The following is a 72,089-nucleotide window of genomic DNA, read 5'->3' on the forward strand; positions in this document are numbered from 1 at the left end:
ATTCTGTGTTAACTTGGGCTATCTGTTAAGTGGACTATGTGTTGCTGTGTTCTGTTTGACTGCGTTACTGTTAGGGCCGGCCCAATAACCCCATGACTATTTACTTGTATGCATGCTACGTGCCCGTATGTGTTTTACGTGAATGCTTGTATACCGAACCTGACCTATACCGGTAACCATGTTAGGACGTGGTGACCAACGTGATTGGCAAGCAACCTAAACCTACCGAGCAACCCAAGGTGAGTTCACAACTTAAAAGCATGCGTCCCGGTGGTTTGGGACACGAGACTGACAACCCTATCCCCTGGTAAAAGGGGATACCATTTACATACCTTCCCTAGTTATTGGGAACAAAACTTACTTTTCCTTCCCGGGTATTGGGAAACCTTTTGGTTAATTACTGTTTATACGGATTGCAACTAACAGCACTAAACGAAACTCTATCACTCAAGTCCCTACTACAAATACCGATTAGTCGCCGGGTTCAGGCGAGCGGGTTATTAGTTGATAGCGCTATTTGGGTGTTTACCAGCCTCACACCGTGCCCTGGTTTGGGACGGTCGTGAACTAATGTACTCAGAAATCCGTCAATGATGATAGAACATTGACATCGGGGCATCCTGCGGATACGCAACGGTTACCTAGTGTTCGGTATTGGAAAAAACAGTTTAGTCGCTAACTTTTGGGGTAGCTCCCCAGGGCATGTATAAACGGATAATTTAACCGGTGAAACAAGTTTTTGGTAATTAAAACTGGACAACTAGTGAACTCACTCAGCATTATTGTTGACCCCTTACTGCATGCTTTGCAGGTAACCAGTGACGAAGGAGCTTGCAGCTTGGGGACGTGTAGTGTCTGTTCACCCCTGTGTTGGGTGTTACCTCATTTTGAATCATGAACTTGTTTTAAACTACCTTACTTATGCTTCCGCTACTTAGTACTGTTTTGAACCAAAACTTTAAACTCTGAACTTAATATTTGCTAAGCTTACGAATAGTAAGTATTACTTTTGTTATCAACTAAAGTATTCAGTATAATTGGTGGCTGGATCCTGGTCAGTCACGCCCCCGAAGCGGGTGTTATCCGCAGGTGGATTTTGGGGGTGTGACAGGGCATCCCCTTGCCTATGACCATGTTTATTTACCCATAGTTTAGATCCACATTGTTCGACCAAACAGGGCCAACAATGACGCAACGAGGTAACCGCAAAGAACGTACGGTTACTTGAGAGCTATCAAGATGAACACGCACACCCCACAAAAAAGGGATGGTCATCTCATCATAGGATGCTGAACATAGAACTTGAGCAAAGTTCTAACACAACATCCAAAACCTTCAAACCCGACCGCAAAGGTTGGTTTAAAAGCTTTTCTTTTCTTCTCCGTGCACCATTCTGGCAAATGGTTCGAAGAAGAAACCACCCCCAAGAGGTTCGAAACATGTGCAAACCTTCGAACCACCATCCTAGAGGTTGGTTCGAAGTTTGTGCAGCATTACTATGAAGGTCCCTAACAGGCCTTCAACACAACAACAGGTGGCAACCCACCTGATGACATGCAACGGCTGAGAATTTCGCATCAAGCGAAACTCCTTCACCGGTACGGAAGAGGCATAGCCGGATTTTTTACCAGATCACCAGTTTGATCTGGCCTAGAATTTTCTCCAGACTGCCAAACTACCTTTCTACACCATAAGTCCAGTGCTCCTCCCACGTGCAACTTGCACAAGGTAGCAACACTAGACTGGGGGGACTTGAAGGGGTATGGTCCCAAAACGACCATTACCCGCATCAAACAAACCCCTACCAGTAAGCAAACCGCACCCACGCGGTCACATCCTTCGAACCCATTCGGTCCGAAGATGAATAGCTTGACCTAAGTACGAAAGAAGATGAACATATCGATGCGGCTGGCACCACATCATATGGCCATTTTCGTCACGACAAGGGAAGCGAGCAAATAGTCTCCACATGCGATGACGCGGCCAACACCGCATCTCGCGTATTTCTTGATCACAAGTAGGAGACGCGGTAACTTCAGACGTTACCGCATGCAGCGATGCGGCTCGCACCGCATCCTGCATATCCAACAAGTGGACTGACACGCCATGCAAGTGGCTGACACCACGGGGCAAGTGGCGCCGGCGACAGTCCCCTGTCAGAGCTATTAAAGCAATGGGCTGACGTGGCGTAACCCCCACGGCCGGCGAGACTGACACACCTGCAACGGTGCAGCTCGTCGTCAGCCCATCCATCAATCTCCTCCTTCACTCCTCGGCTATAAATACCGACCCCAAACCAGGTTTGAGGTATCTCTTCACAACTCTCTCACTACTACTACTATCTTACTTTGCTTCCCAAGCAAACTACTGATTCTCACGCCGGAGAGTGGTAACAAGGAGCACCCCCCACCCCATCCTCCTTGTTACGAGTCACGGCTTGTTTCCTTGTGCAGGAGATCATCCACCGGTGACCCAGCCAGCGATCTCCGAGAGGAAGGGATTAACCCTTCTTGACGAGACCAGTGTGTTAACCCTGCCCGGTTAACCATTGTTTCATCACCCGTGTATTACACAGGTTCAATAAATGTAATTTTATATATTAAATAATAAAAAGTTATATTATAAACCTCGTATATTGTACGCGTTAAATAAATATAATTTTATATATCAAATAATAAAAAAAGTTGTATCTTTAAAAACCATGTGTATTACACAGATTAAATAAATGTAATTTTGTATACTAAATATTATAAACGTCGTATCTTTAAAAAACCCGTGTATAATCGGGTTGAATAAATCTACCAAATAATAAAAAATTACATCCTTAAAAACCCTGTATATTATACTTCTTGAATAGATCTAAAAAGAGTTATATCTTTATATCTTTAGAAATTAACAATAAAACACTAAAATTAAAAATTTCATTAAATTTAAAACATACTACTTCAATTTAACATACTAGAAACATACAATTTAAAAAAAAAACCTACTCCTCGTCCGAATCCGGAAACTCCAAACCTAGAGAACCTACTAGTTCGATTAAATCGTATCTCAACCGAAAGTGAGTTTCTTCATTACGCAATTCTAGTTGGATATTTTGTGGAACTTGAACTTGTGTAGGAGGATCCGGCATCCAATCCGGGGATATTGCACGTCCGTCTTGTTTGATCAGCATATTGTGCAATATGATACATGCATACTCTATGCTATGTATTGATTTCTTGGTCGTCGAACGAACCGGTCGGTGTAGTATACCCCATCTACCCTTTAAAACACCAAATGCCCTCTCAACATCTTTTCTTGCCGATTCTTGCAATTTTTTGAACGCCTTTTCTTTAGCCTCGACAGGAAATGAGGGAGCTTTCACAAAAACAGACCAAGACGGGTAGATACCATCCACAAGAAAAAAAACCTCATCTGTAATGTCGACCGTTAACATAGAAATGAGAGGAAGGTGCGGTACCATCCGTTACGCATTGGAACAACGGCGACGTGTGCAACACACTGATGTCGTTGTTTGAACCTGGAACACCGAAATACGAATGCCAAATCCATAAATCATTCGACGCCACCGCTTCTAGTATGATGGTTGGTCTTTTGATGTCTCCCCTAACATACGCCCCTCGCAACTCTCTTGGACAATTTTTCCACTCGATATGTGTACAATCGATGCTACCGAGCATCCCGGGAAAATGCCATCTAGCCTCGTGTGCGGCGTAAATACGTGAGATGTCGTGACTCGTCGGTTTACGTAAAAACTCGTTAGCATACAACGTAATGACCGCATTGCAAAAAAATTGCAAACATTCACATGAAGTTCTTTCAGACATAGCCAGGTATTCATCATATTGATCGGGTGGGTTACCTGTCGCTAGTTGGCGAATGGCGGACGTGCATTTTTGTATCGGCGTGAAACTTGGTTTGCCCCTCGCATCGTAACGTTCTTGAAACCATTCCTCGCTTGCTTCGATGTCTCAAACAATCTTTAAAAATAATTCTTTGGGTAAACGAAACCGATCTCTAAACGTTTCGACATTGTATAGCGGGTTTTCCACAAAATAATCGTTCATCAAAACTTCGTTGGCACGTATACGATCACGGTCGACCATCTTCTTTGGGCGGGACGAATCGGCATCAAGCTCGTTATACACCGACACAAAATATTTTAGCGTTTCGTTGTCGGAAGACGACTCGGTATCACTATCGCTAGACATCGGAAACGTCAAATCCGTAGGGAATTCCATTTGAGAAAGATATAAAAATTGTGTGAAATGGGTTTAAAATGGTTTAAAAGATATAGATTGGTGTGTGTAAAATGGTTTAAAATGGAGATATAAATAGATAAATGGTTTAAAGGTTTTTTTTTTAATCAATATTACCGTTTTTAAACGGTCAAAAATAATCAAACGGTCGAATTTTCAAAACTTCAACGCGTTGTACGTTTAACGCGTTTTAATTATAACGCGTGATGGATGGTCCCGGCGCCGGTGTTGCGTGATCCTTCAACGCGTTATGGAGCTCCATAACGTACCACCCCGTCCTCTCTAAGACCATGCGTAGTGGTCATGAGGGTTATGTGACAAGTAGCAAAATATATAAGAAAGAGGGTTATATAACTTGAGTATGTTGTGGAGTGTTATGTAAATGTGAAATATAAATTAAATTACATTGCTTTAAGATAAAACCTTAGTAATGAAGCATATATATAAATCTAAAAAAAGATTATAAATAAGTTTTGTATTAAGATACTGTAGTCTCTGATTTAATGATAAGTAAACTAAATTAGAATGTCGTTATATTGTAGGCTTTCATGTTATTTGAGGACGTTGTTGAGTTTCGCATTGTTACCATTAAGCTAAGGTACGAATTCTGTGGTCTTTTCTCATAGCGTTTTATATTGTTAGAGCACTCGCAGTGTCTAGTTCATTGAACTGTTGTCGTTGCTTCCTATTAGTTATAATATCAAGTATTGAATTGAATTGTTGCCATTGATTTACATGCGATAGATTAATTCCTTAAGCTCATTATCGCATGTTTCCGATCATTGATTATTGCTATAGAAGCGCATTATTGTACTAGTTGTCTTAACTCAAGTGCACCGTTTTATTGACCTCAATACCCGAGCACATCCACCTATGGGGACATAGGGCGTCATTATCGACACCGATGACGTGCACCATCTGTGAGGTGCGATCAGTTCACGAGGTCTCTATATTGAAATTTATTATTGGTTTATGGATTACTAAGAGGCGTACGGATTGATCTTAGGATATTATTGTTACTTATTGGTATTGGGATAGGTGTGTGTGCCCACACCCCCTCTACATATTGGTACATTAGAACTGCAACCAATATACACATTGTTTATTGTTTATTGTCATTGGCTCACATGCGTATTTCCACATAGATTGTTATCGTATTGATTGAACATCGTATAGTATTGACCATATCGCTACATTGTTATTGACATGTATTGTTCGCCGTTGATCGCATAACGTATTGATCGTCTCATTGAAATTACCGTTATTGCTATTGTTTTTCCGTTGCTGGGCAATTTTTTGGCTCAACCGTGTTTGTTTTTGTTGTTTTCTCTTATTTCTTAAATAGGTACTTAGGGGAACAGGGGAAAAATGCGAAGAGAGAAAATTAATGGCTAGAGTTGGAAATGAGGAATTTAAACAAATTACCATTTAAATAATTTATACACTTCCGTTTTCCGTTAAAATCGTTGTGTGGTTTTAGATTTGTAAACTTGGGAGTTAATGATTTATTTGAGATAAGTTTAAGAATATCTTTGATTAGTGTATTGTGTGACACGTCAGTCCTATTCAAAATCGAGTGGTACAATATATATGACCGTCTCAAATTAACCAGGCTCATTGCCATCCCAATCATCTATCTCTTCAACTTACACCAAACTCCATTTTTATTTTTATTTTTCTCTTTTAGGGCATGTTTGGCTCAGCTTATTATAGTTAAAAAGGACTTTTGGAAAAGGACTTTTGAGAAAAAGAGTTTTTTAAAAAAGTGTTTGGATTAGCTTATTGATGTAAAATGACTAAAATGGGCATTCTTTTAGATATAAGGGGGTAAAGAAGGGGTATATTGGTAATTTGTAGTTTGAATAGTTAAAAGCTGGCCAAAAAGTCACAATATTATGACTTCTTGAAACCTCCTTTTTCTTCTTTGCAAAAAGCCATTTCTAAAAGAACTTTTGGCTTAGCCAAACACAAAAACAACTTATTGACTTTTTGATAAGTCAATAAGCCAATAAGTTGTTTTGAAAAGCTTAGCCAAATATGCCCTTAGTTAAATCTATTTACCGATTTGCTATCCGTACTTATTTATTTATAAATCACAAATATAGCTAATTATTTTTCAATACATCTCTGAGTTGCGACCAATTTAGTAATAATAAATATAGCTAATTTATTTTTAATACATCTGTAACCGAGTTGCGACCAGTTTAGAGTTTGTCACTAATTTGCGACTGTTATGATTTTATTTGCAAATCGATCGTTTTTCAATCCGTTTATTGGTCACAAATGTATGTCATGGTGACCTTTAACAAGAAAGAAGCCTTTATGATCTAAAAATGACAAATTCTACAAGCTACAAATAAAAAGAAAAGGTAAACCCATCTCTAATCAGCAAGTTTTTCAACACGAACTTATTTTTATCTGGAATACCAATCTCAAATTTAATCTTATTGTAGAAAGTCCATTTAGCGTGGGAATGTAGAACGCCAACATAACGCGACACATGGTTTGTGGACGAGAGAGATACTTGCCTGCGCGGTAATTACACATAGTGTTAAATAATTACCCCATCAAATACAACTAATTATGTACAATATGTGGTTTAAACAATATATGAGACAATCTTAATCATAACTATAACCGATTAATCAAATAAGAGTTAACTGCTGTCATTTTCGTTACTGTGATTTGATGAAAAATGACACTTCAGTAAAAAAAAAATTGCGTCAGTTTCTTCATCAACATTTTTGAAACGTGCCAATTCAATCCAAAAAGATAACGCGCCGTTTAAAACGTTAAGAACGAAACTGGCGCAAGACGTTATCTTTTTGGGCTTAAGTGACACGTTTCAAAAATGTTGAGGACGAAACTGGCGTAACTTTTTTTTGGACTGAAGTGACATTTTCCATCAAACCACATATATCAAAATCATCAAATAACCTTGACTATAACCTCGATTAATATAGTTTGGTAAAGATATTATCATGGTTAAGGTTTGCTCACCATGAAAAAAATTGTGTACTTGAATGATATCATACCGTATTAAATTAAAACCAGTCATTTCAATTAAATGGTATGAAGTTACAATGTAGCCTCCCAGGAGAACGAAGAGTCAGTTTAGATTGGATGTAGATTTATTAAATAAATATATTTTGCATGCTTCCAGCATCATACCATAGCTAGCCATTGTGTCTCTGTTACATGACAGTAATCTTATCAACCTCAAAATTAAATGCAAATGTAATCATTATAACAGGCGCCTCCCTACAACCACCGCAGCCTGGTGGCGCGTGCCTTTCTTTTCAACCAAGCAATCTTTCACTTACAAGTTACCTCCCATCTCTCGTCAATTCAACTTTTCTCTTTCATACCTAAAACTATTAGGGCTTACGGTGTGGGAGTCGGCAAACTCAAGTCACCGATCGGCAATGGGTGGCAAACCAATACCAACCCATTTGCCGCATTCCTGTTTGACGAAATGGAGGTGAAATCGGTGATGCAACACCGATTCGGGGAAGGGAAGAAGGAGAGAGAGGGATGGGGTCCATTCCAATTTCAACCAATCACACCTTTTTCCTTTTTTTTTTTTTAAATTAGTTTACCACTTCACCAAGTGTCTAAACCATTGCCAATATTTTTCACCAAAGTTTAAACACTTTTGACTGATTGACATGGCGCACTCTGATTGGTCGGTTTTTTAGTTTGCCACTCAAAGTGTTTAACCACTCCCTACACCCTTAGTTCTAGAGAAGTTACAGATTCCTTTGCAATATGTACAAGTAGCCTTTGCTTGAATGTTATTAGAATTTGTCTTTCATTAGGTCCCTCCGTAGTGGAGTGTTATGTTTGGGTTTTTTTGTCTGATAGCGTCTCGAACACCACGACAGACGGCGCTATTTGGGTCAATTTTGGGTGTGGCGCCATAGCCATAGCGGCGTGATTTTTCTTGAGAGGGAGGAGGGCTATGGTTTTGACCAAGCAAAAAATAGTTAGTGTTTTTTAATTAATTAATAAAAATGAAAATTAATAATTAGGTAATGATGGGTATGGGCTTTATGACTACGGACTCTAGTAATATAACAACGCCCATAAAGCTCCTGTGTGACGTGACACTACACATGTCGCATAACGCCCACAAAGGGGCCTTATGACTATACATGGCCTTAGGTTAAGTTAAACCTTCCAAAATACATATTTTGTAGAGGAAAAATCTCCATTTTAGCCGTTGACCAGTTAAAATATTCAAAATAGCCAATTGTAGCGGCTCAATGAGTTTTTTTCAATCTCGTGTAACGGCTTAAAAATCCTTTTATTTCAACCAACCCATGATTGCCAAGTGTCCGACAGCCGTCATTCGGTTGAAAGTTCTTAGCCAGTTGAAGGTACTTAGCTAGTACTTTCAACATGGCTTAAGCCTTTTCAAATTAGTCTTTCTTTAGCTTGGCTTGAGAACTTTTCTTGGCTTAACGATCTTTCAGTGTAGCGCTTTGGTTTGATTTAAGATCTTTCCTTACCAAGTATAAGAGTTAATTAAATAGTTAGTTCATGTGGTTTGTGCAAAATAACATACTTAGATACTAATAGTTTAAAATTATCTTCTAGGGTATTAACTTTTCATTTTGTAACGTTTAGAAGTATTAACTTCTAGGGTATTAACATAGTTAGTCCCTGTGGTTTGCACAAAATCACATACTTAGGTTCTAATAGAATGTAACTTTAAACTTACAAATAACGTTAATACCTCCAAATATTACAAAATGAAAAGTTAATACCCTAAAATGTGATTTTAAACTATTAGTACTTAAGTATGTTAGTTTGTGCAAACCACAAGTATGTAATTAACTTCAAAGTATAATAATATTAATTCACTTATAATTCGAACAAGGTACAACATTATTTATGTATAATTTTAATATTTTATTATATTATAATAAATATAATAATAATAATTCACTTATAATTTTCACCGTTCTGAAAAAGGAATTAACAATGTTATTATATAAATTACTAGGTTAGAATCTCGTGTATTACACAGGTTAAATAAATGTAAATGTTTATATAAAATAATAAAAAATATAACTTTAAAAACTTCGTTTATTATACGTGTTAAACAAATGTAATTTTATATATTAAATAATCACGTGTTGAACAAATGTAATTTCATATATTACATAATAAAAAAGTTATATTGTACGAGTTGAATAAATATAATTATATATACCAAATAATTAAAAAAAGTTATACCTTTAAAAACTCTGTGTAATATACGGGTTAAATAAATGCAATTTTGTATACTAAATAATAAAAAAAAAATAATATCTTTAAAAACCTCGTATATTGTACGGGTTAAATCAATCTAATTTTATATACCAAATAACAAAAAAAAATATCTTTAATAACCCAGTGTATTACACGGGTTGAATAAATGTAATTTTGTATCGTAATAATAAAAAGTTATTTCTTTAAAAAACAATGTGTATGACACGTGTTGAATAAATCTAATTTTATATATCAAATTATAAAAAAAGAAAGTTATATCTTAAATCTAAGATCCTTAAGTGAAGCCAATGAAAGTTCTCACGTTTTTTTCCGCTACACTAAAAGATCTTAAGCCAAAGAAGTTCTCAAGCTTTTTTAAGCCATTACACAATATTGAAAAGGTTCGTTGAACGCTATATTTTAAATATTTTGACTGGTTAATGGTTAAAATGGAGATTTTCCCTTTTATAGATGACATTGTTTATCTTGAGGTTATAGACTTTTTGAATTTTTTAAATAAAAACAAGCTTTTGTTTTTGTAGTTCTAAGAAACAAAATTTTGTTTTCTTTATATTACAAGTCATGTATTAACTAGAGAATAACTAGAGAAAACGGTTTATGTAAATTTTGACTAACCGTTTAACAAAAATAAACACTAATGGGAGGGTAAACTAGTCTAGTGAAACTTAAGCTCAACTTGTCTTAAGAGCATTTACGTTTGGTTCATCTAAAAATATTTGAATGACTTACTTGTATTATAAGTAGGGTGTACCTGTTGGCACATCAATGTGCTTATATGCACACCAAAAAAGTGGTTTTTTGTTCTATATGCACACCCTGCAGTGTTGAGCTGTGGCCAAAATGTCGCGGCTTGGTCCGGTCAACCAGACAAAGACTGACGGGTGTGTGACGGGTCTGTTGACCGGACCAAAACGCCGGGCTTTGACCGCGTTTTGGTCCTGTCAACCAGACACCCGGTCAGTCTTTTGTCTGGTTGACCGGACCAAACGCGGCCAAAGCCCGACGTTTTGATTCGGTCAACAGACCCGTCAGTCTTTGTCTGGTTGACCAGACCAAAACGTCACGCTTTGGCTACAGCTCGACACTGCAGGGTGTGCATATAGGACGAAAAACCACTTTTGAGGTGTGCATATAAGCACATTGGTGTGTCAACATGTACACCCTACTTATTATATAAATAAGTCATTCAAATATTTTTAGATGAACCAAACGTAAATGCTCTTAAGACAAGTTGAGCTTAAGTTTCACTAGACTAGTTTGCCCTCCCATTAGTGTTTATCACTCTTTGGTAAAAAAAAATTGTAAAAATTTTTGTTAAAAAAGTTTTTGTAAAAAAAAAAGAGGTTTAAAACAGTAAAAAAGTTTTTATAAAAAAAACGTAAAAAAGTTTAAAAAACGTGTATGTAAAAAAATTGTAAAAAAAAAAGGTTAAAACCGTAAAAAAATTTCGTATAAATTTTTATTCTTTGTTAAAAAGTTTCTGTAAAAAAAATTTGTAAAAAAGTTTTTTTTTTTAAAAAAAGTTTAAAACCTTAAAAAAAGTTTAAAAACGTGCGTGTAAAAAACGGTGCGTAAATACGGGGCGTAAAAAACAGCGTGTAAAAAAACGGGATGTTAAAAACGGCTCGTAAAAAAACCTGGTGATAAAACGACGCGTAAATACGGGGCATGAATACGAAGGCGTAAAAACGAGGGGTAAAAAACGGTGCGTTAAAAAACGACGCGTAAAATCGGGCGTAAAAACGGCGCGTAAACCGGGCGTAAAAACGAGGCGTAAAAACCGTCTCGTAAAAACGTTTTTGTAAAAAAAATCCTGACAAAAATTGTTTTTTGTAAAAAAAGTCAGATTTTAAAAAATTTTTATATTAAAAATCTTATTTTAATAAAGAGCAATTAATTTAATAAGATAAAAAAAGTAATAAAAAACAATATATACAAGAAGACAAAACAAGCAAATTTACTAAACTGCTCTTTTGACATTAAAATATTAAAAACATAATAAGACAAAAAAATTTTATACTGTTTTTATAACTTTTAATCTAATCCATCCATCTCCAAAGATTAATAGTTGGAAAGTGGTTCTCATGGTTCTCTTAACTGGGGGTGGTTTTCATTTTAGCGGCTCTCTCTCTCTCTCTCTCTCTCTCTCTATATATATATATATATATATATATATATATATATATATGTATGTATATATAGGGGTGTGTTATCTTGAGAACGCAAAATATTGCGAGAACCGTTAGAACGATTGGAAACACCAATCAAAACCAATCTTTTTAATACAAACCTCACTGTAATTAAGATACAACATCAAAAAAAGAATTTACAACATCAAATAATTCATTTCTCCTTTCAAAATCACTATTTTTAGATTTTTTACACGCCCAGATTGATTGTCGAAGCGGAATGGTCACCATGAGCTATAAGAACCGTAAGTTGTACTTTAATGTGTTTTTAAAAACTATTTCTTACGATCCTGTTAATGACGCTTGTCACACAGTTGCTACTAATGAACATGATTCAAGTGTGACAAAGGACAGGTTAGAGGCGAGTGGATATCGGGTGAAGAAGTCAAGTGTGAGAAGGCCATTTGGCGGATGAAAACCACCTGATGGTGGGTTTGGATGGGGTAATGAAACTGTAGTTAACCCCAACCGAAGTGAAACGGTGACCCTCCCTAAAAACTGGATGGATATGTACGGAGAGACATGGGAGGGAAAACGTGCAGCTGAACCACCTTGAACATCAGGTACGGTCTGGCTGAAGACCTAAAACTTAGCGCTCTCGGGAGGCAGCACGAGGATGTAGAGCAGTGTACCTTGTTTTGTGTTGGTGTTGTGTTTGTGTTTTGACAGGTTCTTGATTCTATCTTCACGGATGCAATAATTCAAGTGTGGGGATGTTTCGCAACATCCCCGGTGAGATGTCAAAGAAACTATGGAATACGTCTATTCTGGTTAAAGCACAACAGTCGCATCACTACAGACACATGATCAGGTGCATTTGTTTATCTATCTTAATTTGTCTTTGGTGTGTTTTGTTGTTTTTGGTGGTGTGAAACTTTGTTTTGTTTAGGGGATGTGTTTTGTTTGTTTTGTTATGAGTTAGCCGTTTATTTAGGATAGTTGGTTTGTTTTCCCGAGCTTATATTTTAAAAGCACCATACATTGGGGACAATGTATCCCAAGTGTGGGGATGGGGGAGCTCGGGAAGGGATTTGTGGATAAAGCTTTGAAGCGATTGAAAGTGGTTGAAATCGATAAAATTTGGTAAAAATTGAAAATTTTGAAAATTTAAATTTTTTTTTCATTGCCTTAAACAAGCTAATTGGATACGAAAACCTGAAGTTTCAATCACTAATAGGCTTCTTACTGGTAGTAGACTAGATTAGTCCCTTATCATGGTTGTCCCTTTAAGTTTAATGAGAGTAGGTTTGACAAGTGTTTTATAGGAAACGAGTTGAAAAGAGATGTCTATCTAGGGGTAACATGTTTTAATTGCATATGCTACATGTCGTCAACCTTTTTACCTTTTCTTGGTGAGATCTTGAGCCTGTAGACAGATAGGATACATTATATGATGAATTCGTTTGTTGAGTGCAGGCTACGTGTCATCCTGTGTTAGAACTTGTATGATTCGATGCATGCTGAGACTATGGGTTTGACATGTGCACATGTGTGATAAAGGTAGTAGGATTTCCTGTCACACCCTTTTGTGTTGTGTTTCTTTTATGTTATTCACCAAATTTCCTTTAGTAGCCCTGTTGAGCCTAACTACCTTTCGTTTGTTTGCTCATTGTTTATTGTGAAAAACCGACCGTGATGATAGTGCTATGAAAAAAAAGAAGAAAAAGAAAAAAAAATAGAAAAATGTGTGAAAAATGAAAAAGAAAAGAACAAAAATATAAGTGTTGTGAATATTGTCTATGTTCTTGGGTAGAAACCAACCCAATAGTATAAGTTGTGTTTGAATAAAGTTATCACGGTTTGGTTATTGTTTGTGAGCCAACTAGAAAAGAAAAAAAAACCCAAAAATAATTTCCTACCTTTACCCTAAACCCAAAACCCGAAAGTCCTTTTGATATGTGCCGTGTTAGATGATATAGTGGAGGTGTGATTGTCATACAAGCCTATGATTGCAGGATTTCATGTTTGCTTTTTGAGTGTTTTATATACTAGCACATTATACGCTAGTCCAGACATTAACCTGAGAGGAGAGTATATTGTGAGGGGTGTATAGCATGTGTCTAATTGTAAACATGTTAGTTTTAGATAGACAAGTCTTAAATTTTTAAGTTATATGAATTGCTTGTCAGACTGTCAATCTCGATTGTGTCAGTCTATGGGACGAGTATGACTTGGGACTTAACAGGTTGAATCGGATAAGGGGTTTAGAGGTATTGTTACTGTGGTGACTACTTCTAGTTGGTTTGCTTGAGGACAAGCAAAGGTAAGTGTGGGGATGTGATGGGTGGGTTTAGGAATGTGATTTATATGTGTTTAATGTCTAATCTTATACATATTTGGTTGTTTATATGTGTGGAATTGGATAACTAAGAGAAAATGATGTTTTGTAGGTTAAATACGAAGATTGGATGAGTTTTGGGGAATGTTAATGGATTGAAAATGAAGATATTAGAAGATGGCATGATAGAGGGTTGAATTACGAAGACGTGGGCGAAAACAGTGCGTAAAACGGAGCTAAAACGAAGAAGTTATGAAGAAATCAATTTTGGAAGAATCTGCCGACCGTAAGCTACGGTTCACCAACCGTAGGCTACGGTTGGGTGCTGATGTTGGTCAGAATTCCGTAAGCTACGGTTCCCAAACCGTAGCCTACGGTTTGGGTTACGGAAAAACGCAAATTTGAGGGTTTTTATGATATATTAGGGTTGGTTAATGTGGGCAATGATTATCTCATCTTCCAAGTCGAACCCAGGCACCTCTAGGGCATCAAGATCGACGCTTTTTCACTCCAATCCATCATTCATCACACCGAATCATCAACCACGATCATGAATTCATCATCAATCCAAGCTTTTGAAGATTCTTCGTGCAAGATGAGCGGCTAAACTTTTTGTGGTTTCCTCCGGATGGAGGGTTTTTGTAAGTTGGATAATTTTATGTGTCTGTGACAATCGTTTAACTCGGTGATCTAAGCATTCGATGCTTTTCACCTTTGATTTGATTTATTGGTTGTAAACAATTGCATTTATTTAAGCCTTAATTTCTAAGCATTCAGTTCTCGAGAGTTCTAGTAATTGGGATATATTTGACATGGGGTTAAGGTTTGTAATTGTAATTGATAATCATTCGATAACCTCCCGTTATGTATTGACCGGAGTACTTAGTCGTTGATTATCACAATTGATGAATTAAGTTAAACAGTTATGTCTATGTGAGTGTTTCGATTAAACACATAATTGAATCTAGCTGCAAAACCTGAAATCTGGAGGAACCATTGTTCTCTCCAACTGTTTGCAACCTCGTATTTTCGTAGTTTGTTAGTTAATCAAACAATCAAACCAACAACTGAGTTTTACTTTTTCACTAGTAGTTAATCAAAACTGAGCATTACACACTTTCCACAATCCTCCTATGGTTCGATATTCGACTTACCCTAGCTATAGAGTTAATTGGTTTTTGCATGTCCTTAACGACAGACATCAAAATGGCGTCGTTTCCGGGAGGCGTGCGCAAAGTGCTTAGTTTTAAGTTCTAGTTTTAGTTAAATATACAAAAAAATCCAAAAAAAGTATCTTTTTAGTTTGTTCTGTTTTGTTCGGATTTACGCGAGGTTTTCTTGTTTATTTTGTTTGTGCAGGTGATCTAGGAAGTGTATGCATCACACTCGAAATTCCGGGACTACATCGTGAGAACAAGATTCTACAATCACCTATACCAACATCTAAAACAATGGAGAACTTAGCAACACCGAAGAAACAACCCGCAACTTCACAACCGCAACAATTCTCACCAACACCTACCCAACCTTCACCAAACACTACCATACCAGTTCCACCACAACCACCACAGTCTACACAACCTACTTCTACATCTCCAGTACCATCATTCTCAACCCTTTTCCCAAACCTTGATAACATTAAACCAATTTCTACCCAAGCAACATCTCTTCAACACGCAACTACGACTCAGACTGTTAATTTATAGCAGTCGTCTCCTTACGTTAGGATCATTCCTGATGATACTCCATTACCGAGTCAAACTGAAGCACCTAATGCAACATCAATTCCGCCAGCTGCCCGACCAGTTATTTCACAACAAAGCCAGCCAATGCCAAACCTTTATAGATCGACCATTTATGATCAAGGAAATAATTCAGGGGATTTCGATGATGGCTATGAGGAATATGATAACTACGTGGGTCAAAACGAGAGACAAGTGGTCAATATGGGTATCTACGAGAGGCAAACAGTTGGGGTAGGTGGATTCGAAGGAGTTAAGCAAGAGAACTTGGGTTATCAAACATTCGTGCAGCAACAACAAGTTCCATATCAACAACCGCAGGTGCAACCGATACCGATGCAGCAGCAATATAATCAACCTGACCCAATCAATCAGCAGCCTGTTCCGAGAAGGTCGGTGGTGGATATTCCATTACCACCACCGGTACCTCAGATGCAGGGTCAGGCAAGACCGCTGCCACGAAACCTACACCGACCGGTGATTTTACCGGAAGGAATTCCACGAAGAAATAATCAAGGTCCAGTTCGAGGTATAGAGAGCCACTTCTGGCCTGCTATAGTTAACAACCCATCACCGGTTGTGATTCCGCAACTATAAGGAGGGCGGTCATTCGAAGTACGAACACAATCAATATCTAGTCTGCCTAAGTTTCATGGTCACGCACATGAAGAACCATATTTACACATTGCTGCATATGATGCACGTTGCAACACAATCAGTAGCCAAGGTTTCTCAGTTGATGATGTGAAATTGGTACTTTTCCAATTCACACTTGAAGACAAAGCACATCAATGGTTTCATTCGCTACCGTCAGCTTCGATCTTCACATGGGGCGAAAAGCAGCAACAATTTTTAGACGAGTTTTATACTCATTTGCGTACTAACAATGCAAGGAAGGATATTCGAGGGTTTCGACAACAGCCCGGTGAGTTATTTCACGAAGCGTTCAATCGTTTCAAAATGATGCTTAAGAACTGTCCACATCATGAGATATATTTGTGGGAGCTTATTAATACATTCCACGAAGGCCTAACAGATGAAGATGCCAGGGATGTAAATTCAATATCCAATCGTACTTTTGGAATGTATTACGAAGAAGATGATTGGGAATATTTAGAAAGAACCGCAAGGGCGTCAAAACGCAAAGCTCAATCTTCTAGAAGTGTACGACATTCGACAGTGAAAGCTGCAGACCAGTTACCGGAGACTGGGGGACCATACCCGTTGTGTGGTCATTGTGGGGATATAGGGCACATTGTTGATCAGTGCCCTAACATTATCGGTAATCTGGATGAGGTGAATATGATGCAGGGAAGTGGGAACAGGTATTCGGGTTTCCAAGGAAACAACCAATATTACCAGCCCCGGAACCAAAATAATTATCAATGGGGTAATAATTCGGGTTTCCAATGAAATTAACAGCATAGTAATGGTCAGGTGAATAATGATATGATGGAGACGTTGAAAGCAATTCAACTTGATTTACAAAACCAAAGGCTTGAGCTACAAAACCGTGCTCAAAAGGAAGAGATGCGAGATAAGGCCGTTCAATCATTAACTACACAAATGGCCCAATTTGCAACCGATGTGAAGGAGCTGAAGCAGCAACAAGGGAAGCTGCCAAGTGATACTCAACCAAACCCCAAGAATCCACGGAGCACATTGATCAGTGGGGTAAATCTAGTTCCTAATAATACTTGTTATGATAATGGTTTGTCTGCTTCGAATGTGATTGTAGGTCTAAATGAAGCGGTTGTGGAAGAAAGTGGAATCGATTTGGGGGAGCCGGTTGTCTCCATCAGAGTTGGGAAGTTCAAAATCCACAAGGCATTGCTGGACTATGGAACAGGAGTGAGCGTGTTACCTGGTAGCTTGTATGACCAGTATGACTTCGGTCCGCTACAAGCGTGTGATAGCATGGCTATGTTCGCAGATGCGAATTTGAAACGACCACGGGGGGTTGTGAAGAATGTGGTCATCCAACTTGGCGATTTTTACTACCCGGTTGGTTTTATGGTGGTTGATTATGCACCATCGCTTACATACGAGCAGCCACAGGTAGTTTTGGGTCGCCCATTCCTATATACCGCGAACGCCCAGATTGATTGTCAAAGCAGAATGGTCACCATGAGCTATAAGAATCGTAAGTTGTACTTTAATGTGTTTTTAAAAACTATTTCTTACGATCCTGTTATTGATGCTTGTCACACAGTTGCTACTAATGAACATGATTCAAGTGTGACAAAGGACAGGTTAGAGGCGAGTGGATATCGGGTGAAGAAGTCAAGTGTGAGAAGGCCATTTGGCGGAGGAAAACCACCTGATGGTGGGTTTGGATGGGGTAATGAAACTATAGTTAACCCCAACCGAAGTGAAACGGTGACCCTCCCTAAAAACTGGATGGATATGTACGGAGAGACATGGGAGGGAAAACGTGCAGCTGAACCACCTTGAACATCAGGTACGGTCTGGCTGAAGACCTAAAACTTAGCGCTCTCGGGAGGCACCCCGAGGATGTAGAGCAGTGTACCTTGTTTTGTGTTGTTTTTTTGTTTGTGTTGTGTTTGTGTTTTGACAGGTTCTTGATTCTATCTTCACGGATGCAATAATTCAAGTGTGGGGATGTTTCGCAACATCCCCGGTGAGATGTCAAAGAATCTATGGAATACGTCTATTCTGGTTTAAAGCACAACAGTCGCATCACTACAGACACATGATCAGGTGCATTTGTTTATCTATCTTAATTTGTCTTTGGTGTGTTTTGTTATTTTTGGTGGTGTGAAACTTTGTTTTGTTTAGGGGATGTGTTTTGTTTGTTTTGTTATGAGTTAGCCGTTCATTTAGGATAGTTGGTTTGTTTTCCCGGGCTTATATTTTAAAAGCACCATACATTGGGGACAATGTATCCCAAGTGTGGGGATGGGGGAGCCCGGGAAGGGATTTATGGATAAAGCTTTGAAGCGATTGAAAGTGGTTGAAATCGATGAAATTTGGTAAAAATTGAAAATTTTGAAAATTTTAAATTTTTTTCATTGCCTTAAACAAGCTAATTGGATACGAAAACCTGAAGTTTCAATCACTAATAGGCTTCTTACTGGTAGTAGACTAGATTAGTCCCTTGTCATGGTTGTCCCTTTAAGTTTCATGAGAGTAGGTTTGACAAGTGTTTTATAGGAAACGAGTTGAAAAGAGATGTCTATCTAGGGGTAACATGTTTTAATTGCATATGCTACATGTCGTCAACCTTTTTACCTTTTCTTGGTGAGATCTTGAGCCTGTAGACAGATAGGATACATTATATGATGAATTCGTTTGTTGAGTGCAGGCTACGTGTCATTCTGTGTTAGAACTTGTATGATTCGATGCATGCTGAGACTGTGGGTTTGACATGTGCACATGTGTGATAAAGGCAGTAGGATTTCCTGTCACGCCCTTTTGTGTTGTGTTTCTTTTGTGTTATTCACCAAATTTCCTTTAGTAGCCCTGTTGAACCTAACTACCTTTCGTTTGTTCGCTCATTGTTTATTGTGAAAAACCGACCATGATGATAGTGCTATGAAAAAAAGAAGAAAAAGAAAAAAAATAGAAAAATGTGTGAAAAATGAAAAAGAAAAGAACAAAAATATAAGTGTTGTGAATATCGTCTATGTTCTTGGGTTGAAACCAACCCAATAGTATAAGTTGTGTTTGAATAAAGTTATCACGGTTTGGTTATTGTTTGTGAGCCAATTAGAAAAGAAAAAAAAAAACCCAAAAATAATTTCCTACCTTTACCCTAAACCCAAAACCCGAAAGTCCTTTTGATATGTGCCGTGTTAGACGATACAGTGGAGGTGTGATTGTCATACAAGCCTATGATTGCAGGATTTCATGTTTGGTTTTTGAGTGTTTTATATACTAGCACATTATACGCTAGTCCAGACATTAACCTGAGAGGAGAGTATATTGTGAGGGGTGTGTAGCATGTGTCTAATTGTAAACATGTTAGTTTTAGATAGACAAGTCTTAAATTTTTAAGTTATATGAATTGCTTGTCAGACTGTCAATCTCGATTGTGTCAGTCTATGGGACGAGTATGACTTGGGACTTAACAGGTTGAATCGGGTAATGGGTTTAGAGGTATTGTTACTGTGGTGACTACTTCTAGTTGGTTTGCTTGAGGACAAGCAAAGGTAAGTGTGGGGATGTGATGGATGGGTTTAGGAATGTGATTTATATGTGTTTAATGTCTAATCTTATGCATATTTGGTTGTTTATATGTGTGGAATTGGATAACTATGAGAAAATGATGTTTTGCAGGTTAAATACAAAGATTGGATGAGTTTTAGGGAATGTTAATGGATTGAAAATGAAGATATTAGAAGATGGCATGATAGAGGGTTGAATTACAAAGATGTGGGCGAAAACGGTGCGTAAAACGGAGCTAAAACGAAGAAGTTATGAAGAAATCAATTTTGGAAGAATCTGCCGACCGTAAGCTACGGTTCACCAACCGTAGGCTATGGTTGGGTGCTGATGTTGGTCAGAATTCTGAAACCGTAAGCTACGGTTCCCAAACCGTAGCCTACGGTTTGGGTTACGGAAAAACGCAAATTTGAGGGTTTTTATGATATATTAGGGTTGGTTAATGTGGGCAATGATTATCTCATCTTCCAAGTCGAACCCAGGCACCTCTAGGGCATCAAGATCGACGCTTTTCACTCCAATCCATCATTCATCACACCGAATCATCAACCACGATCATGAATTCATCATCAATCAAAGCTTTTGAAGATTCTTCATGCGAGATGAGCGGCTAAACTTTTTGTGGTTTCCTCCGGATAGAGGGTTTTTGTAAGTTGGATAATTTTATGTGTTTGTGACAATCGTTTAACTCGGTGATCTAAGCATTCGATGCTTTTCACCTTTGATTTGATTTATTGGTTGTAAACAATTGCATTTATTTAAGCCTTAATTTCTAGTTCCCGAGAGTTCTAGTAATTGGGATATATTTGACATGGGGTTAGGGTTTGTAATTGTATTTGATAATCATTCGATAACCTCCCGTTATGTATTGATCGGAGTACTTAGTCGTTGATTATCACAATTGATGAATTAAGTTAAACACTTATATCTATGTGAGTGTTTCGACTAAACACATAATTGAATCTAGCTGCAAAACCTGAAATCTGGAGGAACCATTGTTCTCTCCAACTGTTTACAACCTCGTATTTTCGTAGTTTATTAGTTAATCAAACAATCAAACCAACAACTGAGTTTTACTTTTTCAATAGTAGTTAATCAAAACTGAGCATTACACACTTTCCACAATCCTCCTCTGGTTCGATATCCGACTTACCCTAGCTATAGAGTTAGTTGGTTTTTGCATGTCCTTAACGACAGACATTAGTTCTCGCGGTTTTTTAATTTGTCCTCAAGGTTCTCACAATATTTAGCGTTCTCATTTAAACTTTCCTCTATATATATATATATATATATATATATATATATAGGTACGGGTTCAGGAGAAAACACCCTAAAGTGTGAGAACGGTGCGAACGCATCCTGATGGAACACGTGGCGCGGGATGTAATCAGGGTGGGAAGGGTTTTTTTTTTTTTGTCTTTTTAATCTTCTTTTTTTCCCAATTTCGTGTGTCACAATGCTGCTTCATTTTTTACGTCTAAGACTATTTTGGCGTTAATTAGATTCAACAACTACATGGCGTTTTACTGTTTTTTCGGATCTGTCTCGTTGAATTAATTGTTTTTGTGTCACATAGATAATTTTTTTGGCGTTATGGTGTTCCCAGTTGAATTAATCCCATATATGTTATAAAGGTATATTTTTTGGCATTCGTGGCGTTATCCTTCATTACCATTGATTAGTATTTCATAAGATTACAATAAGACGAAATCAAAACAAACTAATAGTCTTCTGTGTATGGGATTACATCACAGATGCACCCATCGTTTTGTTCCTCACTTTCTTCAGATTCATCATCATCATATTTTGCATTGGCGTATAAAGCCATCATCTCGTCTCTTCTTTGCTGCAGCCTATACTTAAATATCATTGCAACCCTAGATCTTGCATCGTTCGAAGGTGCTAAATCACATAGTTGTTCAAGGAGATGTAGCCTCTTTGTCTTCAATATTTCCTCCATCGGAAATGAATATTCACCCCGTCTCGATAAGTCACTTCAACCGTTCATGCTTCTTCATGCACCACCCAACTTCTAACTGTTGGTAGAGGAGTATCGTCAATATCATCATCATCATCATCATCATCATCATCATCATCATCATCATCATCTTCTGCTGGAAATTTTCTCTGCAATCTTCTTATTACCTTTCGAGTTCTTTCACATTCATTGGCCATTAGAACCCTAAGGGCCAAAATATCCTTCTGAACCCCTTCATCCATACTAAGTATGGCTTTGATTGTCTTGACCTTCACCCTTCTCCTATCAGAGAACTTTAGAACGAAACGTCTCTCTGACCTCTCAAACCTCCATGCAATAACCTTAGCCATTTTCTAGGTATTATGGCGTTTTGGACAATGTTTGGCGTTTTAGACAATGTGTGGCGTGTTAAGTTGTGTTTACATGTTCTACTTTTATAATGACTTTTTCCCGCCATGTAGGATGCGGTCCTATTAAGTGACAGGTAATTATGGCGTTTTAAAAAGATAAATAAATTCAATTTCCCATGTAGTGGCTTTTAATATAATAAATGTTAGTAATAATATTTCCGTCGCTTCAATTTATTGTTTGTAGTTACTGTTTTGTTTCAGCTTCATCTGTTTATGGCTGTAACACGTCCCATCTTTATGGCTGTAATTTTGGCGTTTTGCCTTTTCAATGGTGTTTGGATAAAGATGACACTTTGTTCTATTCTCTTGCACATTATTTTATACTTTTTTTAGGTTTATTATTAATACTTGTTCAAAGTAATTTTATTATAGTTTGGTAGTTTGGGCGTTTTATCGCATGATGGCGTTTCACAAGCATTTGCCCATTTGGCGTTTTATTATATCTTTTTTAGAGAATTTAATGTATATTTTTGTTCTTGGCTGAAAATTACATAACAAATAACAGAAAAAGAAAATTAAAAAAAATAGAAGCAATTTATCTTCCAAATCTTCACTGTCATCAGTGTCTTTCTTCTTTTGAAACTACAAGAACTGTCCCAAATAAATGACGTTTTTGTTTTGGTGTGGTTTTCTGTTGTTCGTGTGTTGCAGTGGGTTTCTGGATGTTGGAGACATAGATCGACGCCGTATGGGTGGATGCTGTTGCCCGTCAACTTCATTATCATCATCGAGTCCAAAATAGCATTTATACTAGAATCGGTCTCTTCTCCTCATCCAAACCTTCTTCAAGAACAAAGAAGACAAAATGACACATCAGTGTCGTCAGTTTCTTTTTCTTGAAATTTGTCCATCTCATGCAGCAAAATCTTAATCCCTTCACCTAACAAACCATTCAGCGAAACTTCATGTAGAACATTACTGAGTATCCAAGAAACGATGTTTGCCATCGTTGATTTTTCTAACTTTTTGGCGTTTTACAGTGAGTGGTATTTAGGAACCATTGTGATTTTGCGTTTTTTTGGTGTGATCAACAGAAGGTGCTGAGATGTTTCTCTTTATAAGATGTTTTTGACGCGTAGTTTAGGCGGGATATTATTATAACAATAAATGCAATTAACAAAGTATCCGTTTTTGCTCAGCTTTATCTGTTAAGCCTGATAAACGTCCCATCTCTCAGGCTTGGCATTTATATTTTAAAATGGCATTTTACGTTTTATGACGTTTTTGTAGGCTAAGAACTTAACTAAAACACAGAAAAAACTACGCAGTAATAAAATTGACGTTTTGTATTTGTTTGGCGTTTTATATTTTCAATGGCATTTTATATATGAAAGTATGTTTACCCTTTTTATCCTTAATGAAGCACATTCTAGTAATAAAACTGATGTTATATTTACGATAACGCAACCGCTCCAATTTAGTCCACAGATTGTTTTGATCCAACGATCCATAACCGTTCTCACCGTTCTCACACTTTTCACCGTTTTCCCTAAATCGTATATATATTGTCTGCAATAGAAAAGAATAATTCACCTGAATCAGCCACACACCACACCACCACCTCCATACAGATCGCCACACCCCCACCCCCACCCCCATCTCCTTCCTAATCTGCGAGAACCACCACCATTGCCAAACTACTATCAGATCTGTTAGCCGAAACTTCTACTCTCTGCAACCACCACTGCCTTTTACCACTACCGGTACGAAGCCCTAGTGCACCGCCTTCACCTTCAGATCTGGTCTCGGAATCCGCGTCAATTACACCATCGTAGGGAAAGATCTAGTGATGTGCAACGGGATTGGGAAGAAAAAGTGTATGGAATTGGAGCTGAGATTAACAATTGAACATGTTTTAGTTTTAGTTTTGTCATGTTGCATGTTTAAACACTGTTTTAAATTGATTAGAATTGTAAATAAGCTGTTGAAACGTGTCAGGATGCTAGAGCATATGCAGAATCATTTGCAGCAACAACAATCCAACATAATGAAATGTTAAGAAAAGAGTTGGATGATGTCAAAAAGCAAGTTAAATCGTTTGAAACAAGTCATTCAGAATTAAAGCTGGAGCTAACAAATGTTTGAAAGATAAAGTCGAACTAGAGGTAGGTTGTATTTGGGGATCCTTCAGTTACGACTTTGATATGATTTCTAAATTATTTTCTAATTGACTTAATTGTGTGAGTGCGCACCAGAACGAGAAGCAAGAAGGGCGGCTTGTTTCGAAGAAGGCCTGCTTCTCTATTTCCTGAACCCTCTTGACAACTGTCGCCTGATCATAGCAGACCTCGAAATCGGACTACCATTACTACGATGTGAACCGTTGCGATTTGAGCCATTAACTGTAGGCTGCACAGAGTTATGTATGTATCTTCTTCTTCCTAAAACAATTAGATATGAAAATGTAATTTTGATTTAGGTGATTTAGGGGTTGGTTGCATTGAAAACGGAGAGAGAGAGAGAGAGAGAGAGAGAGAGAGAGAGAGAGAGAGAGATTTTTTTTTTTAACGGAAAAGAGGATCAACTCATTACTTCAAAAAACAGTTACAAATATAATTTCTAGCCAGGAGCTAGAAAATGCATACAAGTAACGGACATCTATCACCTAATTATAATTCCTTTCACGCCCAAACTAAACCAAAGATCTCTCGCAATATCCTTCCTTTGGCCTCTATGTTTAAGCCAAAGAAGAGAACATTCTTTGATATCTTCTACAATTGTTGAGTATGACTTATAAGCGTTATTAAAGATCCTCTCGTTCCTTTGAATCCATATGTTCCATAAAGCCGCCATGATCACACAATAAAAAGCCTTCTTTTGTACGGTCGGTAAGTTAATCTCCCATGCCACAGCGAGAATGTCTTTGACCGTCACGCAAGCGGATAAACCCATGTTTTCCAGCCAAACTCCGACGAGCCACCATATGGTTTTAGCCGTTATGCATGTGACAAAGATGTGATCCGCCGTTTCCTCCGAATAGCCACAAAAAGGACACATCACGGACCCGACCTGTACACCTCTTTTTGCTAGTTCTACACGCGTGGGAATCCTTCCCGATATACTCCTCCAGGCCAATGTGTTCGCTTTTGCCGTTGCCCATCCGCACCACTTCATAATCGGTTCTCCGTCGCTTTGATAAGTCGCAGCACCGAGGTCATTTCTTACCGCTTTTACCGAAAATAGACTGTCTCTTTCCGTTTCCCAACCCCACGCATCATTCGAATCATTCATGCTTTTGTTGTTAAGAATTTCGAAAAGCCGTAAGAATTCCACCCAACTCTCGCTGTTTGATGGTTTAGATTTCCAATCCCAATGCCAAACAATATTAGAACCCCACCTCTTGTAATTCTCATGTACAGTAGCATTTTTCTTGGCCACCATTTTATACAACAGTGGGAAATCTTCTTTGAGTTTTTTATTTCCTATCCACAAATCTTCCCAGAACCTTACTTTGTTCCCTTTTCCCACTTTGCATCTCAATTTGTTGTCAATGTTTACATTTCTTTTTTGGAATTCCTTGTGGATTGCCCCAATGTTTTTCCACACCCCTGTTAATGACTTATTGATTGGAATGATTTCTTTTTTCCAGCATCTCCCGTGAATCGCTTTTATCACCCTTACCCAAAGTTGATTTTCGTCTTCCCTTAGTCTCCACCACCATTTGATTAGTAGAGCCAGGTTTGCGTCTCTAATGCTCCCCAAACCCAACCCGTCCAGCTTCTTTGACGCCACCAGTTTTTCCCATTTAATCCATCTGATTTTTTTGGTCGAACTTACTCCCCCCCAAACAAATCTTCTCCGAATGCCTTCAAGTGTGTTAATAACTTTAGATGGAGCTTTATATAATGAGAGGTAATATGTGGGAAGGTTACCCAAAACCGCTTTCGCCAATGTAACTCTTCCTGCTAGTGATAGATATTTTGCTTTCCACCTGGACAGTTTAGAGTTAAAACGATCTACCACGGGTTTCCAATTACCAAGTCTATTCATGTTGGAGCCGACCACCATACCAAGATAAGTAAAAGGGAAAGATCCCACATTGCAATTAAGCGCTTTTGCGATGTCCTCCATTCTCGAATCGTCCAACCCGACCCCGTATACCTTACTTTTAGATTGACTGACCCTAAGACCTGAAGCCAAATAAAAACAATGCATGATCCGTGCCAGGTTTTTCATATGCTCCAAGTTACCATCGTTCACAAACACCACATCATCGGCGTAGAAAAGGTGCGAAATTAAAGGGCCTCCGTTAGGTAATCTTATCCCACCGACAAGACCGTCCTCAACCGCTTTGTTCATAATGACGTTAAGGGACTCTAACGCTAAAATGAACAAAAACGGTGAGATGGGGTCCCCTTGCCTAAGCCCACGTTCCATATTGAAACTACCCGTAGGTGACCCATTAACAAGTACCCTGGCCGACCCCGCATACAATATTCCCATAATCCAGCAACGCCACTTAGGTGGAAATCCCATGTGGTGTAAAATCGTAATAAGGAATTTCCAATTGAGGGTATCGTATGCCTTTTCTAGGTCGACTTTAAAGAACGCAGCCTGTTTTTTAGACTTTTTAACCCATGCAAACATTTCGTTTAAGATAAGCGGGCTGTCCACAATATTTTTACCCCCCAAGAAAGCCGTTTGAACAGGAGAGACTAGAACATCGATGACCGAGACAAGCCTATTCGAGAGCACTTTGGATATTACCTTATGTACCAAGCCAATCAAGGAGATAGGCCTAAAATCGTTCGGGGTCCTGGGGTCGTGCGACTTAGGGATGAGAGAGATGAAAGAAGCACCGTGAGCTTTGCATATCGAACCGTGGGAGTGAAATTCTTTGAGTACTTCGAATAGCGGAGACTCGAATTCCCCCCAGAACTTTTTTAAGAATCCAAAGGTGAACCCATCAGGACCCGGCGCCTTTTCACCGTCACAATCCCAGACAGCACCTTTAATTTCCTCTTTTGTAAACGGCCTGATTAGTGCTTCGCCTTCCTCTAGTGATAGTTTTTTGAAACCAGTGCCGCTGATACGTGGTCTCTTTGCCAGGGGTTCCTTGAATTTTGAGCTAAAAAATTCGAAGAACGCCTTTTTTATTTCCTCCGCCGCAGTCACCCATGTATCATCTACCAGAATTCCGTTAATACGATTTTTCGCATTGTTGCAATTAACCCACTTGTGGAATAAAGACGAGTTATCATCTCCGTTTTGAACCCATGATGCTCTAGCCTTAATTTTCAATTCTTCCAGCTTCCTTGATTCCCAGCCAGCAATAAAATCTATGGCTTCAAATCTTTTCTTTTTTTCCTCCTCATTTAACGGCCCAGACTCAGCTTTTGTTTCTAAATCGTTGACTAGAGTTCTTGATTCACCGATCAGTTTATTTTCCTCCTCTTTTTTTTTCTTCTCCATTCTTTAATTCTTTCCTTGAGCCTTTTAAGACATTCAGCCAAGGAAAGACCATGTGTGTGAAGCTTTTGACTGCTGGACAATTCTGACTTAACCATCTCGGCTAGCTCCGAGTCTTGGAGCCAGGAATTGAAGAATCGGAAAGGTATTGGGCCGAAGTCATCGAACTTTACCTGGAGAATGACAGGTCTGTGGTCCAATTTTTCTCTCGGAAGGGCCGTTAGTCTAGCATTAGGCCATTTCTCCATGAATCCGTCGCAGACTAGGATTCTGTCGAGTTTACTTTGTTTCGACCCATCCGAATTGATATAAGTGAACTTTGCACCTCCCATGTTGTATTCTGACAGGCCCGCCGATCTTATGAAATTGTTGAAAACCAAGGCGTTATTCGGGTTAAAGACGGAGTTTAACCTATCTTCTTGTGACCGCACCTCGTTGAAATCACCAAGGAAGATAAAAATTCCATCAAACGATTCCCTGACTTCCAGCAGATCAATCCATAGATGTTTTCTTTTGCTATCATCATTGGGGGCATAAACATTCACTATGAAAAATTCCTCATCTAGACCAGTGATTTTCCCACCCACAATGATAAAATTTTGTTTTATAATTCTCAAATTCACGTTAAAAATAGATGGATTCCATAATGAAATAAAACCTCCTGAGCGACCGACCGCATCCGCAATAGCAAAATCCACTGCTGAATTATCCCAAAGTCTGCCGATTTGAGAACTGGTAATATTTGAAAGTTGTGTCTCCTGAATAGCGTAAAAAGCCACATTATTCTCCTTAATCAATCTTCTGATCATCGATGCCTTGGCTTCAGACGATCTACCCGCCCCCCTAATATTTGTAGTTGCAAGATTCATTGATGGTCAATGAACCCCTTAGTCTCTTTGACCAGATCTTCAACTAAATTTCTAGCGTTATTCACCACTAAGCCCACTGATGCACCAACTCGTAACGTCTCTTCTACCTCTTTGTCGATCTCTTGCTGAGAGTAAGGTGCAGGGGAGGTAGGCTGAGAGTCCTCCACTAGGACAGAGCCTTCCGTCCAATCCCCATAAGAAGAATCGGCTTCCCAAAATCGATCAACATGGCCGTCTCTAATAAAACTGTTAACCTCGTCGTCAACGTCAATCTCATCCTCCGATATTGGAACCCTATTTTTCCTTCTAAGAGCAGCAAGTCTCTTTCTCCTTATGATTTTATTCCTCCATTTTCCTTTGCCTTTTTGAGAAATATCGATATTCAGGTCAGGTATTTTACTTTTGGGCTTGGGCGAGTTCACGAAGATATCCGGAAGCTTGCTTGATGCACCAATATGAGAATTGTTAATGGCCTGATCCATTGGGCCGACATTGAGATGGCCCACATCTCTCAAAAAAGGGGATTTATGGGGTGAGAGGGGGGTGGAGGCCCACACGCCAAAACTGGGACCACCGGTGAATCCATCACACGCGCCAAAGGGGTATTATGATTTGGAATTAAATGGGGTGAACAACTGTCAGGGGAACATTCTCCTTGGGATGGGGGGATACCCGATGTGACATCATTAATGATATTCTCCAAGAAATCACCCACATTTGGTAATTGGACCGGATCTCTCTCATCACTGCAATTATTATGTTCTCCAGCTGGTGGTTCCCCAAAAGACTCTTTGTTACCCTGACCCTTCAGATTCAACTGAGCCGAATGGACTTCACCGATCATATTTTCCGGCGGATCTCCGGTAACAGCAGGATTGTTGTTAACGGCGACGTCTCCGGCCTTCGTGTGGTCATCAATTGACTTTCCTTTCTCGAGTTTGTCATGGTAATTTTGTGCAGGAGCTTCATCTTCGATCACCAAAGGACGTAGGACATTTTTTTTCGGCGACGACCTTGCCGATTTGAGGAGGACAAAATCTGGGTCCCAATCAGTCTCCGATTCTGTAACCCAAACCTGGAAAGACTCACTTCTCCATTGTACTTCAATCTTCTCAGCTACTTTCCATCCATCATCCCGAATGACTGCCACTAAATCATGAGCCAGGTTCCCGTCGTTCACAGAAGCCAACGAGCCGTGAACAATAGGACCAAACTGTTCCGCGATTTTGTCGAACACCTCTTTGTCCCAAAGATGTATTGGAACCCCCATGATTCTTAACCAAACAACCCTTTCAAACTTGAATTTTTGACCTTCCCAGATATCCAGTGTGTGAAACCATGTCATCCATAGCTCTTTCTCATCTTGGAGGAAGTTTTTTGCCTTCCGGCAGCTTGGAAACGTAAGTAATACCCTCATTCCACCGACATACCTAACAGATAGGCCTTCGATATTCAAGTAACCTAGCAGGTCTTCCATACGACATAACCTGGTAACATCTCGGACAACTCCTATAAGCGAGAATTTCCCCCATGAATGCTTAGCCTGATATTCTTTGCTCGGGATCTTCAACACCGATTTACCAGGTTGTTTTTCCTGCACATGTGAATCGAACAACCCGGGGCACATCTCGGGCTCCTTTTGTCTCCATGCCACCTTGTTTAATGGTGGGACCTTCCATGAATTGGGTTGATAGACATTCCTGTTGGCCTGTTGTCTCTTAGGGGCTTCCTCCTTCACGAATTTAGCTACATTGACAAGGACTTTAGACTCCCCAATCGACATCTGTCTCAATGCCTTCACCATCTTTTCTTTATCCTTAACTCCTTCGAACCTTATGAAAGCAAAATATTTCCCTGATTTATCCTTTCGCTTCGCTAAATAAGCATCAGTCATTTTCCCGCATACTTGGAATTCTTTCCATAACATACCAACCGTACATGAGCTGGGGAGGTTGGATACATAAAAGGACGTTGTGTTGCCACCCACCATCGGACGATCTCCCATCGGTAAACCTATCTGCTGAAAACCGGCGCTTTAAAAGGTTAACGGGATTCGTTACGATCTAGCTGAACTATAAAGATAGCCGCGACCGATGACAGACCTGCTAAGCAATCAAGGGCCGGAAGAAGCGAGATAGGGATCAGCACGGACGAAGAGCACACGAAAACAAAGGACCCAGAGGCGAATGGAAGGAACACAGGGACGACTTAGAATGAATGGATCAAACCAGGAAGGGATCCACGCACGCTAAACCGATCTGGAACACTTCGTCGAGCCACCTGGCGACCGTTCGGGGATTCGTCCGGCGATAGAACGAGCGGTTGGGAGAGAAAGAGTTTTTTTCCGTTGTTGCTTTGCAATTGAAGATCCAAAAGAGATAGGGTTTAGGTGTATTTAAAATATATTTTAAACAAACAAGTATAATTACCGATCTACCCTCGTGTGCAAGTCACATGATCAAACTTAACTTAAAATCTTAACCTGGTTAGTGCCAAAGGACGTAGGGTGTAATGTGTTTTCTAAATAAAGGACTGTGACTGTAATTCTTGAAGTTAAAGGCTATCCATTGTAATCCAATACAAACAAAAAGGACGAAAAGTGTAATTTACCCTACATTTTTTCCCTCCACAACAAACTTGTAATTCTTTTATGTATTCTTGCAATATCTTATAAACTATAACTAAAAAAAATCCCAAAAGTGCCGTGACGACCTACTCATTTTTGTCGACGTTCTGATAGTTGTCTTGGTCAGTGTTGACGTGTGGATTAAAAGGTGCAAGTAGGTGATGTCTTAGTGTACAAGTGATTAAAGCCCAACGTACTTCGTCTTTATCCCAGAATATTTAATAGCTACAGAATGTCAAGTGAGAAAAACTTTATCTTTAACAAAATTATAGATTAGTTAGTTGTTACACTTTATCCTCTTACAAAAAACTAACTCCCCCCTCTCACGATTTTTAAACGGTAATAATTTTTGTTACGTTAATATTTTTTTAAATTATACCATATAAACGAGTATTTTATTCTCTTTAATTTGATTATAGTATTGCTATAAATTTTTTAATTTAAAAAATTGATATGTTACGTGATTAACAGTGTATAAGGGTGAGTAATAATTGAATTATTAATTAACTGAAACTAGAAGTGCATAAACCGGTTAATTTCAATAATCGATTCGGTTAAACAGTTATACCAGTTAATTTGACTTTTTTACTTTAACCGATAATTCTTTAAGCGGTTATTTTCGGTTAATAACCGGTTTTTGCATTTTTTTTAATTTTTTGGTTATTTTTTGGTTAACCGGTCTACCTGTTAAAAAAACCGGTTCCTATACTAAATATCTATAACCGGTTACTAACCTACAATAAAAAATAACCAGTAACCGGTTATTCCTCGATCGGTTATTAACCGGTTACGGTATCGGTTAATAACCGGTTATTTTGTGCACATTTAACTGAAACTGAACCGAAATCAACCAAAAATTGAGTTAAATGAAAATTGATTAACCAAACCCGAATTAACCAAAAATGACTATTGATTTTTTGTACCCTCATTTAACCAAAATCAACTGAACCGAACCATTCATATTTTCATACATTTCTAACTTTTGTACCTTCAGTTCATGTATTTCATATTTATACACTCATTTTATGTATTTATACCTCCATTTCATGTACCGATACATCTATTTCATGTATTTATACCTAAATTTCATGTACCCAAGTTTGGTTTTGGGTATTAACCGAAATTAAATTAATCAAACCAAAAATCGTCAATCTAACTGAATAAACCAAACCGATTAACTTAAAACAGAATGGTTAATAAAATTGACTAACGATGACCTTGATTTTGGCTAAGGATAATAATCTAACCAACCGAACAATGCACACCGTGGCAATGTCTGTGTTTCCTGCCGCATCAAGCGCGCCTATCAGTTATTAACCAAAACCGGTTATCGGTGAGCAATAACTAAATCGTTAACTTAAACCAAACTGAAAACAGACGAAATCGTACTGAAATTAACCGAAAACTGAATTAACTGAAAACTAAAAACCGATTATCAATTTTTTTTGTACTCTCGCTTAACCAAAATTAGTTGAACCGAACTGAACCGAAACATTCATATTTTCATATATTTCTAGCTTTTATACCTCCGGTTCATATATTTCACATTTTATATCTTCATTTCATATATTTATACTTCATTTTATGTATTTATACCTCAATTTCATATATTTCAAAACAAAAGTTATAGCCCAACTTTGGTTTTTGCTATTACCTGATATTAAATGAACCAAACTGAAAACCGTCAATTTAACCGAATAAACCAAAGTGATTAACCGAAAACCAATTGGATAATAAAAATAGACTAATCGATGACTTTTGTTTCGGCTTCGGTTGAGGATAATAACCGAACCGATCGAACCATGCATAACATAATGAAATGGATTGTCTGATTACTTCGCTTTTGAATAAGAAAACTACCAAAAACGAGTATCGTAATGAGATGTGTCGCTCCCGCCGCATCACGCGGGCATCCTACTAATATACAAACATACATACATATATATATATATATATATATATATATATATATATATATATATATATATATATATATAAAGTGGGGATACTGCGAAAAATGTGTTTTTCCTAGAAAGTGTAGGAAGCGATTTGGGTCATCAGATGTGTAACACCCCCAAAATACCACCTGCGGAAACCCCGCGAGGTGTGTTACACATCAGAGTCTGAGCCACCAATCACGTTGAACCAAGGATAATATTTAAATAAAACATGTCATTGATTGCCAAGATTAAATGTCAAACATAATATCCATTCACAAAGAGTTATATAGCGGAAGCATATGATAAGTCGTTTAGCAATTGTTTCATAATAAAACTCAAAACCAATGTATCAATTATAAATAATCCAATAGCTTCGATCCATGACCACTCCAGCACTCCCAGATAGCAAGCCCATGTCCCAAGGTTAACGACCTACAAGCATGCAAACAAGTGTGTCAGACTACGCTGGTGAGTTCAAGGTTTTGTTAACGTGTTGAGTTACCAGATGTAAGTTATTGCGAGTCAATGTTGCGTTACGATGTTGCTCATGTTAGATACCCTAGGGAGTGTGCCCATGTGTATCCGGGGAGTGGGTACCCCTTACGACTGATTGCTATGTTGCCTTCGTTAGATACCCTAGGGAGTGTGCCCATATGTATCCGAGGAGTGTGCCTCTAACAACCATAGCCCTACCCTGATAATTAGTTCACGCCCGTCCTTACGGCCCGGTGTGAGGTTTCCCACCTAATAGCGCTATCAACTAATTACCCCCATTGCCCTACAGGCAATAACCAAAACCGATTTAGTTGTTTACCCAATGTTTCCCTTCCAAATGTTTACCCGTTGTCCCAAACCACCGGGACGCATGCTTGAGAAAATGCGATGAACTCACCTTGGTTTTGCTCGGTAAGATTAATTACTTGTTCAACAAAATTGGTCAACCAAGCCCTACGATGGTTTCATATCACAATCAGTTCACGTACACTTAATTCGCATGATAAACATCTTGCGTATTATGCATAAGATTTCAGCATACACCCAGACATTCAGTGCACGTAATGGTTCGCGATACATGCTTGGGGTTTACACATAACACATCGATTACATATTCTTCGTTCACATTTTAAAAGTAATGTACTAGCAAGACACATAGTCACACTCGTGTTCTAAATTCCAACACCTAGATAAGCAGATTTCATACATTAATAAACGATAATTTCATCAAACACACCATGCTTTTGGACGGCCCATCAATTCAAATCTCATCAAGTGAATGACGTACACATGTGTTCAATATTCGGTACATTTACCCCTTTATCCTAGCCGAACTTCAGTTCCCACGGTCTACATGGCCCAACTTTCGGCCCACTACCATTTTATATTACTATTAGAACTATTCCTTAACTTCTCATTCATTGGTGGGCATAAACGGTTGAGTGTGGTCCATTCATGCATGCACACATATATAAAATGCCCACCTCCAAGTTATACCCTAATGTAATAGGAAGTGGTTATTTCTTTATATTTTCCACTAGTCTGTGCATATAGCATACATACATAACTCATAAAAGAAAGTACGTAGGGTCCTTTCAATTGGTATGTGCGCCGCCCTTTTGAGATCACATGATCAGCCCCCCTATGTGTCTATTCAGTGTACAACAATTGACTAAATTCATTAATAAGTGTTATCATGCAATTGTCAGTTATGATGGAACCTCTATGCATGTGAGATCAAATTTACTAAAACAATAAATCTGGATCACAACCCATCTGAATATTAACCCTTGTCAAACATTAGTATTGGTGAACATCATGTTCACTTCAGTTAGTCAATATCTTGTTCACAAATCCCAACCAAAGTCCACCGAATTGTCACATCATATAGGTATTGGATAGTAATCCAATAATCCAAATCGTACAAGATTATATTAATGATCTATATAATATCTAACATGTGTGGCAGTTTGGTGATCCCTAACATGCACCCATCTCAACCTCAAATTGTTTTGCTTAACAGTTAATACATACAAGCATAATTCACATCAATCATTAAGAGCAACAAATGGATTAACAATGTAAATCACTAACCGAATGCCAAGTATAGATTGAAGAGATCACAGAGTTTCGATGAGGAGGGCTCCACTGCCGTCGAACACCTAGGGGTTTTAGGGTTTGTGTGGTTTGTGATCACACCTATTCACGTATTTGAGTAGTTAAACAGACGAGAAACTGGGCCAATTATGTTTGCTAATCCAATGGTGATTTGGGCCGATTATAAACATAATGCGGAACCGTATTTGGGCCCCCTATGTGTTCAATTATGTCAATGGGTTTCTTAATCCAACACACACACATACGTTGCGGTCCGATTATACTAACACATATAATTCTAACAAGGCTACAGAATCGTTAAACAAAATCATACAAGCACGGATAGAAGCACGGCACACCAAGGAGGAATAACGAAGAGTTAGGATCACGCTACTAACCTTGAAAGTTCGGGTTGTCACATCATCCCCAACTTGAAAGAAATTTCGTCCCGAAATTTGACAAGTACACATGAAGGAGTGAAGTGATAAATCAAGACTGTTGCGGATTTTGCTCGGGTGCTACATCATCCCCAATTTGAAGAGGAATTTCGTCCCGAAATTCTCCAGTTTCACCAGAATTAGACTTGTCTTTAGGGAAGAGTTGAGGATACTTGAGCTTCATCTGATCCTCACGCTCCCATGTGAACTCCGGTCCACGCCTCGAGTTCCAACGAACTCTAACAATCGGGATACGACTATGTTTACGCACCTTGACCTCCCGGTCCATGATCTCAATAGGCTCCTCGACAAACTGCAACTTGTCGTCGATCTTCAATTCTTGAAAAGGCACAACCAGTGTCTCATCAGCCAGACACTTCTTCAATTGCGAAACGTGAAAAACATCATGAACGTTACCCAACTCAGCAGGTAACTCAAGCTTGTAAGCGACTTTACCGATCCGCTCCAGGATTTTGAATGGCCCCACGTAGCGTGGATTAAGCTTACCACGTTTCCCAAAACGCACCACACCCTTCCAGGGTGAGACCTTCAACATGACACGGTCATTAACTTCGAACTCCAAGGGTTTTCTTCGCTTATCAGCGTAGCTTTTCTGGCGATCACGCACAGCTGCCATACGATTCCTGATCTGAACAATCTTTTCTGAAGTTTCAAGCACGAGTTCAGGAACAGTGATCTGACTGTCACCCACTTCAGCCCAACAGAGAGGTGAACGACATCTCCGCCCGTACAACGCTTCGAACGGAGCTGCCTGAATACTAGTGTGATAGCTGTTGTTGTAGGAGAACTCTATCAACGGCAAATGTTTCTCCCAACCTTTCCCGAAATCAATCACACACGCACGCAACATGTCTTCAAGCGTCTGAATGGTGCGCTCACTCTGACCATCGGTCTGTGGGTGATAAGCAGTACTCATATCGAGTTGTGAACCGAACGATTTATGCATCGACTGCCATAATTCAGAGGTGAAACGCGGATCTCGATCTGAGATGATAGAAGTTAGCACTCCATGTCTAGAAACCACCTCTTTAAGATATACTGCTGCCAACTGAGAGAACTTGTCTGTTTCTTTAATTGCCAGAAAATGTGCTGACTTTGTGAGTCGATCAACAATCACCCATATAGTGTCATTTCCAGCCTGAGTCCTCGGTAATCCTGTAACGAAATCCATAGCGATCTGTTCCCACTTCCATGTGGGTATCTCTGGCTGCTGAAGTAGACCCGAAGGCTTCTGGTGCTCTGCTTTGACTCTAGCACAAGTCAAGCATTTACTCACGTATGTGGCGATGAGGGCTTTCATATTCGGCCACCAATACGAAACTTTAAGATCCTGATACATCTTATCCGATCCCGGATGAATAGAATATCGGGACTTGTGTGCTTCATCCATCACAAGTTCTCGAAGTTCACCATACAGAGGAACCCATACCCGCTCCATAAAGTAATAAATGCCGTCAGGCCTCTTCTCCAGTCGTTTTTCCATACCCCGCAAGTACTCGGCCTCGATGTTCTCTTCCTTCAAGGCTTCGATCTGAGAAGAACGAATCTGAGCTAGTAAACCAGAGTGAATAGTAAGCTGCAGAGCACGAACGCGCTTAGGTTTCGTCTCCTTTCGGCTAAGCGCATCAGCCACAACGTTAGCTTTCCCGGGGTGATACTTGATGGCACACTCGTAACCGTTCAAAAGCTCTATCCAACGGCGTAACCAAAAACTCGTAGTGTCCATAGCGCGTTCGAAAAGCCGTCTTGGGAACATCCTCTTCCCTAACCCTTACCTGGTGATACCCCGATCTTAAGTCGATCTTGGAATAGAAACTTGACCCTTGCAACTGGTCAAACAAGTCGTCGATGCGTGGTAACGGGTAGCGGTTCTTAATGGTTACCTTGTTGAGCTCTCGATAATCGATACACATACGGAATGACCCGTCTTTCTTCTTCACAAACAGAACTGGAGCTCCCCAAGGCGAAGAACTTGGTCGAATAAAACCTCTATCCAACAATTCCTGTAGCTGATTAGACAATTCCTGTAACTCTCCAGGTGCTAGCCGGTAAGGAGCTCGAGCAATTGGAGCCGCTCCCGGCGCAGATCAATCTGAAATTCTACTTGACAGTGGGGAGGTAACCCTGGTAGCTCCTCTGGGAACACATTAGCGAATTCTCGCACCACTGGTAGATCCTCGATCTTTCTCTCTTCAGACTGAGCGTTGGTAACTAACGCTAACATTGCAGGATACCCCTCTTGCAAATACTTCTGCGCATGCATGGCCGAGATAATACCAACCATCGTTCCACTACGATGTCCCTGGACTGATAATGACTCCCCGTCTGGGAGGGGAATACGCACAACTTTTTCCTTGCACAGAATCTCCGCTTGGTGCTTGGACAACCAATCCATGCCTACCACTATATCGAAACTACCGAGCGTAACGGGAAGGAGGTCAATATCAAACACCTGACCCACGAGATCTAGTTTGCATCCAAAAAGGACATTCGAGGCTTCTATAGTTTTACCGTCTGCTAATTCTACTACTTGTTTAACTTCTAAAGGTGTTGGGGTTATCCCTAATCGTTGACTAAACTCTAGGGACACATAACTCCAATCGGCACCCGAATCAAATAATACAGAAGCAATACGATTGTTAACAGGAAACGTACCAGTTACAACGTTGCCGTCATTCCTGGCATCCCTTGCTCCAAGCTGGAACACTCTGCCTCGAGCACCATTTCCCCCATTATTGCCGTTGTTGTTGTTGTTTCCAGTGTTGTTATTATTCGGACGGTTGTTGTCGTTAGCGTTCTGGTTTAGCTGAGGGCAATCCCGCTTAAAGTGACCCTCATCCCCACACTGATAGCACCCCTTCCTGAAACCCTGGTTCTGCTGGGGCGGTTGTCCCTGTTGTCTCTGGTTTTGCTGGTTCTGTTGCTGCTGGTGCTTGGGCTGTGGAGCCCTACAATCCCTGGCCTCATGGCCCGCCTTACCACACCTGTTACATGTCCGACCACACGCCCCGAAATGATGATAGCCACAGTTGTTACATCGTGGCTTCTTCCCTGGATACGAACCCTGGCTGTGGCCACTCCCCTGGCCTTGATTGACAGAAGACGACTGGCTGATGTTGCGGTTGCTGTTGTCTGGCCTTTTCTGAGTCTGGCCAGCACTGGATGCTTTGTCATAATCACTCCACTTCCGCTTGTTATCATTAGCGGACGCAGTGGCAGTGGGTGTAGCAGCAGTAGTGGCCGAAATACGCGGGGGTAACGAATTGCTTTCCACTTCTTGGTCCACAATCTTATGAGTCAGACGAACGATCTGTGTTAAATCATTGAGATGGGCTGCGGTGACCAAGCTCTTCACACGCGGAGGCAGTCCCTTGATAAACAACTCAATCCTCCGAGACATGGGCCGTGACAAGTTCGGACACATGTCAGCCAATTCATACGATCGCTTCACATACGCTTCGACTTCCGATCCAACCATCTTCAAGTCGTAGTACTCGTTTTCCAACTTCTGGACCTCGTCCCGAGGACAATACTCCTCTCTGATCAGTTCTTTAAAGTCATCCCAAGTTGTGGCATTCGCTGCCTCAATGCCCAGCAACTGCACTTGGGCATTCCACCACGTTAGGGCACCATCCGCCAAAGTACCCGCAACATATTTCACCCTGTCCCCAGCGGGACAGTTACAGATAGCAAACACAGACTCTGCTTTCTCGAACCATCTCAGAAGTCCCACAGCCCCTTCAGTCCCGGTGAAGGTCTGGGGCTTACAGTCCATAAACATTTTGAACGTACACGCAGGCTGGTTAGGTTGAGGTTGCGCTTGCTGACCAGCTTGATAGGCTGCTAAAGCCTCAGCCACGCGGGTATTGATTAGGTCAGTCAACTCAGCCTGAGTCATGGTGATGTTGCCACGTCCGTGTCCTCGTCCACTCATGTTTCTATAGTTGGGAATAAACCGATTTAGAAATCGAAACGAGATAGGAGTCAAGTATCATACTGATATTCATGTACTACTAAGTTCACACATAGTAAGGCAGAACCCTTCTCACGCTCGATAAGCCTCACTGGGACTTGCATGCACCCCGCGTTATTATTAAGTGTGCACCCATAATAATAAGGCGATTTGCATGCTTATCTCAGTGCCTCTTAGCTTGCGCTCAAAGTTTCCCCCGTTCAAACAACACAACAGATGGTATCACAGGTCTATGGTTCGCATAATTCGAAGAGTAGTGTCACACTATCAAGTCACTATGGCGTTTCATGTCTCATTTCATATATGTGTTGTGAGTGTGTGTGACTGCTAGGCAAGTAATGTATAAAGTGAGGGAGAAACGAACCTTGCAATCTGGAGCTGAGTGTCATGATCGATCTTCGAAGTTGTTTGGTTATAGTCTGGTTTTATAAAACGTTTTAAAACCTAGTTCACTATAACCAGTGGCTCTGATACCAAACTGTAACACCCCCAAAATACCACCTGCGGAAACCCCGCGAGGTGTGTTACACATCAGAGTCTGAGCCACCAATCACGTTGAACCAAGGATAATATTTAAATAAAACATGTCATTGATTGCCAAGATTAAATGTCAAACATAATATCCATTCACAAAGAGTTATATAGCGGAAGCATATGATAAGTCGTTTAGCAATTGTTTCATAATAAAACTCAAAACCAATGTATCAATTATAAATAATCCAATAGCTTCGATCCATGACCACTCCAGCACTCCCAGATAGCAAGCCCATGTCCCAAGGTTAACGACCTACAAGCATGCAAACAAGTGTGTCAGACTACGCTGGTGAGTTCAAGGTTTTGTTAACGTGTTGAGTTACCAGATGTAAGTTATTGCGAGTCAATGTTGCGTTACGATGTTGCTCATGTTAGATACCCTAGGGAGTGTGCCCATGTGTATCCGGGGAGTGGGTACCCCTTACGACTGATTGCTATGTTGCCTTCGTTAGATACCCTAGGGAGTGTGCCCATATGTATCCGAGGAGTGTGCCTCTAACAACCATAGCCCTACCCTGATAATTAGTTCACGCCCGTCCTTACGGCCCGGTGTGAGGTTTCCCACCTAATAGCGCTATCAACTAATTACCCCCATTGCCCTACAGGCAATAACCAAAACCGATTTAGTTGTTTACCCAATGTTTCCCTTCCAAATGTTTACCCGTTGTCCCAAACCACCGGGACGCATGCTTGAGAAAATGCGATGAACTCACCTTGGTTTTGCTCGATAAGATTAATTACTTGTTCAACAAAATTGGTCAACCAAGCCCTACGATGGTTTCATATCACAATCAGTTCACGTACACTTAATTCGCATGATAAACATCTTGCGTATTATGCATAAGATTTCAGCATACACCCAGACATTCAGTGCACGTAATGGTTCGCGATACATGCTTGGGGTTTACACATAACACATCGATTACATATTCTTCGTTCACATTTTAAAAGTAATGTACTAGCAAGACACATAGTCACACTCGTGTTCTAAATTCCAACACCTAGATAAGCAGATTTCATACATTAATAAACGATAATTTCATCAAACACACCATGGGGACGGCCCATCAATTCAAATCTCATCAAGTGAATGACGTACACATGTGTTCAATATTCGGTACATTTACCCCTTTATCCTAGCCGAACTTCAGTTCCCACGGTCTACATGGCCCAACTTTCGGCCCACTACCATTTTATATTACTATTAGAACTATTCCTTAACTTCTCATTCATTGGTGGGCATCAACGGTTGAGTGTGGTCCATTCATGCATGCACACATATATAAAATGCCCACCTCCAAGTTATACCCTAATGTAATAGGAAGTGGTTATTTCTTTATATTTTCCACTAGTCTGTGCATATAGCATACATACATAACTCATAAAAGAAAGTACGTAGGGTCCTTTCAATTGGTATGTGCGCCGCCCTTTTGAGATCACATGATCAGCCCCCCTATGTGTCTATTCAGTGTACAACAATTGACTAAATTCATTAATAAGTGTTATCATGCAATTGTCAGTTATGATGGAACCTCTATGCATGTGAGATCAAATTTACTAAAACAATAAATCTGGATCACAACCCATCTGAATATTAACCCTTGTCAAACATTAGTATTGGTGAACATCATGTTCACTTCAGTTAGTCAATATCTTGTTCACAAATCCCAACCAAAGTCCACCGAATTGTCACATCATATAGGTATTGGATAGTAATCCAATAATCCAAATCGTACAAGATTATATTAATGATCTATATAATATCTAACATGTGTGGCAGTTTGGTGATCCCTAACATGCACCCATCTCAACCTCAAATTGTTTTGCTTAACAGTTAATACATACAAGCATAATTCACATCAATCATTAAGAGCAACAAATGGATTAACAATGTAAATCACTAACCGAATGCCAAGTATAGATTGAAGAGATCACAGAGTTTCGATGAGGAGGGCTCCACTGCCGTCGAACACCTAGGGGTTTTAGGGTTTGTGTGGTTTGTGATCACACCTATTCACGTATTTGAGTAGTTAAACAGACGAGAAACTGGGCCAATTATGTTTGCTAATCCAATGGTGATTTGGGCCGATTATAAACATAATGCGGAACCGTATTTGGGCCCCCTATGTGTTCAATTATGTCAATGGGTTTCTTAATCCAACACACACACATACGTTGCGGTCCGATTATACTAACACATATAATTCTAACAAGGCTACAGAATCGTTAAACAAAATCATACAAGCACGGATAGAAGCACGGCACACCAAGGAGGAATAACGAAGAGTTAGGATCACGCTACTAACCTTGAAAGTTCGGGTTGTCACATCATCCCCAACTTGAAAGAAATTTCGTCCCGAAATTTGACAAGTACACATGAAGGAGTGAAGTGATAAATCAAGACTGTTGCGGATTTTGCTCGGGTGCTACAAGATGAGCGTGTTTTATAGTTCAGCCCGTGTGTAGCAGAAGAGGTGTCATATTTTAGCTTTTCAATACTTTATATGTGGATCCGTCTCATCAAGGTACCACAAATGTATATATTTTAAGTCTCGAAACTCATTTTTTAGCTCAAGATATGCCCAACTCGAAAATTAAAAGTTGTTCGCGTGTGCTGACCCGGGGAGAGTGTCGATGTCGGGAAATATCCTATCTACACCTAATTTGGCTATGTACGGGGCCCTAGACGCTTTGGCGGTGTCGGCGACGCCCTTTGGCAGCATTGGCGACGCAAAACTGACTAAACGTTGTTGTTTTCTTCATTTCTTCCACCTGGGTCCACCTAGCTCCAATCCAAAGCACTGTTTAGCTCCCGAAATGCTCATTAAAATCATTTAGACCAGTAAAATACAAACCGTATCAAAGTAGATCATTCGAGAGCTGAAATTCACATAAAAGCGCAAATTTAAATACGAGAAGCCTTTACTTATAACCACGTATCACCGGATGACTTACGTTCAAGTTTATTAAGAGGTTTTGGGTTGATTTGGAGCCGTTATTCATGGAGATGATGCAATAGTTTCATTTTAGTTCAAGTATAACATACGGATGCAACTCATTATTTATTTCCCTTATACCGAAAGTACGAGATCCAACGGGAATTAATGACTTTCCCCCTATTTCCTTAATAAATGTACTTTACAAAGTTATTGCTAAAACGTTAGAGTTAAGATTAAAATATTGCATATACTTAGATATACTACAATCAGGCTTGGTCATATTTTTTTTTTTGAAACGGCGGAAATTCTATGATTATAGAACACGGGCCAGCAAGCTGTAAAACCCAAAAGTACGTTTACAAACTGAAAAATAAGAACAGAAAATTAAAGTACAAAACTTTACTTGATAACGTCTCTTATATTAAAGTCCTTCCACCGTTTCCAAACCAGATTTTTTGTCTTCGATCTTTCTTTTATCCACATAAACGACATTTCTTTAACTTCATCCACTGTTTTTCTCGTCGACCCTTTATGTCCGTTAAAGATCCAATCATTCCTTGATTTCCAGATTTGCCATAAAGTTGACATCACGATTGCCATGATTATCTTCTTCCATTCTTTTGACCCATTAAACTCTTGTATTTTTTGTAACATTCCTTCGCATGATGTAATAGCTTCACAAAACGGTAATTTTAGCCACAACATAATGTTCCACCAAGTAGCCCTTGCCATCAAGCAGTTCACCAGTAAGGGTATGTTTGGCAAAAGTAGCTGGTGGCTGGTAGCTGGAAGCTAGTAGCTGGTGGCTTGAAGCTGGTAGCTAGTAGCTATAGCTTTTTAGATATATTTGGTGTTTTGGTAGAGTAGCTGGAGCTTTTAATAAAATGTATAAAATGACTAAAAAGGACATAACTAAAAATTTAGAAAGTTGGTGCATGAAAAAGTTCCTTATTTTTAGTGGTTAAAATAGTCATTTTTCCCTAAAAGCTTGTAGCTCCTTCTAAACGCTACTAGTAGTAGCGTTCAACCAAAAACTTCAAGCTTCTAACCTGAAAGCTTAAAGCTCCTTCAACCAAACAAGATTTTTTATTGAGTAGGAGCTTTTTCTTAAAAGCTTAAAGCTAGAAGCTCCAAAAAGCTCCATGCCAAACATACCCTAAGTGGTCCGTGGTTTCATCTTCATTCCCGCATCTTGAGCATGTCGAGTCATCGATCATTATTCCTCTCCGTTTTAATTCCACTTTTACCGCTATCTGTTTATTTATTTCTCTCCATACGAATAAATTCACTTTTGGTGGTACCCATGTATTCCAATATTTCCATGCCGTATCGTTACCTGTTGAGGATGCCTTTGTAATTTCGTCTCTTATCAGGGCCACAGATAGATCCTCGTTCAACTTTGTTTTCCATTTCCAGCTGTCCTCCTTTTCACTTAAGGTAAATTCATTCAAGACTTTCATTAAATCCGCATACTGTTCTTTCTCTTGCTCGCTCCTTGCTGCCCGCAACCCAGCCCATTCCCACAAAACGGTATCCCCTGCCCTTTTAAAACATTCACTTATCAAACTGTTTTTGTTCCTTGCTAACTTGTACACTTCCGGGTATCGATCCTTTAGCACTGAGTCACCCTCCCAAATGTCTTTCCAGAATTTTGTTTTATTCCCATTCCCAACTATTGCTACCAGATTTTTATTCAAAGACAAGTTCATTTCTCGAAATTTCTTCTCTATACCGCTGATATCTTTCCACATGCCGCTTAACTTATTTTTTGTAGGGATTAGTGAAGACGAATGACTGTTATAATGGATACTGTTGGTTACTCTCACCCATAATGCTTGAGGGTTTTCTTTATACTTCCACCACCATTTTGTTAGCAATGCTAAATTTGTGATTCTTATGTCCCCAACCCCTAGTCCCCCGAATCCTTTTGCCTTGACAATTTTATCCCACGCCACCCATCTCATTTTTCTTTTACCATTCTTTTTTCCCCAAACAAAATCTCTCCTAATTGCTTCTAACTCTTTTGTCACTTTTTTTGGTGCTATGAATATTGAAAAGAAAAAGTTTGGAAGTGCACCTAATACCGCTTTTGCTAAGACAATCCTTCCGGCCATTGATAAACATCTCGCCTTCCATGATGATAGTTTGGAGTTAAACTTATCAACAATTGGTTTCCAGTTTTTTCGTTTTTTTTCATATTCGCCCCAATCGGTATACCCAAAAAAATGAATGGCATTTTTCCTATTTTGCAATTTAAACTTTTTGCCATATTAACAACTTCTTCTTCTTTTACCCCTACCCCGAAAAGATTGCATTTTCCTAAAGTTATTTTTAACCCCGAACAGATATAAAAACATCGAAGAATTCTATTCAAATTCTTGATGTTTTCATCCGACCATTCTCCTACGAAAATTGCATCATCCGCATAGAACAAGTGTGAAATCATAGGTCCCCCCCCCTGGTAGACTTACTCCCTTGAAGAGGCCTTCCTTGATTGCCCGTTTCATTATGACATCTAAGGCTTCCATTGCTAAAATAAAAAGGAATGGTGATAACGGGTCTCCCTGTCTTAACCCTCTAGACATACCAAATTCCTTCGTTGGTGATCCATTCACCAAAACCGACGCCCTACTGGATTTAAGGCTTGCCCCTACCCATTTTCTCCATAAAAGTGGAAAGTTCATTTCTTTTAGATTCGCTAGCAAGAACTTCCAGTTTATCGAGTCATATGCCTTTTCATAATCAATTCTCAAAATGAAGATTTCTTTTTTATTGCCCTTTGCCCATGATATAATTTCATTCACTATTAATGGCCCCTCCAAAAAAGATCTACCCTCAATAAACCCAGTTTGGATGTTACTCACTAGCTTTGGTATTACCGGCTTTATTCTTTGTGTCAATACTTTGGCGATAATTTTATAAATTATGCCAATAAGTGAGATGGGTCTAAACTGCTTTAATAAAGTTGGATCACGTACATTTGGGATTAATGCAATAAAAGATGCATTACAACCCACCGGGATATCCGGCCTGTCATGAAATTGTTTCATCATCTTCATAATCAGCGGTTCTATGTGCTCCCAGTATTTCTTCAAAAATTCAAACGTCATTCCGTCCGGCCCTGGAGCCTTTTCTTTTCCACATGCCCATACTGCATCTCTTACTTCTTTATTCGTGAAAAGCCTCACCAATTGATTGGCTTGATCTTTTGATAATTTGCTAAAACCCCTTCTGTCCATCTCAGGTCTTTTCTTCATTGGTTCTTCATACAGCTTCCTAAAAACCTCTTTTATGCCCATCTTTACTTCTTTCGGCTCACAAATCACTTTACCGTTTATAGAGATTTTGTTTATCCGATTCCTTGCTTTACGACAGTTTACAATCTTATGGAAGAAGCCCGAATTTTCATCTCCCAGTTTTGCCCATTTGAGTTTTGCCCTCTGCTTCATATCTGCTATCCTTTGTTTCTCGTAACTTCGAATGGCGAGTCTCCCTTTCATTCTTGATTCCTTTTCGTCTTCTGTTAATCTCCTTTGTTCCGCTATTTTTTCTATCTTTTCTATCGTACTTTTTGCTTCCGTGATCTCCTTTTCTTCCTTTTTCCATTCCTTCTTCCTCCATTCTTTTATTTTTATCTTGACATTCTTCATTATCGCACCAACGTTCTTTATCCAGTCTTCACCGTTTACTTGTGATTTTATGGTACCAACCACTACCTCATTTGTCCCTTCTTTTGACAGCCACGAATTATAAAGTCTAAAAGGGGCAGGCCCATAATCCTTTGTTACAAAGGTTAGTAATAAAGGGTTATGGTCCGAGAGACCTCTAGGGAGAGCCTGAAGTTTTGCAGACGGCCACTTGCTCATGAATGCATCACAAACTAGAAATCGATCAATCTTGCTCATGCTAGACCCATTTTCGGTCATGAATGTAAATTTGGAACCCATCATTTGATACTCCAATAATCCTATTTCTGCAATAAAACTGTTGAAAACCAAAGCACTGTCTGCATCAAACTTCGAGTGCATTCTGTCCTTTTCTGTTCGTACCTCATTATAATCCCCGGCCATTATCCATATGCCTTCTCCGTGATTTCTGATTCTACTCAAATATGTCCATACATTCCTTTTCTTCATGATATCATTTGGTGCATAAACGTTCACCAGGTTTACTCTTTCTCCCAACCCCTCTATAGAACCCGAGATTACCATGAAATACTCAGATATTAATGTTTCCTCTTTCCTGAAAATCTGAGGGTTCCAAATTGTCATCAGACCCCCTGACCTTCCCTGAGCATCAACCGATTCTATTTCCAATTCTATGTTTGACAAAAATTTCTTGCCCAAATCCTCTGTTATCCCTGTGAGTTGTGTTTCTTGTATAAACAGACAGTTCACCTTGTGTTCCTTAATTAGTTTCCTGACCCATACAGCCTTTTCCTCCCCACCCGCTCCCCTAATATTTACTGATAAGTAATTCATTTTTGCACATTCGTCTCCCTTTCCTCCTCAATTATTTCTTTTAACTGACTATAAAAGTTGCTAACCTTTATCTTTAGAGCCTCCCCTACTCCAATTGTTTCTAAGATCTCCTTGTCAATTTCTTTGTTCCTCTCTGGATCTGCTCCAATCTTTTCTTGATCTTCGATCTTATTCTGGACGCTATAATCTTGGCTATTTTGAGGATCTTTGCTGCTTTTACAATTTCTTGCAATTTCTTCCTGTTTGCTTTTACCAGTGACTTCCTCCTGATCTTTGGATTTTTCTGGAAAGTTGTATTCCTCTGTGCGCTGCTTTTTAGTACGTGTTCCCACTTTCCCCCATTTCTTTCTTTTAGTTGCTTTGGACTTAGGGTTTATTTTCCATATTATGTCATCGAGGCCAAAAGGGTCCAGCGGATCCGGTACATCTTCATTTAAGTCTGGCAATACTACCTTCTCAGTCCAAAGTTTCAGGCCCAAAATGTCTTGTTTTCTTTTTTCATTTATGTCACTGCTCCTCGGCCCAATTATCTTATTACTTCCTGCTTTTTGGGCCTCAAAACATCTTTTATTCTTTGGGTCATGCTTCCAACTCTCCACATTTCCTACTTTTGACTTATTCTGACACTGTTTTTCTCTCTCTTCATTTATACTTTTGTCCTCCTGTGTATTCTCTTGAGACCCGAATAGCTCCTCCCAGTTCCCACAGAAAACATATCCCCTCATTATTATCCTCAACCTCATTTTCTTGAGTGTCGTTTTGGTTTCCCGCCCCCTTGTCTACCGTTTCAGCATTGACGTTTTGGTTTCCCGCCCCCTCGTCTTCCTGTTCTTTCATCGGAGAACTCACCGGAGTTTGTTCACTCATCGGAGAATCTTGCTTCTTTGGTTCTGGCTTGTCCTCCACTGGGTTTATCAGCAAAAATCTTCCCGGGATGAATTCCGGAGCCCATATCCCTGATAACTCCGAAATCCATACCGTGAATTCTTGCTCCCTATATTTTACTTTGACTTCATCTTTTATTTCTTTTCCGGTGTTCACCATTATTCCCAGCCTAACTTCGTTTAAGTTACCGCTGCTGGTGCTTATGTTATCCATGGACACTATTTTTCCGAATATCTTCCCGATCTTCTCACATAGTTCTTTACTCCATAACATGATAGGTATCCCTACCAGTTTTATCCATGCCAACCTTTCGAATCCTTCTGCCCTACCTTTCCATTCCCTAACATTGGCAAAGATTTCCTCCCAACTTTCTCTGAAGCTGATTCTGAAATCCTCCGCTTCCATTTGTGATCCGAACGTTATCAGGAATTTAAACCCACCCAAGTACCCGAGTTCCATTGTGTTAGGGAATGTTACTTTAAGAGTCTTCTCCACCATTTTTAAGCTTTCCATGTCATTCACTTCAGCTATTACCGATCTATTCTTCCACACTTTGGAGGTCTCCGTTTCCTCTCTACTTAATTGGATAACTTTTCCACCCTCTTCGTTCTTTTTCTTTCCCGCAACAATATCTCTGAATGACACGTGCTCATTCGTATTATTGAAAACCTCAAACTTGTTCCTGTTCCTTTTAGTAGTAGGTTGATTCTGCTCTCTATTTGCCTCTTGTCTCCAGTTTCTATATGTTCCCGGGTTTTCCATTCGAGTTTTTCGTCCTCCTCCTTGTTCCATTTTCTTTTCCTTCGCAAATTTTGATACGTTGACTTTTATCTTTTTGTCTCCAATCCATACATTGTTTAAAGCTTGCAGCAGCTTTGGTAGATCTCTGATCTTCTTGAATCGGACAAAACCGAAACCTCTTCCCGCATAGTCTTTCCTTTTTGGTATTACCGCATCGCAAATATTACCACATGGCTGGCATTCAATCCACAAGTCCCTTCCGGTAGTCCACTCCGGCAGATTCGCGACATAAAAAGTTGTTGCTTTCTCACTTTGGTTTTTGTCTGGTACGTCTATCCACGGCCTGTCGTCTTCGCCTCTCTCCTTTTCTTCTCCTTTCACTTTCCATACTTTGCTCCCCTTTTCTCCCTGTCTCTCCGGTGCCATTTCAATCGGAATCGGTGTACCTCCGTCAGCGAATGGAAGATGTAGAAAAACAGAGTAAGGGGGAAAGGTCAAACCAGGTTACTCGTCGACCTCGCCCGCTAACGGTGTCAACACAAACTTCGTCGAGCCTTCGGCAGATGCACAACTCCGATGAGAAAGGCGAATGCCGTGCCCGCTTGGTCATATGGTTATTGTTTTTATTGATAACATCTTGGTGTATTCGCTAATGAGGTTGATCATGCTCTTCACCTCCATGAAGTCCTTGAATTTTTCAGAAGGATAAACTTTCTACTTGATCGGTTCATTTTATATACTTGTATTTCAATAATGCTATCTCGTACAAAGTATTGTAATCATACAAAGTGTAGGAGACAATAAAAATTCAATGGTTGAGATTTAAGTGGTTACCAAATAATTGAATCGCATTAAAAAACAAGTGGAGAAATGGCAAAATAGGAAGAACCACTATTGTTGACTTTTAAACCCACTTCTCCTATGATTTTTAAACACTATAAATTTTCCTACTAATATTTTTAATTAAAATTACACCATAAAAACAACGAGTAAGCTATTACTATAGTTTTTTTTTAAATATTTATTTTACAAATTATGTGGTTACGTATTTTTGTACAACGTTACGTGATTTCTTGTATGACGTTACGAAATTATGTACAAGGACGTAATTATGGAATATGTATTTTACTTGTGACAAGTATAACGTTACGTGATTTTATAACGTTACATGATTATGTGCATATACTTAATTACATAACACTACTTAACCAAATACCATTATGCAATTACGTAACACTAGGTACTTACCTACTTAGTAGATAGATATTTTTTCACTTCATGTTACATATTTTCATAGACCATTATACTCTGACTTGAATTACATATGTCAACTTTTTTGTGGCCTCCTACTCTTTGTACGAATTTAATGTTTTGTAGGATAATATTTTCGTATAAATAAAATATTTTACTTTAGAGCATTTTAATATTTTACAGGTTTGAAAAATAATAAACTAGAAGGATAGGTTAAATTAAAAAGATCAAGTCTTGAAATTGCAAAATCAAATGGGCTTTGGTTTAGCTAGGCTGAAACTAAAGAGACCTAATGGACTAAATTTCTGTGCAGTCCAGCTTAATTAACTTGCCTGGCGCCAGCCCACTAAGGAAATGAAGTGGGTCATCCGTTGGGTTAACGGTTAGAGATGGGCATAATCGGTTTCTTTTTATACCCGGAACCGGTTCCTAACCGGACCCGGTTCCTGAATGTGTGTCAATGGAACCGGTTCTTGTTGTAACCGGTGCCGGTTCCTACCCGGGTTTTAACCATTAAAACTAGAACCGAGTGTAACTGGTTCGGGTCGGGGTGGAACCGGTTCCAGTTCCTTTTAATACCCGGTTCCAGTTCTTCTGAAGACCGGTTCCTAAGGTTACTATGAAAAAGCTGCAAATACTATTAGGAACCGGTTCCTAATAGTAATTCAATGGAAAAGGCTGCAAATACTATTAGGAACTGATCCCTTCGATCAATTCAATGAAAAAAAAGCTGCAAAACTATTAGAAACCGATAATAAATGCTTGCCTTCTTGCCTCCTTGCATCCCAAAATCAATAACTTACACCCTCAAACTTCCACAATTAAAATGGCGTGCAACGACGAGGTTGTGATGGTTTTGTAAACTAAACGAAACCCCGCAATTTGGAAGCACTTTGACTTGTGCTTAATGAGCGATAGCCACGAGATGGCATGGTGTAAAGCTTGTGGGAAGTTCATGAAGGCTTCGGCCAACTCCATGCTAAAGAAACACACCGATCGTCATTGTCCGGTTACAAAGCCGAAGAAAAACGAAATGGGTGAAGGATCCGGAACCGGTTCTTCGAAAGTTTAGTGTGTTTTATGTAACCGGTTTAGTTATGTTTAGTTTGACGTGTTTAGTTATGTTTCGTTCAATACCGGTTCTAATAAATATTTATGTTTCGGTTTATATCTTGTATGTGTAAGTTAACGGTAGAGATGGGCATATCGGGTTTTTTTTGTAATACCCGGAACCGGTTCCAGGTAGGAACCGGGTTCCGGGTACGCTCCGGGTCCGGGTAGGAACTGGGTACGAACCGATTTTATTTATAAAATGTAGAACCGGGTCGAAACCTACGGGTTTTTTGAACCCGGAACCGGTTCTACTATTAGCCGGGTAGGAACCGGAACCGGTTCCAGAAAGGTTCCATCGGGTCAGGTTTGGAACCGGTTATTATGCCCATCTCTATTAACGGTTGCGAAAGAAGAAAGCAACCAAAATTAATTTTCTTGGCTAAACAAATTCCCTTGATAAGGATACGGGTTCCGGTTTGGTTAGTTTTTGGTTACTTTCATGGTATTGGGTACTTGATCAATTTATATCGAATTGTGACACATGGGTTCGAATTTATTGTTGTTTGGTTGTGTTAATTGTCATACGAATTACTGTTGGATTTCCTGATGGTTCCATCCACTATAGAGGGAGTCAAGATATATGTGTAGTAGATGTCACTTTGGTAAGGTTCGCTATGATTTGTGTCTAAAGTTAGTCAACTGATTAACATATGTTATATGTAGGTAACTAATACTTATATCAAACACTGGGTTTTTAAGTGGTTAGTTAACTTTTAGATTATGAACTTGTGTCTAATCATTTGGATGATCGTAGTCACTAACTAGTGGATGCCGCGTGATTGTGCTTATGTTGTACTAACCGCTTGCTTCTTATGGATATGAACCGACCATATACCTTACCGATCTAGCTATTGAGGTTAATTAGGCTTTTGCATGACTTAACGTTGATCATCATTACTAAGTTCTAGGTCCAAGCGTGCATTTTGGCATCGAATATGCAATTCTTGGGTCATTCGAAAGGCATTTTTGTTTAACACTTTAAAGTGGAGACCGTAATGAAATGGTGTCTACCAAAGACCGAAGTCCAAAGTATGAATTTTTCTTAAATTAATTTGGCATTGCTGCATTATTGTATTCATGAATTCTCATGAATAGCCCTTATGAAAAGAGTGCTTAAAATCCTAATGTGGAAATGAGAAAATATTATAATGGATCTCATGACGAAACTATCCATAACGGAAGATAAATTTCACAATTTCAGTTTAACGTGTGCCCACTTAGAATATGGGATGGAAACAACCTTCTATAATGTTTGTAAGGTGCATTCGAATGGATCTTTGGAACTTAAGCGGAATTATTTGTCAATGAACTCCATGTATCTAGTGAATGTAGATAATTTGTTTGGCTGAGAGCATAACTATAGCTTAATCATTATGTTCAACGCTTTTAGAAAGGGTTTATCATAATTATCTTAATCTTTAATTTAAGGGATATTGGATTTAACTACCCTCAACTTTCATTAATTGATCGATAGCACTCTCAACTTTCAATTTGTACCATAGCACTCCTAACTTTCAACTTATTTTTCCCTGCTACTCACTAACAAACTGAACTCTAACCCAATTGGCTGATATCAAATGACACGTCACTAAACAAGTGTCATATCAGATACCACGTCAGTAAAAAGTGCTACATCAAATGTCATATCAGCAAAAGGTGCCACGTCATATGCTACATCAGCAAAGAAAATTCCATGTTAGATGCACATCAGCAAAATTGCCATGTCGGATGCCACATCACCAAAAAATTAACAAAGTTTGGGTTCAATTAGTTTCAGAGTGTCAGAGGAAAATAAGTTTAAAGTTGAGAGTGTTGTTGTACAAGTCAAAAATTTGAAGTGCTATTAGCCAATTGGTGAAAGTTTGGATTATTTAGATTCAATATCTCTTAATTCAAATTTCATGCTTTCTTAAATAGTGGCGTGACATCCTAAATAATCAGAACTGTGTTGGTAGATTTATTTATGAGTTAAATGCTATTTTAGTTCCTGTGGTTTAGACTATTTTGCCAGTTTAGTTCAAAGGTTTCATTTTTAATCTGTGGGTCCAAAAAGGTTTCACAGTTGCCATTTTAGTCCACTGGGTTAACTTCATCCGTTTTTTCTATTAACGAGAATGCCAATTCGGTCATTTTATATGGATGAATTGCCCTTTTAGTTAACAGAATTACATACAAAATGACCAAATTGGCCTTCTCGTTAACAGAAAAAATGGATGAAGTTAACCCAGTGGACTAAAATGGCAACTGTGAAACCTTTTTGGACCCACAGGTTAAAAATGAAACATTTGGACTAAACTGGCAAAATGGCCCAAACTACAGGGACTAAAATGGCATTTAACTCTTTGTTTATATTACGTCCATAAGTTGATGTATTATATTCTTAAGAGTTATATAAGACCCGTATATATGTTTCTCCTTCATTTTGTGCTGCTTTTTTATGCTTCATTAGTTAGTTGCTTTAGTTTCGGCTGCTGTCCAACTTTCAAAAATATTTGTTTCTACTTTTCTGATAGTGTCTAATTTATTATCTCATGCTTTATGTGAATATTCATCATTTAAGCTTATTTCTCTAGTGTAAGGTTCATTGGGGAACAATAAAAAAGTGGGGGACAACGGAGAACCGACTCAAACGAACTCCGATTGAACTCATTTCAGCGGCGTTGGAACTGGCTCGCCGAACCCTAACTAGGATCTTTTAACCCTGAACCCTAAATCATAACCCCTAAACCCTAAATATATTAGGGTTTGGCTTTTAGGGTTTAGCTTTAGGGTTTAGATTTAGGGTTTAGGGTTTAGCTTTAGGTTTTGCCTTTAGGGTTTAGCTTTTAGGGTTTATAGTTTAGATTTTACGGTTTAGCTTAGGTTTTAGCCTTATTTTTTAGCTTTAGGGTTTAGAGTTTAGGAGTTAGGATTTAGGGTTTAGAGTTAAGAGATCTTAGTTAGGGTTCGACGAGCCGGTTCCAACGCCGCTGGAATGAGTCCAATCAGAGTTCGTTTGAGTCGGTTCCCCACTGTTCCTCACTTTTTTAGTGTTCTCCAATGAACTTCCCCCTATTTCTCTATTCCTATAGAGTAATGTCACATGATAAATTTGAACTAACTAATTATAATGACTTTGAACATCACAAAGATGAAATCGAGGATACCATTTTGACTAAAAGTTTTACTATTTCTCTATTCATTAGTTATAAGTTGCATGTGAATGAAAATTTTAATAATTTTCTCATAGTTCTAAAAGTTTTACTATTTGTTTCGAAAATTTGTTACTGATTAGGCCATGCGTAGTCATAACGCCCTTTTGTGGGCGTTATGCGACACGTGGCGCGCCACGTTTGCGGGTGGGCGTTATGGGGCGTTATGCATTTAAGTCCGTAGTCATAAAGCCCCCGTCTAATCATTACTCAATTATTTCTAATTTTTTATAAAAACAGAAATAAATAAAAAAACTGCAAATAAATAAAAACAGAAAATTAATTAAGAAAACTGATAATAAATAAAAACAGAAAACAATTAAAAACAGAATATATAAATTGAAAAATAAATAAAAACAGAAAATAATTAAAAAACTGCAAAAAACAGAAAAAAAAATTAAAAAAACAGAATATGTTAAAAAACCATTAAATAAAATAAGTTTTCATAATTTGTAGGGATCAAATATGTTAAAAACCCAATTTTGTAGGGACCAATTCATAAAACCTTCTTCCTTCTTCCTTCAATACCTGGAACAACCTTATTCTTCCTTCAACCTTCTTCAATACCTGCAAGAACCTTCTTCCTTCTTACAAAATATGTATGTATATATGTTTGTGAGTGAGGAGAAAACTAGAAATAAAAAAAACAAATAAATATTCAAACTTAACACCCCATACCGCCGCTATGGAGCTCGCACCCCTCTCTTCTTTCTCCTTCATGGCGCCCTCCGTCCCGGTGTTTGGCAGCGCGATGGGGCGCTATAGCCCCTCATACCGCCCCACTACGTATGCTTGGTTTAATAAACAATGATTTGAATCTTATGCTTGAATTTGGTTTGCACTTTTCACTTTTAAGACCAATTTTTATATTTTAATTGTTAGTTATTAGGTTTTTTTTCGTTAAAACATCAACAAGATTGGCATTTCATGACTTAATTTTAAGACACATACCGGGGACATTTTTGGTATTTATGACATAGTTTTGCTATTTTGATATATATTACACAATTTTGTTATTTAATACATAGATTATAACTAGTTATTATTTCTAAGGCTTTTAAGTAATTCAGAATCAAACAAAAATCAAAACCTGTTAAAAAGATAAGTTACAAGTTGTCATTCATATGTGTTAATGTTCGGGTTTTACTAGTTTGAATTGTTTTTTGTACAGGTATCATACTTAGGGGTGCTGGATGAAACATTTGAGGGTTTAGAGTGCAACTTTTGTTAAGGCGGTGCAATTGTTGGTATCTTCAGGGTGCTGGATGTTATATTTCAAGTGTCTGGGTATTAAAGACTGAGTTAGGGTTTCGAGATCAGTTTATTAACACAGCAACTCTCTTCGTCTCGTGTCTGGCTCACATCTGATCCTCGGCGATACCGGATCTTGTTCATCAGGCTGTATAACATCTTATTTCTTCATCTCAGCTTGTGAGATCGTCTGTATTAGGTTGTATTCTTCCTTGTTTTTTGTCTTCTATTTGTTGTAATAAGATCCACTGATTGAAATATCAGCCGATCTAACTGTATCGATCACAAGATCTTACTGCGTGTATGATCAAAGGTATTGGCAGGAGTTTTTTTGGTTTGGGTGAAGATAATAAAGTTTTTGGTCACAGTTTTTTGTCGCTTCTCTTGTGTTATTGTGTCGATACCTGTGATTTGGTCCAAGCTTTCATACCATTTGACATGGTATCAGAGCCACGAGAGCTCTGGTAGATTCATTGTTATCGTCTTCCGCTGGTTCGTTGATATTATCGTATTTGTTAGGTTTTTTTATCTTAGATCGAGTCTGGTTTTTTTAGGGTTTGTGTGTGTTTTTTTGTTTCTATTTGCCTGGTCCGCTTTGATCTGGTTCTTGAAGTGTGTGCAGGTGTGGATCTGGTGAAATCTGTTTTGTTGTTTTTGGTGTGACACAAATCCTAGTTAGGGTTTGTTGGAGGTCAAGAAGGTGTTCTATTGTCTGCTGTTTCTCAAGACCTGTGTTGGTCTCTGAGAAGGTTCAGAGCAAACTAACCAGGTGGTTTTTATGTGTTGATCAGCTCTTGTAGTTTTTTCAAAAACTACAGCTCTGATCCTTTTCTTTGGAAGTTTTTTTGCCCCCACTGTAAGATCGTTCTTCCCCACTTCTTTTATTTCTGTTGTTGGATTAGTTGAAGTCGGGGTAGTGAGGACCGGCATTTTTTATTGTTGTTTCTTTGATTGTTCTGTGTTGTTCTATTATGTGTTACTTGGTTGTTATTTGTGTTTTATCTGTTTTTTAATTGTTCTGATTTTTTGTTGTTGTCTGTGTAGTTAGTATGTGGCTCCTGTATAAAGACCTGTCCAGGCACTATAAGTGATGAACCTGGTATCTGGACACTGATACAGCTTCGCCTTACGGTTTTGCGTCTCGTTTGGTTATTTTCCTTTGTAGTTGTTGTCTGTCTGTTAACTTGTGTTCGTTTATCTGTTTTTTGTCTTGGTTTAAAAATGCTAAATTGTTTTTTTTGAAAAGATCCATAAAATCCTAGTAGAAATCTTATGTTCATAAACTCTATGTTAGGGTATCTTTGTTTTCTATTGTGTGTGAAGATTGTTACTTGTTATGCGAAGGTTCTTATTGATTGACTGCTCAATGTCACTTGTTGAGAACAATCGAGATATCTGTCTGTCATATGCGTTGTATTTGTTTTTTTTTTCAAATGTTTTGTTCTTAGGTGTTGATTATATGATCTTATATCTTAGGTTGATAAAATCGTGGTTCTGAATTTTTGAAATCTGGTGATTTCTTCTTGGTTGATCAGATCTATGAATCTGATTTGATTATAGAATTTTATGAATTCTTTGTTAATTAGAACATGTTTTCCAATGTATCATACTTTCTGATGTGATAGAAAGCTATTATATTTGTTTTTTTGACGTATGGCTATTTCACTAACTGATAGTGGGTTTAGAGTTCACTTCTTTAAAGTTTGTGAATTCATTAACTAGTATGTTTTGAATGTTATGGAATTGTGTGACACTATGTGTGACAACCCGAGTTTTTTAAGGTCTTTCCTTAACACGTTACTTGTTTCACACTAATTCCTTCATAATTGTTTGTGTTGTAACTTGCATATTTGATGTTGTAACCTACATATTTGATGAATAATTGATCTAATGTAATGTAGAATTGTTAATGAGTAATGTAAGAATTTATCTCAATACAATTAATAACCCATGTAATCTACAATTATATCAAACCTAGCATTTGAGCGACCCAATAGTAAATCATAGGTGAATTGATAATGTTGGCAAAATTCATTTAGTGGAAATCATGATGACCTGACAAAGAATTTCGGCCCAATACAAAACACACTAAAAGATTAACTTTGACAGTCAATCACGTGTCCATCTCGGTCCATGTGATTCTTAGTGGTCGGCCATGTGATTGTATATCTCGGCCCACTATAATGTTTAGCCCACAATACATACCCTTTTATGGGTTTTGCATGTTGTAGATTTAGTAGTTAGGGTTACGTAAAGAATAAGAAGTCAACAAAACCCTATTGCACCCTATTCCTTTTCGATGATCAGCTACCTTCGAAGTCACTGTCCCCTTGAAACTCATCTCGGGTGCTTAGTGTCATACATCTTCGGGTATGTATAACCTTAATAATTTCAATCTTGTTGACTATTATTGATGTGTATGTTACTTATAACAGTAAATATTGAAGTCTGCCGTCACTTTTGTCATGGTGTATGTTGAAGTTTTTGATGGATAAAACCCTCCAATTAATTCTCGCATGTGTCGTAACTGACAAAATTATAACTTGTTACCTTGCACGTGATATGGCTGCCCAAAAGAATTGATTTCATTGATGCTATGTGCCCCTATAAAACCGCCGCCAAGTGATATTATTCTTCTGTTTATCATTCTTAAAATAATAAACTAAAAATAATGCCCTACTCCAAAACAATTCCTTTTTCTTTTAAGTCTCCAAGTCAAATGTTTTAATGGATGATGTGATGTTCAAGTCCCCTATGGCTGCGTGCATATATGTTGACTTCTTGTTCACCAATTCACGTGTGTTATCGGCCCAGAAGTCTTGCCTCTCTATCCAGTGTGTATTATGATAGTAAATACTGAATAACGATCTAGTTTTGATTCGTGTAACATTCACGTAGATATGTAGACATCTTTGGGTTGCACAAACACTTGGGCTATTGTACAGTTTGGGCCGAACACTTTGGGGAAATCGCACAGTTTAGTCGGGTTATAGACGGGTGAGCCTGGGCCGCAGTTGGTGTGGGTTATATATATATGTGGGCCTGGTAGAATGTAGGGGAAAACATTTGGGTTATGTGTTAAGTGTTTGGATTATAATTGCATATTGTGTGTAACGAGATTATGACATGCTATGTTGAGATATGACTAATTCAGTATATATGTGTAAATGCTATCTGTTGATTTAGGATTTCTTATGCTAGGTGCTCATCGTAATATGTGATTATGTGTTTGATGGCAGAAATGTGTCAACGGACATAAAGATATATAATATTACGTGTATGTTATGATATGACAGCTGGTTAACCTGGATTACTTAAACCTTGAGTTGTTTGGAAACACTAGGACATTGCATGACCCTGTGTATGTGTACTTACGTTTACTATACATTAGGTCGCGTGTAACGGGTTTAACATTTAAAGTGTAGACGTAATAAATCTTACCGAGCAAAACAAAGTTGAGTTCACTGCACTTTTCTAAGCATGCGTCCCGGTGGTTTGGGACATCTGGTAAACGTTTCTGAAGGGAATACTGGGTAAACTGTTTAATCGGGATGTTGGTTATTGAACACAGTATAAATCATGTAAGACCCCGTACATCTACCGTGTTGCTGAAGAAGCAACGAGGTATTTAGTTGATAGCGCTATTAGGTTTGGCACCCTCACACCGGGCCGAAAGGACGGGCGTGAACTAATTACCTGGACTTCATGACCAATGCCTAGTTAGAGGCATTGGGGTTGGGCATTCTCATCGTGTACATATAAGACCCCTTACATCTATTCAAGGTTGTTTGATACCTTGACCTCATGACCAATGCCTAAATGGAGGCATTGGGGTTGGGCATTCACATCTAGTCGCCACATACGGTAATCGAGTTAATCACAACATCAAATCAAATTATTGAACTATTGAACTGTTTTATACACATACCTGGTAACTAAACGCGTTAACAAAAACTTTGAACTCACCAGCGTTGTCTGATACACTTGTTGCATGCTCGCAGGTCGTTAGATTACATGAAATTGGAACTTGCTGTCTGGAGTAGCTGGAGTGGTCATGGGTCGATCTGGACGGATACATGTGAGGGAGTTATTGATACTATACATTGGTTTTGAAACAGTTTAACTTTGGTTTTCCATTTTGCTTCCGCTGAACTTGTTGGGATTTATTATTAAACTTATTATTTGTACAAGTCATTAATAATTGGTATTTTCGTTTACAAATTTATTATGAGTTCAACATGATTGGTGGCTCGTTATTGGTTTGTCACACGCCTAACGGGATTTACATAGGTGGTATTTTGGGGGTGTGACAGTTTGGTATCAGAGCCACTGGTTATAGTGAACTTGGTTTTAAAAACGTTTTGATAAAACCAGACTATAACCGAACAGTTCTGAAAACGAGAATACGACCATGACACTCAGCTCCAGATTGCAAGGTTTGTCTTTTACACCTGTTTCATACATTGCATAACTAGTACACGTTTGTTTATGATGCAACTTGCGAACACGCACTCGTCACTATAGCATGATGGCATGGATTGCTTGCTTACATTATGATGCATTGATAGTATGATATAGTCCTTGGATTTTGTGATCTTATTACTTTGATAACCTCCATTTGATATCTGAGTTAAGGAACCATTTGACATGAGTTAGGAGGAACTGAGATGAGCATGCAAATCACAATATTATTGTGGGTGCACACATAATAATAATGCGGGGTGCATGCGAGTCCCAGTGAGGCTTAACAAGTGAAAAAAAGGGTTCTGCTCCGTTAATTCGAGCAGTGAGGAACGTAACAAACCTATAGGGGTCACAGCAGTAATTGTCTCCTACTCGAACGTGATCTTTTCATTCCTCTCTGAATCTTTTCGAATCTCGATGCTATCGAGTGTTACCTGAACACCCATCTGAACACCTAGCGAACTGTGTAGAATGTTAGGTGCTTGTACGAACATCCCTGAGTTGGATGTTGCAGCGTCAAATGATTGGACGATACCTTTTCACTCCTTTTTATTGGTTGGAACTCAATGTATTGACATCTTAGATCTCGAAGTGCGATCACTTCTGCAACACTCTAGCAGCGTACCGCGTGTTACTCAATCAACTTGCAATATCGATGGACCATAGGATGAGCGTAGTACTTTACTGACCTCAGTATTTGAACGACCCTAATTACCGGTAATGAACACCTGTGAATTGACTTCAATCGAATTCTTAACCCTAGTTAGCGACTTATGGGATTCAACCCTTTAGAATCAATCGGGACATAAACGATGACAATTGATCATGGTGTGGAATGTGTAACTACCAGCACAATGAGTAGTGCCTTAGGATGTGGCATCGAAGGTGAAAAGATGGACCCTGTCGGCGAAAGATCGTAGGGCCCCGTTTCAAACAATGACATTAAAGGCAGTAGTCACGACAACATCAAGGTACTCGTAATCGTCACTTACAGTATGGAAACAAAGGTGACTACGACATGGATTGGCCATTGTTAAAGCAAGACGACGACAACCAATGGAACAACGGCAGTACTGGAAATTCTGGTAACGGAAATAACAACACTGGTAGTGGTGCTCGTAGAAGGGCATTTAAGATTGGCATGGGCGACGCCAGGACTATAACAACATGGTGGCCTGCACGTTCTTGGTAGCTAATCTCTTCGTCTCTGTTCTGTTTAACCCTGATGCTTCTTGAAACCGAACCTTTTGTGGAATCGGCTGATGGCAAGACAAATGAAACCTTATACGTTCGTTGGGATGCAAACTCGACCTTGTGGGACAAGTGTTCGACATCGACCTCCCTTCTACTATCTTTGATGGTTTCGACGCAGTAGTTAGTATGGATCGGTTATCCAGATATCGCGCAGATACCCCCGGTGAGGGGAAAGTTTCGCGTATCCCTCTCCTTAGTGGAGGATCGTTATCTGATCTAAAGCGTCAGAGTGGCGCAAAGGTTAGCGTCATCTCAGCAAAGAAAGCCAGGAGCGTCTATGGAGGGATTACCCCGCTATGTTAGCAACGATTATTGATGTTAAGGTTAAGGAAAAGAGGATCAGGAATTCATCAACTGTTTATGATTCTTTCGATGAGCTACTAGGAGAACTTCCAGGATTACTTTCACAACTGTTAGACGGGATCTCAGATTGATCTCACGTCAGAGGCAACCCTAATTACTTGTACGCCTTACCGTCTTGCACCAGGAGGGATGCAAGAACTGTCAAATCTACTACAGGAAATTGTTGGACAAAGTTTTGTCGGACCTAGCTCTTTTCGCGTTGGGGAGCCCCAATTTTATCAGTGAAGATAAGCCTTCTCGTATGTGTACTGATTATCCAGAACTCAGCAAGGTGACAGTCAAGAACCGTTTGCCTCGACCATGTGTTGACGACCTGTTGACAGTTACGAGGGTCAAGCTCCCATTCGAGGATTGGTAAACGAACGAACCATCGCCAGATGGAAGTCCAAGGGAGGATGTTCCTAAAACGGCATATCAAACGCAATGCGGTTATTGCGACTTTGTATTCCATGACCTTCGGGGTTAACTAACACACCAGCAGCTTTATGGACCACAAGAATCTACCGTGTTTATTGATGACGTTTTGGGTCATTTCCAGGAGGAAGGAATAACATGGGCGGCATCTGTATCTTATTCTAGAGCTCCTGAGGGAGGAGCCACTCCGCGTGAAGTCTTGTTAAAAGTAACTTCTGGATTCGAGAGGTACCTTTTTGGTCATATAATCAACGAAGTGGGAATATACGTGGATCTCACTAAGACCCGTTTGATTAGAAACTGATTGAAACCAAAGATTTCTGCGGGGATACATCAATTCCTTGGTTTCGCTAGGTACTATCGCAGATTCATCGAGGGATTTTCGAAAATGGCGCCGTTGTAACCTCTTTAGCACAGTAGGGTGCTGTGTTCGTGGAAGAAAAGACATGAGGACGATTTTCCAGCTTTCGAATCCCAACTCTGCAATACTTTGAGCATCGTCTCTACCAGCGGGTGCGGGTGATGTAGTGGTATATCATGATGGTTCGAATCAGAGTCCCAGTTACACGCCGATGCAACACAAGAAGGTGATAGCTTACGTAGTAGACTTACAAGAAGAATTGCACGAGTCATAACCGACAGTGGAAGCCATAGTCTTTGGATTTTAACTAGAGGCATTACTTGGACGATACCGAATGCACTACTTAGATCGATCACAAGAGCCTCCCGTGTACCCTGGTTTTGAAAGGAGCTAAACATGTGATGGCATCGCTGGATGGAACCTTTGAGTGACTTCGACTGTAAAACCTGAGCATGCGCGAGCTTTGCAGCTCACTACTGACTCTAATTTACCTGATCAGACCCATTATGTTCAAACTGGAGGGCTGAAGGAAGAGGATTTTCAGGTTAAACCCATGCGGGGCATGGAAGAGCAACCATTGGCGGGTCGGATGATATTCGCTACCTCATGGAACGAATGTGGATTTCACTGTACGACTACTGTAGGGAACTCGTGTTGAGCGAAGCGCATCGGCCTCGATATTCTAGTCATCTAGGTTTTTATAAGAGATACTAGGATCTATAAATCTTGCACTGGTGATCGGGCATGAAGGCCCACCTAGCTATGTATGCCAACGATGTTCGACTCGTGGGAAAGTCAAGGTGAAGTATGTGCAACCAGAAACACCCATATGGAAATGAGAACAGACTACCATGGGTTTTGTCACTAGTCTACTTATAACTCGAAACGCAAACGTTATCACCTGGGTGATTGTTGATGGACTCAAGTTACCAGCACACTTTCTTGCAATCAAGAAAAATGACAAGTCTTCACAGTGGTGAATGCTCCTCAGAGAGAGGCGGCTGTTAGGCACGAGGTGCCAACTCCTGTTACCTCTGAATTTGATCTATGCATGATTTATGTCAGGCAATAGACAACACCCTTGGCTCACGTCAGGACCAGAGCATTACTTATCACCATAGGACAAATGGTCAGAGTAAACGAACCCTCCTGACACTCGAAGACATGCTGCGAGCATGTGTGTAAGGCCACATATCTTCGGCTGCGTTCTACCGTAGCAGTCACCATTCTAGTATTCAGACAGCTCTGTTTGAGACTTTGCATGGACAGTAACGTTAATCTCCTTGTTGGATTAGGATAAGTGGCAACCTCATCACAGGTCCAGGACTTGCACTCGAAACTCGTGGGAAGATTGCTTAGATCCAAAATCGTCTGGCGACGACGCGTAACCGTCACGAAAACTGTTAAGTTTAGGAAACACTGGGAGTTCACCGTAGGCAAATATGTCATAATCGGAAGTCTCACCTGGGAGGGTGTGGTACGCTATGGAAAACATGGCAAGCTTAGTTTACGATACACGGGGACATTCGGATTTCTGGAGCAGATCAGTGACATGACTCACAAACTCGAGTTACCTAATGAATTGGGTAACGTACACAATGTCATTTATGTCTTAAATCGAAGGCAGTGTTTGTTCGATGAAACACTTGTGATACCTTTATTAAACGGGTGCAGTTGTCGAAAGAACCCATCGAAATCATGGATCGAAAAGTTAAGCTTCGTAGGCATAGTCGGATTCCAATTGTGAGAGTTCGTTGGAACTCTAGACATGGACCGGAGTTCACGTGGGAACGCGAGAATCTGATGAGGCTCAAGTGCCATCACTTATTCCCAACCGACCAATCTAAATCTGAGGCAACCAGTGAATTTCGGGACGAAATTCCCTTTCAAGTTGGGGATGATGTGGTACCCGCAGAAAATCCACAGTCATCCTGAGTTAACATCTTGTCGTTTTGGATTACTTGTCAAATTTCGGGACGAAATTCCCTTTCAAGTTGGGGATGATGTGGTACCCGCAGAAAATCCACAGTCATCCTGAGTTAACATCTTGTCGTTTTGGATTACTTGTCAAATTTCGGGACAAAATTTCTTTCAAGTTGGGGATGATGTGACAACCCGAGTTTTTTAAGGTCTTTCCTTAACACGTTACTTGTTTCACACTAATTCCTTCATAATTGTTTGTGTTGTAACTTGCATATTTGATGTTGTAACCTACATATTTGATGAATAATTGATCTAATGTAATGTAGAATTGTTAATGAGTAATGTAAGAATTTATCTCAATACAATTAATAACCCATGTAATCTACAATTATATCAAACCTAGCATTTGAGCGGCCCAATAGTAAATCATAGGTGAATTGATAATGTTGGCAAAATTCATTTAGTGGAAATCATGATGACCTGACAAAGAATTTCGGCCCAATACAAAACACACTAAAAGATTAACTTTGACAGTCAATCACGTGTCCATCTCGGTCCATGTGATTCTTAGTGGTCGGTCATGTGATTGTATATCTCGGCCCACTATAATGTTTAGCCCACAATACATACCCTTTTATGGGTTTTGCATGTTGTAGATTTAGTAGTTAGGGTTACGTAAAGAATAAGAAGTCAACAAAACCCTATTGCACCCTATTCCTTTTCGATGATCAGCTACCTTCGAAGTCACTGTCCCCTTGAAACTCATCTCGGGTGCTTAGTGTCATACATCTTCGGGTATGTATAACCTTAATAATTTCAATCTTGTTGACTATTATTGATGTGTATGTTACTTATAACAGTAAATATTGAAGTCTGCCGTCACTTTTGTCATGGTGTATGTTGAAGTTTTTGATGGATGCCGTAACTGACAAAATTATAACTTGTTACCTTGCACGTGATATGGCTGCCCAAAATAATTGATTTCATTGATGCTATGTGCCCCTATAAAACCGCCGCCAAGTGATATTATTCTTCTGTTTATCATTCTAAAAATAATAAACTAAAAATAATGCCCTACTCCAAAACAATTCCTTTTTCTTTTAAGTCTCCAAGTCAAATGTTTTAATGGATGATGTGATGTTCAAGTCCCCTATGGCTGCGTGCATATATGTTGACTTCTTGTTCACCAATTCACGTGTGTTATCGGCCCAGAAGTCTTGCCTCTCTATCCAGTGTGTATTATGATAGTAAATACTGAATAACGATCTAGTTTTGATTCGTGTAACATTCACGTAGATATGTAGACATCTTTGGGTTGCACAAACACTTAGGCTATTGTACAGTTTGGGCCGAACACTTTGGGGAAATCGCACAGTTTAGTCGGGTTATAGACGGGTGAGCCTGGGCCGCAGTTGGTGTGGGTTATATATATATGTGGGCCTGGTAGAATGTAGGGGAAAACATTTGGGTTATGTGTTAAGTGTTTGGATTATAATTGCATATTGTGTGTAACGAGATTATGACATGCTATGTTGAGATATGACTAATTCAGTATATATGTGTAAATGCTATCTGTTGATTTAGGATTTCTTATGCTAGGTGCTCATCGTAATATGTGATTATGTGTTTGATGGCAGAAATGTGTCAACGGACATAAAGATATATAATATTACGTGTATGTTATGATATGACAGCTGGTTAACCTGGATTACTTAAACCTTGAGTTGTTTGGAAACACTAGGACATTGCCTGACCCTGTGTATGTGTACTTACGTTTACTATACATTAGGTCGCGTGTAACGGGTTTAACATTTAAAGTGTAGACGTAATAAATCTTACCGAGCAAAACAAAGGTGAGTTCACTGCACTTTTCTAAGCATGCGTCCCGGTGGTTTGGGACATCTGGTAAACGTTTCTGAAGGGAATACTGGGTAAACTGTTTAATCGGGATGTTGGTTATTGAACACAGTATAAATCATGTAAGACCCCGTACATCTACCGTGTTGCTGAAGAAGCAACGAGGTATTTAGTTGATAGCGCTATTAGGTTTGGCACCCTCACACCGGGCCGAAAGGACGGGCGTGAACTAATTACCTGGACTTCATGACCAATGCCTAGTTAGAGGCATTGGGGTTGGGCATTCTCATCGTGTACATATAAGAACCCTTACATCTATTTAAAGTTGTTTGATACCTTGACCTCATGACCAATGCCTAAATGGAGGCATTGGGGTTGGGCATTCACATCTAGTCGCCACATACGGTAATCGAGTTAATCACAACATCAAATCAAATTATTGAACTATTGAACTGTTTTATACACATACCTGGTAACTAAACGCGTTAACAAAAACTTTGAACTCACCAGCGTTGTCTGATACACTTGTTGCATGCTCGCAGGTCGTTAGATTACATGAAATTGGAACTTGCTGTCTGGAGTAGCTGGAGTGGTCATGGGTCGATCTGGACGGATACATGTGAGGGAGTTATTGATACTATACATTGGTTTTGAAACAGTTTAACTTTGGTTTTCCATTTTGCTTCCGCTGAACTTGTTGGGATTTATTATTAAACTTATTATTTGTACAAGTCATTAATAATTGGTATTTTCGTTTACAAATTTATTATGAGTTCAACATGATTGGTGGCTCGTTATTGGTTTGTCACACGCCTAACGGGATTTACATAGGTGGTATTTTGGGGGTGTGACACTATGACTCTTGCGTTAACTGATATGATTGTAATATTGTTGTTGAATTGTGTGATTCTTTATTTAACAATAATGTTTTTTAAATCATTTCCTTCTGGCTTTACATAAAGGTTTTTTGCCTGATGGTATGTTTCTTTTTTGGTTGTGAATTTAAAGTTTACTATTCAAATTAGAAACGTTACTATTTTTTAGTTGTTGAGTCAACGTCACTAGGGTTTTGTGCATTCTTTATCATTCATTCTCGATGTCATATGTTTCATCAAATGTTTGACTCTCTATATGAGATTAGACTTAGTGTTTGTATTAGTCATGTCTTGTCTATGTGTATGTCATAGTTTTTAACTGATTGCCTTAGTGAGTTGTCTAGGGTTGAATGTTTGAATCTGTTAGATTTTCTGTGGTGTTTGCTTACTATTCAGTGGTGTTCTTAGCGTGGTTTATGTTCGTAAAAAAAAAACCAAAGTAATGGAAAAACGTGTTTCAAACAGAAAAAAAATGTTAATAAACGCTAGTTTACTCGTGATTGGGGATTATTGTCATATTATGAGTTACAAACGAGTTTCAAGAAAGACCGGCTAAGCTCAAAATCATTTTATTGAAATCAATGGTTCTTTAACAAATTAGCATGTTGTGCGCGTCTTTGTTGTTTGTTTCGTACATTGCAGCTCATTTTTAATCATTTGAGTAAAAGTGTTTATGGTGGTTGAACTCTTTGGGTCTAAGCCTGTGTTTGTTAGCTTCCGTGACTAGTCTTGTTTTGTTATCTCAAAGTGCCCTGCTTTGAATTTGTTTTCTGGTTTATCTCTTGCACGAGTTAATAGTTGTTTTTTTTTGTCTTTGAGTTTATGAGATCTGCCACATTATGTCTTAATATTGTTTTATCTTGGTTCTTGATTCTCGTGTGGACAGTTGGAGGATTTTTTGTTGTTTGGTTTAGTCGATGTTTGTATTGGCTATCATTGTTGTCTGGTGTTGTTTGTCGTTACAGTTTATCTGGTTAACTAACTGTCTGTTATAGAGATTTCTTTGATTTGTTGTTGGTATTTGTGTTATGCTTCAAAGGATCTCTTGTCTCGTCTTGTAATCTGTCTGAATTCTTGTTTGTCAGAATTAGGGTTTTGATTATAGAAATCTTACTTTTGATTTGTTTCTTTATGTTGTTGTGTATATGGCCATGTTGCTAGTGATTCGTGTTAGATGTGTATAATTCATTCATTTATTATATGTGTGAGATTATAATCTGGTGTTATGTTTATTAGCTATGATACGGATAATTGGACTGGTTTATGTTGGGCCTGTTGGATTTATATTGAGTTGGGCTGTTGTAACAGCTGAGCTAGTTAGTTCAGTTGGTTGCAACTTAATTGTGGCTAAAGTGATAAGCCTGTATAGTTTACGAGGGTTTGAAGTGTAACATCTCAGGGAGTGCGATCAGTTGTTAAGATTCTTGTGGACTAATGTGTAAATTAGAGTATTACACAACATGAAATGTTTTGTAATAGTTTGGGTTTGGTAAACTGGCTTTCACATATGAATGAAGGGGACGTGTTAAAAAGATAAGTTACAAGTTGTCATTCATATGTGTTAATGTTCGGGTTTTACTAGTTTGAATTGTTTTTTGTACAGGTATCATACTTAGGGGTGCTGGATGAAACATTTGAGGGTTTAGAGTGCAACTTTTGTTAAGGCGGTGCAATTGTTGGTATCTTCAGGGTGCTGGATGTTATATTTCAAGTGTCTGGGTATTAAAGACTGAGTTAGGGTTTCGAGATCAGTTTATTAACACAACAACTCTCTTCGTCCGTGTCTGGCTCACATCTGATCCTCGGCGATACCGGATCTTGTTCATCAGGCTGTATAACATCTTATTTCTTCATCTCAGCTTGTGAGATTGTCTGTATTAGGTTGTATTCTTCCTTGTATTTTGTTTTCTATTTGTTGTAATAAGATCCACTGATTGAAATATCAGTCGATCTAACTGTATCGATCACAAGATCTTACTGCGTGTAAGATCAAAGGTATTGGTAGGAGTTTTTTTGGTTTGGGTGAAGATAATAAAGTTTTTGGTCACAGTTTTTTGTCGCTTCTCTTGTGTTATTGTGTCGATACCTGTGATTTGGTCCAAGCTTTCATACCATTTGACAAAACCATTGGTGAATAAATGGAAAACGAGTATAACGTTATAAATTGTCAACTCCGCCGTAACACGCTAGTTCCATAGTTTGTTTGAAACATGTAATCTACTAACCAATTCACAACCTGCCATGCACTTTTGACATGCTTCGATAAGTGGATTATATTGTTCATGTTTGAGTTACATGATTATAAGTGTTTCTGAATTAAAGTTAATATCTATAACACGAATAATTATATGAGTCGTTTTTTAGATTCGTCAGTTCAACCTTTTAACCCAACGCAAAATTGACACCCCTATGTAAAACTGTGTTAGATTGTAATAATATGATTATTATATATTATGAGATTTATTTGTTTGAATTTTTTAATATTTGATTATGTAAAAGTGACACATGATTAGCTTAGTTCTTGAATTAGGTCTTACATACATGCTTTTAAGTTGGATTCAAGTTCTATCAAGTTGTAACATGTGACTTGAGTTTGCACTACAAACCGTCCCTCAAACATAAGTATGACACGTTTGCCCCTTCGAAAGGAAAGGGAGATGAGTAACCTCCACGTAAAATGTTATCCCCTCATTGTCCATCTTCTTGATATGCAAAGTAGGGGTGCGTATGGTTCGGTTCAGTTATTAGCAATAATCAAAACCATAACCGAAGTCATCGGTTAGTTTATCGGTTTTCGGTTCAGTTAATAAAATCAAACAAGGGCTAAATTTTTTTACTTAGAGATACATATAATGAAGGTATAAATACATGAAATAGATGTAAAAATACATGAAATGGAGGTTTAAATAAATGAGATAGACGTAAAAATACATGAATGTAATGGAGGTAAAAATACATGAAATAAATGTATAAATTCATGAAATGGAGGTTTAAATAAAGGGAAAATTTCACAGAATAGTAACAAAGTTTTAAAAGTGTTCTAATTAGGTCACTGGTGTCGATTTTGTCACAATTAGATAACTTAACATTCAAATTGAGCCATGTCATTTTTTCCACGTGTCAAGAAAAAAATGGAGCATAAGATGCTGAAGTCGAATTATTTTAATATATGAAATTATATTTATTAAAAATAAAACCATTTAATTACATTAAAAATTAAAAAAAAATTACAATCCACGTCATCAATCGACGTTAGCATCAAATAAAAGAGAAAAAATAAACAAAAATCAACATCATCACGGTTACCTATGAAATGGATGAAAAAACCCTTAATTTTAATGAAGAATGAATGTTGAGTGACCTGATTGGAACATTTTTGAAACTTGAGTAACCTAATTGAAACAATTTTGAAACTTTGTTACTATTCTACAAAGTTACCCCTTAAATAAATGAAAAAGACGTATAAATACATGAAATAAATGTATAAATACATGAAATGGAGGTTTAAATAAATGAAATAGACGTCTAAATACATGAAATTGAGGTATAAATACATAAAATAGAGGTATAAATAAATGAAATGAATCTATAAATACATGAAATGAAAATATGAAATACATGAAATGAAAATATAAAAGCTAGAAATATATGAAATATAAATGATTCGGTTTGTTAGGCTAGTTTCGTTTAACCGATGGTACAAAAAATAATCAATAATCAACTTACAGTAGATTCGATTCGGTTTCACCTAAGGGTTTAGTTATTGCTCACCCCTAGATTGCAAAGACAAGGTCCATCATCTTTGGAAGTGGGTGACAACCAATATTATCCACCATGATCGTTGGATTTAGGCATACCACACGTGTACGGCCCGTTGGGCTACACCATCACATTGGGCTACAGTCTACACCATAGCTTTAATAACAACTGTAGGGAAATTTCAAGTAACATTGAGATTTCATCGTCAAACAAGTTAACAATAGATGTAGTATCCACACGTTTATAAGTTTGAATCGAGACTTACCATGGTACATTGTAAAACGTGATTTTACAAACAACAATAATAAAATAAAAGTGACGATTAGGGCTTGCATGCATATATTAATGCACACAACTTTTAGAACCGACTTTAATAATAAAAACTGCAGGAACCGCATACAACAATTATATATGTGGTACATTGATGACTTAATGAGATAGTGGGGCAAACACTTATGTAACCGCATTTGTATTACAATTAGACTATACGGAGTGGGGGGAGGGGTATGAAAGAGTGGCATTATTGGACATGTGTCTGCTACATCAGCATGCGTCAAAAAAGTGGCGCGATGAAAAAAGGGGGTGTGAAAGTGGCGTTGTTTGTGGCATTTATATTAAAAAAATAATAAAAAAATTAATCAAGAACTACTAAAAACCAACCAAAATCCACCAATCAATGAAAAGCCTCCACATCACCAAACCTAAGCACCCCACACCGGTGGAGAATCCCCCGCCCTCACCACCAA

At 38.8% G+C, this 72,089-nt stretch overlaps 1 protein-coding gene and 1 long non-coding RNA gene across 2 annotated transcripts; one reads left to right on the top strand and one right to left on the bottom strand.

Moving 5' to 3' along the window:
* The first annotated feature begins 23,879 nt into the window (after positions 1 to 23,879).
* LOC110896843 lies at positions 23,880 to 24,810 on the top strand. The gene is made up of 3 exons (XR_002568213.2): positions 23,880 to 24,138; positions 24,260 to 24,426; positions 24,517 to 24,810. It is a non-coding gene; the product is annotated as an uncharacterized LOC110896843 (long non-coding RNA).
* Positions 24,811 to 27,736: 2,926 nt separating this feature from the next.
* Positions 27,737 to 28,599, bottom strand: LOC110893098. Its single transcript, XM_022140219.1, has 2 exons — positions 27,904 to 28,599; positions 27,737 to 27,754 (listed from the first exon to the last, which is right to left on the bottom strand). Exons 1-2 carry the CDS (start codon positions 28,597 to 28,599, stop codon positions 27,737 to 27,739), a joined length of 714 nt encoding a protein of 237 aa, XP_021995911.1.
* Between the last annotated feature and the right edge of the window lie 43,490 nt (positions 28,600 to 72,089).

The sequence above is a fragment of the Helianthus annuus genome, chromosome 12 (assembly GCF_002127325.2).
Source record: "Helianthus annuus cultivar XRQ/B chromosome 12, HanXRQr2.0-SUNRISE, whole genome shotgun sequence".
In the NCBI taxonomy this organism is placed as follows: domain Eukaryota; kingdom Viridiplantae; phylum Streptophyta; class Magnoliopsida; order Asterales; family Asteraceae; genus Helianthus; species Helianthus annuus.

Excerpts from the sequence above, each read along its gene's own strand:
- LOC110893098 (XM_022140219.1), bottom strand. The coding sequence starts at position 28,599 with ATGAATCTTGCAACTACAAATATTAGGGGGGCGGGTAGATCGTCTGAA.